This window comes from Glycine soja, chromosome 16 (genome assembly GCF_004193775.1).
Source record: "Glycine soja cultivar W05 chromosome 16, ASM419377v2, whole genome shotgun sequence".
In the NCBI taxonomy this organism is placed as follows: domain Eukaryota; kingdom Viridiplantae; phylum Streptophyta; class Magnoliopsida; order Fabales; family Fabaceae; genus Glycine; species Glycine soja.
Window position 1 is genome coordinate 5,709,964 of NC_041017.1, and position 63,017 is coordinate 5,772,980.

Sequence of the window (63,017 nt, forward strand, 5' to 3'; positions counted from 1 at the left end):
CATGTCGAGTAGCAATCCCCATGGCCATGTGAGAGAGAGAAAGAAATGGGGGAGGGAATCGTCGCAATGATGCTTCATGGAGATTTCTACAACTCTAATATGATAATTTCCTTGTTTTCTACTAGCCTTCACTTGCTTCTATGATTTGGTGGAAATCGATGACAAGCTTCAAAAAAGAGATAATGGCCAAGGAGACGCAATTGCGAACAACAAGTTATGAACTTGAGTGTGTATGATGGTATTGAAGAGAAACAACATTATCATTGTTTTGTCAAAGCTCTGTTTCAATTTGGGCACGTTAAATAGTCTAGTACCCCTTTGTATGTTCGTCCTAAAATCGTGTCTCTTTAATAGGTTGGTTGCATAATAAATAAACAAACTTGTTGAAACCCATAATAGAAAAAAATGGCTCTCTAGTGTCAATCTTTGCAAAACATGGCATACCCCTTATTTCTTCATTGTGTGTATATTACAAAATGAATATTTGTGTGAATAGATTGTGTTATTAAAGTTTTCACATGGGTGTTCAACTATCTTTTTTTTATCGTGACCATTACAACAATGAGGTTCATTTGTATTTATGCGGAAAACCATTTTGTGTATGGGTAAGTTATTTGTGTGAGGTATATTTATGCAAAACAACCATTATGTGTATGTGTAAGTTATCTGTGTGAGGGACAACCATTCTTCTAGGAATGAACTCAATATAAGTAAGCAAGTAAGGAGTTTTTCTTATGTTTCATCTGGGTTTTGAATATGTAAAGTGCATAATTAATTTCTGCTTAGATGCTTCAATGCTAGAAAGTATAGTGTTGGCTTGTTTGACTCTTATTATTGCTAGATGGGTACATCTTCCACTAGTTTTATTTTAATGAAATCTTTTATTGGTTGATAAAAAAAACAAAAAAAAAGGAGTCAATGTAAAATGTAAGATGAGTGGTTTGTTGTCCTAATCCTTCTTTAGTCCTTATTATCCAACATGAGAACTAGCATATAAAGTGTTAGTGTAAAAGAAAAAAATCACAAGAAAGAGGGTTGGATTATGATTTTAGAAATTTTCCTAAACCTTTTTGAAAATTGAAGCTGTCGACCGATATAGTTTTGAAAGTAGATAACCTAATTTTTGCAAAGAGGTACGGTTAGACGATATCAACAAATTTTGTAAAAACACCTTTTCAAAACAAAATCAAATTCAAATCCTTGGTCAACTAAATCAATAGATATAAAGATATAAGACACAAAGACTTTTGTATTGGTTTGTCTCTACCACTAAGACTATGTCTAGTTCTTGACAAAATATCAAGTTCCACTAACTTTTACCTAAGTTACAAGTATTGTTTATTGTCACTTCTGGCTTTTACAAACTAAGCTTATCCCTGAGATTAAATTACACCTAGTATTTTTTGTTCAACCAAGTCACTATTAGCTCTATACAAATTAGAAGATTTATTATTGTTGGTTTACTCACTAACTAGTTCTTAATGTCTCAAATGAAGCACTTAGTTTTTTCTATTAGGATATACAAAGTATTTTGAGATCTTTGCAACTTTTGAATTTACAAAATAAGAGCTTGAAGAACACGGAACACAAATTTGAATTCTTAGCATGTTGGTTCATAACTTGAACTCTTCAAAGCTTATCATATTTATAAGACATCTTCAATAAGTATTTGTTGTTTAGAAACAATTTTATTTTTTCATTGAAATCTTGCATCAAAATAAGTGTCTGTTAGGACATTTAATGTTTTCATTAAATGAATGTCCTCTCTTGAATTGGTGTTCTCTTGTGCTGAAATGATTATAATTGCACTAGAGTAATTCAAATTTATTACTCATAAATCATAATACATAAAGTCCAAGTTGATACATGTGTCAATCTTCTATTCAATGTCTTGGTTTCTTTTTATGAAAGAAATGTGTATTCTTATTCAACAAAATCAGAATTATTTGCATCATTCAAAATAAGAAAGGCCACCTAAGTGAGTAGGTCATCCAACCAATACTTTTCCCTAGTATCAAGAGCTAGCTTTGCAAGAGATTCAACAACTTTATTGCCTAGTCTTTTCACAAAAAGAATTTTGAAATTGACTACACCTCTGCTAACATATCTACAGTCCTCCAAGACATCATCAAAATAGGTTGGGTTAAGAGCTCTTTTACTTTTCCATGCCTGTGCTAGCTGAAGATAGTTTGTCTCCAAAATGAAATGAGAAAATCGCCTCTCCCTAGCAGTTTGAATAGTCCGTTTCGAGGCTAGAGCCTCTGCCATCTTAGGTGAGATCTTGTGAGGGAGGAAGTTGATAGCTAAGCCAAGGATGTAGCCATTTGAGTCTCTACGGATCATGCCCATACCAACACCAACATCTTTTCTAATGGCAACATCAAAATTTATTTTGACTATCTTCGCCTAAATTTGGCCTTGTTGAGCATGCTGGTGCTCCTCACTACATATAACCCATAGAGTTTGTCAAATGACTATAGAGATTAGGGTTTTCTTCCTCTCAAAGGTCCATAAGTTCTGCCTCCTCCATATGGACCACATAAGGCCAAAAATTTGTTTAAAAAGCCTATGTCCTTTTTCTCAAATTAGAATGATAACCATTGGTTGAAAAGGGTATGATGAGTGCCAAACCTCAAACTCAGTTGGCTAACAAACTAGATCTGTTGAGCTTTATTGCAATAAATCAAGTAGTGCTCTGTGAACGCACACATTGGATCAATGTTACCCATCTTCTTGTGGAGATTTTGCCTAACTGAGATGATGATTTTACAAATTCTCCAAACCAAGTTCCTACATTTAGGTGCTACATTTACTTTCCAAATGTCTTTCCTAAAATTACCTAATATTGCATTTGTTGTTGCTTCTGTTTCAGAGTTTTGTTCCACGACTAGGATGTTTTTGGCATCCGTCAGGGGGGAAATCTCCTAGATGAGTTGTTTCTTCTAGGATCTTTGGTCCATTGCTTATAAGATCATACACAGAGAGTTGCTCTTCAAACTCATTCATAAGAGATCCATACATTTGTCCATGCTATGACCTACAAGCCATCACTAACCATTTCAAAGCTACCTTTGTTCGCCATCTCCTTCACACAAAAGATATTAGCCCAGGTGTAGCTTGGAACATACCTTTTCTTCGCATTCAGAGCTTTTGAACCAGGGAAGTAACAACCTTTAAAAGCTGAGACATAAGAGTATGTGGTTGCAAGATCAACCGCCACCATTGCTTCCCTAGAAGATCCTTGTTGAAAGCTTGAACCATTCAAAAGCCCATCCCCCTCTTCCTTTGGGCTTAACTAGTTTATCTCATCTTATCTACTAGACCTTCTCGTCTTCTATGTTTCCCCTCCAAAAAAACATGGCATTCAATGCCTCAATTTGGTTGCAAACAAAGACTAGTAAATGGAAGCAACCCATAACATAGGATGAAATAGCCAACACTGCTTCCAATATAGTCTCTCTCCTAGCTTGAGTTAGGAACTTCTCCTTCAATCCCTTCACTTTCTTCCACACCCTGCCAATAACAAATTAAAAGACATGGGCTTTTGACCTCCATATGACAGTAAGGAGTTCAAATTTGTTGAGATTGACCTTCTACCCGAACATCTTCATATATACTTAGAATGATAGTTAGATGTGAGGCTTCTTCCAAGGTTACCCTAGAAAAGATGATGTTGTCATCTGCAAAAAAAAAAAAAAAAGGTTAAATCATAGGGGCTCGGGGAAAAATTTTAATACCACGAAAAAGATTATTTTCCACAACATCACTGATCATCTGAAAGAGTTTCAGGACAGAGTATGAAAAGGTAGGGACAAATATGGTTGTTTTCCTAAAAAAATCCCTTCACTTCTAACATCATTATATTAATAGTATATTATTATATTATACTAAAAGTCATACATATGGTTCTTTGTAAAAGAATAAAGGGTGATTCTTATTCTATCACCCTCCTTCTAAGCCCTCCACTTTGCCATATCACCCAAGTCAAATCAAACATACACGACTTCACTTTCCATTTTTTCCAATTTTCAATTTCAATTCTTGCCTCTACTTTTTCTTAGCGCTTTTACATTTTCCTCCTACTTTTCCTTGATATAACTTTCATTTGGCTTCTTTCCCCATTCTCATTTTTTCCTTTTTGTCATTTACATCTTCTCTTTTCAACAACACAGTAGACTCTGTTATGGGTAAGTTATGTTGTCCTCCTTTCCCATTTTCGTGTTCTCCTTTTCATATTATACATTTAAAGCATTTGCATGTTCTTTGTTTTAGTAACTGGAATCACCTTCTGTGGTATGTTTTCTCCGTTTGTCCATTTTTTTAACTCTTAGAAGCACATTGGTTTCATGCTATTTTCATATAAAGTTTGTAACTTTCCTTTCTTCGCTTTTGTCATTTTCATGTTTTGTTTTACTCGACTCACAACATTATTGTGTTGGTAAGTTTCATTTATTTTTCCTTTGGTATTTTCATGTTCTCCTATGCATATTATATTTTAAAAGGACTTTTATTTTTTTTTTGTTTCAAAACTTAGAAAGGTCAGGTGTAGGCAAGTTCTTTGCTTCCAAATTTTAATTGGTAAAATACAAAATCCATATGGTTAGTTATTCGTGTCTTATGCACTCTGAAGTTTGGTTTTGCATTCTCATTTATTTTGTTTGAGAGCTCAACAACATTCGGTGTAGGCAACTTCTTTGCTTTCCTAATTTGATTTGTTAAAATATGTGTTCTATCATGTTTGGTTGTTTATGTGTTTTGCAATATGAAGTTTGGTTTTAGATTCAACAATGCTTTATTTGATCAAATGTCATATTCGTGAGTTTTATGTTGTTATTTATGTTCAGCATGATATGTTTCTTTTACTATTTTTGGAGAAAGAAAAAGTAAGTATGACATGCTTGGAGATGGAACAGTGATTGATTTCATAAATAAATATTTGGTATTTTGTATGATTGCTAACTTTGTTACTATCATCAATGATGTCACATTTAAATTGTGTTTATTCTTTTAGTGTTGTTATCATCAAAGACTTCACACCGATTTCTAAGTGAAAATGATATTATAGGATTGTAAAGCAAAAATAAATATTTTTGATTCTTTGATATATAGTTGTGTTAAATATTTAAAAAAAAAAGAATTTTGTTGTCCATATTTATCGGACTAAAACATAAATGTTGCTTGTGATTAATACTTATAGTCTTTATCATAAAAAAATTAAAGTTAATTTAAATTATGATATTATTAATGAATAAACTTAAAACTATTATATGGTAAAAAAATATTTGATAAATAAATTTAAATATATTTTATTATATTAATATAAAAAATTATATTATTATATAAATATTAACGAGCAAATTTTTTATATAAAGTTATTAGACATTGAATCAAATATTATTTTGTCATAAATATACTAACTAATTAGATTTTAAAAAATAAAATATATTTATTAAATTAATTTTAGTATATTAGATATAGGCTCCTACAAGGCTAGTATTCAGTAACAAGTCGTAGCTTTTGTATCCCCTAATCTTAGCCACTCATTTTTTTTTCACCCAAGGTATCCGACGGTTCCCATGCTACTTACCCCGTAATCTCTGCTTTTTCTTCCCTCTTTGGATGTTAGCCACTCTTTTCTTTTTTCACCCTAGGTATGGATGTTGTCATTTTGCACTTAATTGCTCCTAGTATTTATAGGAATTTTCCTAAAATTAGAACACACAAATTGAAAAAATTAATAGACAGTAAGCATTTTCCTAACTTGAGTTTTTCAGATCATTAGATGCAATAATGAATAGGCTATTGCCCTTTTTTTAGTTAATTACTTTTACATGGTACATATTTTGGTACGTCCTATTGCTAGTTCTTTTTCTTCCCCCATTGTATTATTTTCATTTTTGCACTTTGTGATAAAAAAACTTTTTTTTATCAAATTAGACGAAAAAATAATTTCTATTTTCTCTACTATTTAGTATGACAATCAAGAATCAAATTATCACTATATTTTTTCTTTTTTCTACTTCTTCTTTCAAGTGCAGAAAAACCCTAAGGAGTTGCGGGGTTTTTTCTACCAATTGGGGTCCTCCCTTCACCACTCGCATGCGGATGGTTTACAAGATTCATAACTATTCTTCTTATTAGAGGACACTTACCTAATCAACATTTAAATTTGGTTCTACCTAAATTTTTTTGGTTTACTCCAACATTTCAAAAAAAATATCAACAACACATTTAGAGGACACTTACCTAGTCAATTATTTTTTCCTATGTTTTTTTAGCTTATTTTAATACTACTAACTAATTTTCTTATTTTTTTAATTAACAAACATAACAAAAAAATATCATCAGTACATAAATTTAACTACAAAATTACATACAAAGTAATTAAAAAATTGTACTCTATTCTTATCCAATTTTTTTTTATTTTTCTTTATCTGTATATTTTTTCTTTAAAAAATAAAAAACAAAATTATAAAATTTAATATAATAAAGAAATAATTTTAAAACCAATTAAAAAATTATATAATATAATATTTATATTTTATAATATTTTAAATTAAAAAAAAACAAAAAGAAGAGAGAAAGTGTGTTAAAAAAAAGCAGTTATTTTTATCTTAACATGGAAAGATATTTGAATGTAAAATGAATAAATAAAAATAAAGACCAAGAACGGTTACAATTATCGCCTTTATATGTTGGTATAGACTTATTAGATGCTGCATAAATTTTAGATTTCGATCAACAATGCATTTATAACAAAAAAACGGATATGTCATAAAGAAAGTGGCATACATAACCAAACTTCAAAGAAAAAATTGCCCTGCAGTTAGGTTTCACACATTTTAACTCTGCAGTCTCGATCAAACAACTGAAAACTTTTTTGAGAAGATCACAAAACAAAATGAATGGTTGAGATGCAAGTTCTCTTCTTTCTGTGACCGCACCAAAACGGTGTAAAAAACGTGTTGCTTTATGTGTTATAAATAAGACTCTGCAGAAGCAAGTTCTTACTTTGTGCTTGTTTGAGCGAAGAGAAACATTTGAACATGGCTGCCACATTCTTCTCTCACTTGTCGCTTCTTCAATCCAACAACAACCCTTCTCTCTCTCACACACCCTCTCGCTTCCCTCATTCTCTCACCAACCGTGTCAAACCCTCCCTCGGTAACTAGTACTTCTGCTTCTTCGTTATTATTCTCTTTTTGTTCAAAAGTTTAGTTTTTGATGCAAAATTTTGGATTTTGATGACAGGTGTGGTATCTGTGGCCAAAAGGGTAAGTGGAGTGGTGCCAAAGGCCAATTTGAATGCCTTGGAGGCCAATTCGGGTTTCCCCATTTCGGCTAAGAAGTCCAACAACAACCCCATTGTTGTTATTGACAACTATGACAGTTTCACCTATAATCTTTGCCAGGTTGGTTCTTTCACATGTAATAATTGTCTGTGATTCCATCTTGATGTTGATTGTGATGGTTTTGTTGTCTGTAACCTATGCAAGGTTCTTTTTTCTTTGTCGCTTATGTGTGTGGTTTGATGATCTGAGTGTGTGTGATTATTTGTGTGCTGAAAGGAGAGTCAAGGGATTTGGGGAATTGCAGAAGGCCTTAATCCGTGTATGTGTGTTTGTGCGTGCTGAAAATCCTGGATTTAAAAGGATTTGAGGATCCTAAATTCATTCCTCATCATTTGTGTGATTCATTCTTGATGTTGGTTTGTTCTGAAGATTGTTTCTGTTTTATTATTTTAATACTTGATGATTGTGTCATGTGCTTTACTCACTGTTTTAGTGTGAGGAAATTTAGGGTTTTTATTGTATTTTACTGCTACTTTTTTTTGTGTGTGTGTCTAGTTTGTGTGCTGAAAATCCAGGGAGTTAAGGAGTTTGAGGAATTGTAGAAGATCTAAATCCATTATTTATCATTTGTGTGATTTCTTCTCAATGTTGGTTTGTTATCAAGATTCTTGGTTGTGTATGTGTGTGTGTGTGTTCATTTCTGTGCTGAAAATCGTGGGAGTTGATGATTTTGAAGAATAGTAGAAAACCTAAATCCATTTGGTAAAAGTCTTGGGTGTCATTGTAAAATGATTCAAATTAGCTAAGCTTGTTGAGATTGAGGCAGTGATTCAAATTCTTGACATGATTTGGAAATATGCAGCAAGTGGAGTTTATGCTAATTTCAGGCACTTGTGTTTTCCATCTGAAAGTGTCACACTTTAAAGGAACCAAATTTATTGGCTGGCTGGTATGCGATAAGGTTTAGATGAGATGATTTTTTGCTTGAGTTTTGAACCTTTTGCAGTGAAGGGGAAGAGGCTAATGGCAAATTTAACACTGAATTTAATATGTCAAAAGAAATATTGTAGAGGGATTTCCATACCAAGTTTGCTTATTTCAGGAGATATGGAAATCTGGAAAATGAATAGAGTGTTAATAACAATAGCATTTCCTAAACTTATTTGCAAAAGAGTCTTAAATTCCCCTCTCCCTCTCCCCCCTTTTCTTCAATTTAACTGAACTTTTTTCAAATGAGATATGAGATCTTTGTATAGAACCTGCTGTTGTACATGTACGTCTGTTTGTTTTACAAAAGTGTTATTCTAACATTGTATCATTTACATTTGAAGTATATGGGGGAGTTAGGGTTTCACTTTGAGGTCTACCGCAATGATGAGTTGACAGTGGAGGAGTTAAGAAGGTAAAATTGTTTTTGCTGGTTATGTATGTATATTGTATAACAGGTTCTTGCTGATGAAGCAGTTTGTGGGATAATGCATGTTCTTTGAAGTTTCCTGATGTGCAGGGCTAACTATAATTATTTATTTTGTCTATTTTGCATAGGAAAAATCCCAGAGGAGTGCTGATATCACCTGGGCCAGGTAAGGCTTGGCTTCTTTAGAATTTTCATTTTTTATATAATTTTTGAATTAATAAAAACCTAATACTTGATCACTGTTTAGATAATAGATAAAGAAAAAGAAACAATAGAATAAACACAAGAATACTGATTTACATTTTTTTCATCCTTACAGGAGAACCTCAAGATTCAGGCATATCTTTGCAAACGGTTTTGGAACTTGGACCAACTGTGCCATTGTTTGGTGTGTGCATGGGTTTGCAATGCATTGGAGAGGCTTTTGGAGGTGAGTCTATTAGGTGCCTTGTAATCCCCTTAGCCACAAATCTATTAGCTGCGTAGAAATGAGTATGAAAATTTCTTGATATATTTGTATGTTGTTCATCATTAACTTGGCTTTTAATTTAAATGGCAATCATCCCCTGCATTCTGATCTTCACCATTTAGTCTCCCTCTCAACTTTCATTTCTTCCTTTTGGCTGGAACACTACAATAAGATCAAAACTTTCTAATGTTATCCTGTGCAGGGAAGATTGTTCGTTCTCCTCATGGTGTTATGCATGGAAAAAGCTCTATGGTTTACTATGATGAGAAAGGAGAAGATGGATTACTTGCTGGACTATCAAAGTAGGGTTTTGTTACTTTTATATGAAATCTGGGGCTTTATTCTCTGCTTCCAATTATTTTTAATCCGCTGTCTACAGTTTTACTATTGGTTATCAACAGCAGCAGTCTCGTTGCTTTCAAGTTCCAACTTTTTCTGAGCTCTGACATAGCATTTCTCCATTTAATTCATATCATTTTCAGTCCTTTCTTGGCTGGTAGATATCACAGCCTTGTAATTGAAAAAGAGAGCTTTCCTCATGATGAACTTGAGGCAACAGCATGGACAGAAGATGGTCTTATAATGGCTGCTCGTCATAAGAAATATAAGCATCTACAGGTAACATCTTAATCTTCCTTCAGAAGATTTTCTTATTCAGCATTGAAATCAATATTCTATCATGATTATTTTCCACTGTTTGTATCAATGTAAAAAATGATTGAGTGTTCTAATAATTCATAAAAGGGATATCCTGTTATGAAGAATAAATAAATTGGGATTATTGAACTTGATGATTAATTTATGGGACTGAAGTGTTCATATTGTATCTTAATTGGTATAAGTGTAACTGTTAATTCCTGGTCTTCATTTAGGAGAAGATAGATCCACAACTTAGTATTTTTCTAATTCAATCTGGAGAGGAATCTATAATCTTTCCAGAAATAAAGAAACTAGTGGAATCAGGTTTTACTCTTGAATCTTGATATGGAGTTTAGTTAACATCGTCCACAGGGGTACCTTAGTATTCCTTATGTTTGGCATATACTTAATTACTTTTTCCATGTTCAAGAAATGTCAGTTTTCTCTTGCAAATACAGAAAATTTAGAAAGGTGACTGCATAAGCCATGAATTGATGCACTCTCTCATGCCAAAACTTGCAGTATTTCTGTCAGCTAGCCTCAAATCACTTAATTCCTTCCCAGTATAACTTCTGTTTCAAGTCCTTAAATTTTCAGGACTAGAACATGTTGCATACAACATTTACTCCTCTCTGACAAGTAAAATCATCAACATAAATTCTCTATTGGCCATTGTAGAAAGTGTTTGATTCAGCTTATTATGGAAAATAATCACTTTCGAACCAGCCTCACGAGAGAGCTTAAAAATTCGATTGTTCCCCAACATTTAAAGCCAAAACAAACATGGCCTTAATTTCCTGTTTTGTCAAATAGCATGACACAGTAAATGTACTTTATTTTACCGTTAGTGATTTTTTTTTCCTGGATTGATGCAACCCTTATATCTTTCAGTTGTCTCCTATCCTTTTTAGTATTTATAGTTTTATAGGGAAAAATCTTAATATTTTATACTGTGTTTAAAAAGTAGGAAACTTAGCTACTTGTGAGGGTGGTTTACAATCAAATTTAAACCTTTTACCCCATATATTCCTATTTGCAGGGAAGGATTCTGTTGATTTGAAGTTCATGCCTTTATTATTATTATTATTATTATTAGGGGAAAAGGCACTTGGTGCCTAACCGCTTTTCCATATTTTTTTAAAATAAAAAGCAAGATAATAAAAGTTAGTGGCTGGTTTGTGAAGGTAATTATAGAGATAAAATAATAATAGATTCTTCTTATTATTATTATCATCATCTTTGAATTTGTACTTTGTCTCCCTCTCTTCCCATATAGAAATTTATTTATTTTTTTCACTATAGGGTGTTCAGTTTCATCCAGAGAGCATCATAACCCCAGAAGGCAAGACAATTGTCCGTAATTTTGTCAAGCTTATCGAGAAAAGGGAGGCTGGTGGCTCTTGAAACAATGTTTGATGTGTATAGTTAAAATTGTGGATTGACGCAGCATACTAGAAAATAAAGAAAAGGTATAATAGCACCTTTGTCAGCCACAATTTAGAATATCATAGAAAATCTTGGTAGGGAAGAACCTTTAGCCTGATAGATCTATTATTTGATTTCCCTAAGATATATAAAAGTTTGGTTTTAGTTTCTCCTTGGATTCCCTGTGTCTAGCTTCTCTTGTGTGGGAAATATTCAAGTACTTCTAGTAGTTTACAGAATTTTTGTAATGTAATTTTTTTAATACACTGCAAAAATTGGTTTCCCTAATATAAAAAAATATATTAGAGAAACTAGTTTTGTAATATATGAAAAATATAATACAGAAAATAATTCCTGTTATATTAATTTATACGTTACAAAAAATAGTTTTCATAATGTATTAGAACATAATTTCATTACAGAAATTAGTTTACGTAAAAGGATATTTTTATAAAAAAAAATACAAAAAATAGACAGAGTGCAGAAAGCAAAAAAAGACTATAATAGTATCTCCTAGTCATAGCCCATAAAGGCTGTCTTTTTTAGTAAAAACACTGGGCCTAATGGAAGCAGAATAAAACAAATATACTCAGCTATTCCTACGATTCAAATTTATACAAAAATGAGACTTACATCTAGGTTTTCATATAAACAACTGAAACCCTTTTCTAGTAGGATGACCTAGTGATCTAGTGAATTAGTTTTATGCAATTTTGTTTAAATACTTCGGTGAATGCAAATTTTATTTCATCGTGAAATGCAGCATTATGACATGAAGAATGGAAGAAAATTCTAATCGTTTAAAATTTTGCTCAAAAGTAAAATTTTAATCATTTATTAAAAATGTTTCTTTTACAGTTAACAAATTTTGAAATACCAATGCACAGACAAAAAATTAGACCAATCCTTGGGATGTCTGATGGTTTTTTTTTTTTTTTTTCAGCTTTTGCATTCTTGGAATCTATACTTTTGGAAGGTGTTTTTTAGGCTTTTGGGGGTTATTAAAGGGGTATACGAGATAGGATATAGCATGTACAGTACCTCACTGTACATCCTAATTGATTATTATTCTAAAATTGTTTTTTTCTTATCTTTATCAATTTAATTGTTTTTCATTAATGATTGAAGAAAAAAATAATTAATTAAAAATATATAGAAAAAATAATTAAGAAATCTAAAAATTAAAAAAATATTATAATTATAGAAGGAGGGAGTATAATTATACCTTATTTGCCTTAAAAAAAACTAGAGGCTCATGTTCTTTTATATACATTGTTTTGATTTTTACCCTTGGGAAGAGAAATCATATGGAAAAAGTGAAAGTGAGATAGTCAGTGCACGACACAAGCAGGTTGAGAGACAGTTTGCAGGAATAATTGTCAGTGTCATGTTTATTTGAAAGAAAAAATTTACATGATCACTTGCAGTCTACAAATTACTTCCAAAATAAACAATAGCCTTTTTAGTGATGACATGACCCTCAACATTAGGAGTCACCCATTTGTAGAAGTTGTTGAAAGAATTTGTCTTTTTTGTTGTTTTTTTTAAAGTGTCTCATGAAATGGTATCATTCGAAGGGACAGTACAGGGAGTTAAGGATAACTTGGCAATGAATAATAGAGAAGCCAAACTTGTGTTGAATACATCTCTTACCTTCATCAGTTCATCAAAAACCAAGCAATGCTCATTCACTAAAATATTAAAGTAACGACATTAATGCATTGTTATTTTTTTTTAACCTTTCCTTTCTTGCATAGTGCATCAAATTTATTGCTAGCTTAAACATCGGGGTTCTTGCTTTTAAAATATGTTGTTTCGTTCACGTGATTCACAATGCTTAAGCTAAAGATTAGAGTACCGCTATCAAGAGAAGTTCTACAGAAAAGTAATAAAAATAAATAACATGTCTTAGTTACAAGTTTATCTTTACATAAGCTATCAATGATTGTGTTGTAATGAACATTTCAGCTTAATCATTTCTCTTTCATCTTTCTCAGCAATTATGTCACTCAACAATTATAAACATCCTAATACTTCAAAAAACTTGGACTTATTTGTCTTAAGTCATCATATTTATAAATATGATAAAGTTCATTCATTTGGACTCCATTATATCTACCATCATCAGAGAATTCATTTGGACTCCATTATATCTGTCATCATCGGAGACTTCGCTGAATCATTCCAATTTATTGAGATATTATAGTAAAATCTGCCAGAAAAAAAAATGAAATGATAAATGGATGAAGATTATTAATATTATCAAGTCCAAAATGTCACAGCCTATGTGCCTTAGGACAATCAATCTCTCAATTTTAGTTTGGTCTCTCATCTAGAAAAACAACAATTTGTAGTGACAAAAATATCCTTAATAAATGGAGTACATTGACACTACATTAGTCATTTCAAAACTCAAAATAAATGGCTATTTGTTGTCATAATAAATAAATAAAAACATCAAAATGAACTTCTAATAAAAAATAGAGTGATACTGAGCCCAATGGATAGCCAATCTTCTTATGTGTACGAATAAAAAGTAAATAAAAATTGGCAAGTCTTAATCAAAATTCAAAATAATGTACAACAAGAGAGCAACTCACCTAATTTAAATCTTCCAAACATTCTTCCAAGCTATCATTTCATGAAAAAGATCTTGAAAAATCTTTTGTGCATTCTCAAGTCTTCCACCTTTGCATAATCTTTAATTTTCTTGAATAATGCAATTGCTTTTGAATAATGCAATTGTTTAATCAAAATAAGATTTCTACACAAAACATTTAATAAAGAATATTGATTGAGTGACTTTTAACATATATCTCTTATTAAAGAGATTCATAACCTTATTTATTATTCTTATGATATTATAACTAAACAATACCCATCCATTAAAAAATATCTAAGAATGATAAGTAATAACATTAGGTTTTTCAACTATTTCAGTCAACAAACCCACTTGTTATTCTAATGGATTAAGGAATTGTAAGTGATGATATGGAAAGAAATTTTCTTACCAACCATTTCAGAAACAAACATTATTTTTGCATAAGCTATCGATAATTGTGTTGTACATTATCACAACAGTTTTATCGAACAACCATGCAATTTTCACCATTAAGACAGAGACCTTTGTCACATAAAAAAGGCAAATTTCATATGACCCAGGTGGCAGGAACAGCTGACCAAGATCTTGAAAATACCAAGACCTGGTTCAACAATTCCAACAATCCCCTTAACATGCATGTGCTTGAAAAGGGTAATAGCATTAAGGTCACGCTTCATCTTCACACGGGACCCAAAAATCGTGTTAAATTCGAAGATGGGTGGGGCTGGACGCAAATGGAAAACACTGTGAATGAAAATGGAGATTGAGAATTAGAAACGAAGCAAGAAAAGGGAAAAAAAGTTTGGACAGAAACATGGTACCTTAAACGTGACACAAGCACTGACGTTGGTGCGACGAAGAGTGTTTTCCTCATCTTCTTGTGAATATGTTTGTGCGGCGCCTTAGGGTACTTTGGTTTGCTGGATGATTCACTCATCAGGTCATATATATAGGCCCAGACACAAAGTAGGGAATTTTTGTTTATTTCAATATTTTTTATCTTTCTGTTTTTCAAGTTCATGAATATTATTATTAATTTTATACTTTTAACTAATTAAAAATTATCTTAAAAAACAATTAGAAACTATCTTGAGCATAAAATTGAAAGATTTTATTCTGTACTTTGTATTGGCTAAATATTTTTATATAATTTTAATTTATAATAAATAAATAATTTTAGTATATAGATTAATTATTATAATTATAATAAATAATTTAAATTAACATATAAGGTTATTTTAATTATTAATAAATTTTTTAAAAAATTATTGAAATGAAATTTAAAGATAAATATAAAAAATTATATTGGAGATGGTAGATACTTAAAAAAATTAAATATAAAAAATAAAAATAAAGATAAAAAAAAGGTAGTTGTGAGGCGTGTTAAATGCATATCTAAAAAAGATATAATAAAAAATATTATAAATGTTAAGAAAATAAAGATAGTGACTATCATTGTCTAAGTCATGAATTTTAATTTTATAATTAATATTTAATTTTATTATTATACAATAAAATTTTACACAGATAAATATTATGTGACAATATTTTTTTAAAATTTAATAAAAACTAGTAAAAAAAATAGGCACTCTCTCAAAATATTATTATTTTTACCTATATACTCTTAATTATTCTCTTTCCAAATAATTGATCAATTTAATACCATGACTATTGGTCTTAAATCACGTGAATTAATTGAAAATCCTTATCATTAGAAATAAAAGGAGAATATAATAACTAATACACACTTCTGTGATAAGACATTTATGTTGTCTAAATAAAAAAGACTTAAATAACCTATAATTTCATCCTTATAAAATATAATTTTTTATTTTAATTCTTTAGAGATTTTTATTAATTTATCGCATCATCAAAAATTAAAAATAATTGAGAAATAATATAAGTAAATCCTATGAATTTTAAAATTATTTCTCACCTATATCTTTTGTAAAAAACAACTTTCAGTCATTTCCATCTTCACAAATTATTTTCTCACTCAGAACAAACACAACCTTAATTTGAGGAACAAATATGGGGGGTTTATTCAAAACTTTTTTTTCTTAATTAACGTTGGTGTGTCTCCAATCCAATGGGGGCGGTGTCAAAAATTTGCAACCTAAAATGTGAAAGTGTAGCGTTACTGTTAAGTTCTTTTCTTCCTACTTAGCGACCCTCCAATCGCGAATATTAAGAGAATCAAACTCGTTCTGTTTTGTTTTTCTTTATTTCTGAGAAAGAAAGAAAAGATGGGAATGACACCGAAAATAGCTCCTTCGATGCTCTCTTCCGACTTCGCCAATTTGGCTTCCGAGGCTCAGCGCATGCTCCACTTCGGCGCCGATTGGCTCCACATGGACATCATGGTCTTCTTCCTCTTCTTCTTCTATTGCATGCTTACAATTTTGTTCCTTTGTTAACCAAGTTTGAATGATTGTCTATGTGTTTGTTACTATTAATTAATTTCTCTCATTGAGCTTACTTTAATTTTTCAGCAACCATGGCTACTGATTTTTTTTTTTTATATTTTTATTTTTTCATTTTGGGTTCATTTGCAGGATGGGTAAGGAAGTCACTCACTCTCTTGCTTTGCTTATGCTATTGGCTTTGTCCTCACTCCTCATATTGCCATTACTTCCAAATTGAATGGGTTTTTAAGTTGCATTTCAGTTCATTCCCTTTTTGTTGTTTTGTCAAGTTAATGTTATCTGTGTGCAAGGATAATGGGTTCTAGTTCTTTTTGCTGATTACATTTCAAGTTTTGAATTTTAATGGTCTGTTAACAATTTGCGGCACATTCTTTTGTCGATTTGCTTCTATATTTGTAACAATGATTTTGAGTTAGTTGTAATTAGTTTGTTTGTTTATAGCTTTGGGTTAACATTGACTAGAATATTCTTTACTTTATTCAAAATAAGTATTCTCTAAATATTATTCAAATAAGACTCCTTAAGTAAGGTCTTGAGTTCATGTCTTGTGGTTGGGAAGAAATACCCCATTAAAGGTCTCCCTAATAGAGATTAGTCAAAGACAAAACTGGTGGGTACTTTGCACTTATAACATGGTAATGAAAGAAAAATGTTTTCTCTAACTTAATAGTCTTATTATAGCACTAGAGATAAGAATTGTTATTCAATGGTGAATGGTCTCATTGTATGTGTTGGGCTATAGTTATTCATGATTATTACTGAATACTTTTTAATCCAAGTAGACTGACCTATTAGTAGACAGAGAATCACAATCTTCTGTCATGTTCAATAATAACAATAACAGGATCAAAGCAACCTCATGTTCTCATTGTAGATTCTGCTACGGTATTCATTTCTAATCAGTGCGGCATTCTCTGTTATAAATTTCTCCAATATCAACTACCTGTATAGTCTTATACTTTTTGCTATTACTAGCATGACTGAGACCATGACTGAATTTTTCCTACCTTATCCTGTTATTTATAGTATTTTAATGCTTTAGCTAAATAAATAGTTTAATCTATGCTACATTCCTATGTTGCATTGTAACCCAGTAATTGTTTTTGGCCATCAGTCATATAAACATGTAGGCTTTAGCAGATGCTGAAACTCTTAGATCTCAAGATTATTTTCTGGCAACGGATTTCTGAATTGAATCATAATTTTCTACCTGTTTCCAGTTCTTTGTTTTTGAAACAAGTAAACTCTCTTGTACTGTATTGACATTAGGCAGAATGCCTTCATTATAAAAGTGTCACGGAATGGAACTGCAGTTTGAGCATTTAACTATACTCGTACTGAGTTGGATCTGGGATGATCATCTAATTGAAGGAAATTGAGACAAACTCTGGCAGAGCTTGGCAATATTTATCTTTCAAGCTTCTGCTTGCAAGGATATGAACTGTAAAGGTGCTCGTTCTATCCACAGCATTAATGATTGATTTCATAGTAATTGGTAGGGTATTTTGTTTGTCAACTTGACTTGGTCTTTCTATGGATGATTTTGAGTCACCTCATGCGTGCTTAATTTTGTTTATTATCGAATGTTACTATCTTTGAGTGCGTGTTTTGGGCCATTAAATTACTAGATCTGTTTCCTTTCCTTTCTCCCCTTTCCCTCTATTTCGTGCAGGCATTTTGTCCCCAATTTAACTATTGGCGCTCCAGTTATTGAAAGTTTGAGAAAGCACACAAAGTAACAACCTTCCTTGATCTAGATGATTTTATGCAGATTTCTTTTTTCCTATTTGCATAATATATGGTGCTTTTTAGTCATCAACCATTCACCCTTGCAGGGCATATTTGGATTGTCACCTTATGGTTACAAATCCTCTTGATTATGTTGAACCCTTGGCAAAAGCTGGTGCTTCTGGTTTTACATTTCACGTAGAGACATCAAAAGGTTGGTCCTTATACTTCCTTCTTTTGGTTTGTCTTCCTTATATGCCGTTTTCTTCTGCCTACCTTTATTCTACCTCCGATCCTTTCCTTTATATAAGAAACAAATCTTAGTATTAATTAAAAATATTCCCTCCGTTCCTATATATAAGACCCAGTTTTCTAATTCATCAAGATTAAAGAAAGTGGTTAATTTAGTTGATAGCAATAAATTTGTCTTAAATTTATAACCTTCTGAAAAACTATCATTGCCATTAATACTTCTCTCTCTTCTAATGGTTTGTCAATACATTCTCTTTCTTCTTTTAATGAGGAGTATTTCTAATATAAAAAATAGGTTTAATTGCAAATTTAGTCTCCCTAGCTCACGAATTTGGTCCCCTTGTAATTTAATTTACCAATTGAGCCCTCCATTTTTTTGCAGTCCTGTTATTTTAGTCCCCAATCCCGAAATTGGATATTGACCGTTAATTGCTTACATTGACTGTCACGTGTCGCGCTTTTATTGGATCTAAAAACCTTCTCCCTGTCATCACCCTAAAACCTTCTTCCGTAAAAGCAAATAACTTTTATCTTCGGATGGCAATGACGACGCACGATGATGTAAATTCCTGGGTATAAATCATCTCAGCTATGCAATGTCTATCATGGTTTGCAACAATTGCTAGAAACAGCACAATGTTCAGGATGCAAATACCACAAAATGTTGTCATTTGTTCTTTTCATTATTTATTATCCAATTTACTGCAGCTAAGGTCGTAAATTCCTGGGTTTAGCATGACATATATTACTCTCCTGTCTGTACAATTTTCACTTCTTAATGTTTTTTTTATGGGAGGATTTTTTTTACCAAATCAAGGGAAAAAGAAATAGATTTTAAGGGAGTAAATATTCCCCCATTTACATTTTAATTTTACTCTGTTAAAGATGTTTCCATAACTTTTTCACTACAAAATAAGACAATTGAGAATAAACGAGGAAGGTACCTCTGCCGAGGAAGAGTGAGAAGCTAAAGATCGAGCTTAAGTTCCTCTTTCTTGGTGCTGAGAAAATGAAGAACGTAAGGGGTGACTCGAATAACAACAACCCATGCCCCGAACATGGCCGCGTGAGATTTCAGCTGCTTCTGTGCTGCAGCTTTGTCTGGCTTGCGCATGAACATTCCTGGAAACGTGATGATGCCTTCTTCTCTGATCTTATTTCGCTTAAATCCTAACTCTCAATCTTCACTCTTCTCTTCAATTTAGGGTGATGACAGGGAGAAGGTTTTGAGATCCAATAAAAGCACGACACGTGGTGGTCAACATAAATAATTAACAGTCAATATCCAATTTCGGTGTTGGAGACTAAAATAACGGGATTGCAAAAAAATGGGACTCAATTGGTGAATTAAATTCCAGGGGGACCAAATTCATGAACTGAGATAAATAAGGGGACAAAATTTGCAATTAAGCCTAAAAAATAATTAATGCAAGGAACATTATAAATTGGGTCTTATAAAAAGGAACATGCACCATTTCAAACTTAGATCTTATAAATAGAAACAGAAGGAGTAACTAATTTAACCACTTTCCATGATCTTGATGATTTAGTCCTATGTTTCTTATATATAGGACCATAGGTAGTATAATATTTGTTTTATGCTTTCTTAAAAGTGGCTCTTGTGGATAGATAACTGGAAAGAACTTATCCAAAGAATCAAGTCACATGGCATGATTCCTGGTGTAGCATTAAAGCCTGGGACCCCCGTTGGAGAGGTTTATCCTCTGGTATGTATTTTCCCCCCTCTGGTTCTCATATGGTCATATATACCTGTATAGCTGGATGGATATTTTATCATCCTTTATTTTCCGTGAGTATTGTGCATAAACTTGAGAATAGATACAATATCTCTGACTGGAGGCTCCTAGTCTTGAGAGAGTGTTTCTTTTCACAGGTGGAAGCCGAAAATCCTGTGGAAATGGTTCTTGTGATGACTGTAGAACCTGGATTCGGAGGACAAAAATTTATGGCAGAGACGATGGATAAAGTATCATCACTCTTTCTTATGTTATGCTTAATGGTTGACAACACTCATCAATTATGAAAGTTGTATATATTTTTTCATTTTTTTTCCTCTTATTTTGAATTTTCAAACCAGGTACGTATACTTAGGAAGAAGTATCCATCACTTGACATAGAGGTATCTCAGCCTATTTATTTGTCTGTGACTTCTTGCCTGCTAAGTTAGATGCACATTTTCTTCATGGTTGTAGACACAGTAGATAATTGGGATTTTTTTCCTTGGTTGATTCTGAACTTGTTAAAGCTTTCAAATTTTACCCTTTTATGTTCTCGTCTCTTATTTAAGACAAAGAACAGTGGTCTTTTATTTATTTCCTGTTGCCTTAGCACTTTCAACTTCCTTTATATATAGGTTTCTCACCAAAACTTACCATTCAACAGTATATCTAAGTGCTAAATTATCGTATTCATGGAGATTGGAGATCATTAAGGTCTCATTTGGAAGAGCCTATTCATAGTTTATTTGGACTTACCTTATCACATAAACACTTATGTAAGTGTTTGGGAAAGCTAATAAAATTAACTTATGATATGTTCATAAGTTATTTTCAGCTTATTTCTATAACTTCAAAATAGCTTATGAAAACAACTAATAGCTTATGTAGAAACAGTTCAACATCATTTCCTCTTTGATTATAAATATAACTTGTACATAAGTGCTTATGTTTTGTTTGGATAAACTTCTCAATAAGCACTTGTAGGAGAAGAAAATAAAAAGATAATATGAATTATGCTTCTTCCATAAGTTAAAATCAGCTTATATACAAGTTAAAATCAGTGTTTTGGAGAAACTAAATGAGAGTTTCTATAAATTAACTTATACATAAGATAATTTTAACTCATGACAGAATTTTTTTTTCTTATTTTTCTTTTCTTTTATAGGTACTTATCAAGAAGTGTATCCAAATAGGTTCTTAATTAAACTGTTTAGCCAAACTGGCCCTAAATGCAACTGTTAGCATCCTCACGCACAATAGTAGTAATATTTTTTTTGCAACAATTGAAACGTGCTCAATTTCAATTGCAGGTTGATGGTGGTTTAGGGCCTTCAACCATAGACGTGGCCGCATCAGCAGGGGCAAATTGCATTGTTGCTGGAAGTTCTGTTTTTGGTGCACCTGAGCCAGCTCAAGTAATATCCTTACTGAGGAGTTCTGTTGAGAAAGCCCAGCAAACCTCGATACAGTAAAACAATGTCGTTTTAAGTTGCAGTATACTTCACAACTTTACATAAACAATATGCTTAATGTTAACATTTTCATAAGTTGAATAAAAGATCAAGTGACTTGATAATGTTTCTTAATATTTCGATATCAAGTATGCATTTCGTAAATATATAAAGGCACAAAAAGGGGATGACAGATGCTGCTGTTTGCTCAAGAACATGTCTAACTTCAAATTTTGAACCACTTAGTTTTTTTTACATTATGAGTAGAAAAGAGAGTGCCATGCATGGTTGTAGTAACTAAGCTCTTACTCTAGCTTGAAGGGTCTATTTGGATAAACTTTTCTGGAAATACTTCTAGGAGAAGAAAATAAGAAAAAAAAATTAAATAATCTTCTCCCCAAGCTAAAATTAGTTTATGTATAAGTTAAAATCCATCTTTCAGAGAATCTACTATGAGAAAGTTTCTACAAATTAATTTATGTATAAGTTAATTTTAGCTCATGGAGAAATTCATTTAATCTTTTCTTCTTATTTTTTTCTCTTAAAAGTCTTCTGGAGAAGTTTATCAGACAAACCCAAATTACTGGTAGACGGTAGTGTGAAATTAGTAATATAAAAATTAAATTCATAATAAGTATCTTGATATACACTTGTGACAATTCAATGTTTCCTATTCATTCAGAACAATAATTACCTAATCTATTTTCTTGATAGACACTTGTGACAATTCAATGTTTCCTATTCATTAAGAACAATAATTACCTAATCTATTTTCTTGATAGACACTTGACTGTAGTTCATATATTGGACTCATTGTGTGGGGGTTTAAAGTTCACTCTTACCTTGGCTACATACATTAATACAAGTGTAATTAACTAATTCTCCATGAAAGTACTTGTTCTTGTTTGGGATTGATGCACCAATTACACTTGTTTTTATCAACACATGCACTGTAGCATAAGTGCTTTTCTTGATTAAATGGATGTTGATCACAATCTTCAGTTCCCAATCTCCCCTCCTTCAATGTCTTTGAAATCTTGGATAAATGGAAGTTTAATTAAATCTACATTTGTTGACTTCTCTTATGGCACAATTTGTGCTAAATCATTCTCGTCAACTGAATTCATACATTTTAAGTTCTCCATTTTTATTAGTACCTTTTTTGTGACTGTCTTTATTCTCAACACAACAAATTAGAAGTGTCTTTAGGATTGGATTTGTCTCCTACTCCCAAAATCAGCATAAATTTATGTCTACCAAGAACAGTGGGCAGCATGTGTTCTCACGTGCATGTGCACGCTTTATTATGCCATTAATTTAGACCCCATACTTTGATCATATGGAAAAACATGCTTTTAAAAAGTTTGTTGTAGTCATTCTCTACGTCACGTGAGGGGAAAATAAGTAATATTCATCTTGGGGGTAATGCCACAGATATTGGTATGCGTGACCTATTTTCATGGCTTTTTTTTGTCTTCGCCTTTTTAGCCTTGGCAAACATCAAGCAAATTGGTATGGATGTAAAACCAAAACCTTACTGAAAACAAAATAGGGAAAATAGTCTTAATGATAACAAATTGAAATGTATCTCAACTTTCCAATTTAATTGAATGTTCTTTTGAGAAAAAAAACAGTTATCTTTAGCTTCTAATTCTGTTCCAGGACCTGATGTTCACGAAGGGAGTTTTGTTTTTCTCTTCCTTCTCACACCATATTCATGGATACTTTTTTATGATTTGTTTTTTGTACAATGCCTATTTTACTTCTGGACAAAATCATTATTTTTTAGAATAAAAAATTACAATAAAAAACTAATCCTTTTCTTTACTCAAATGCTACTATCAAACAAACAATTGATTAAACAGAAATGATTAATAGGTTAAAGTTAAGGTTAAATTATTTGAGTATTATTTAAATTTGATTTTTGACAAAAATAATTCTTAATCAAATTTTATTTATCTTCTTATTGAATTTCAGATTAATTAAATTCTTTTTTTTCCTAAAAAATCGAAAGATTAAAAAAAAATTGAAACTAACTAACCATCAAGGTAATAATGAAAAAACATCTTGTGCAAAAGGTTTATTTAGAGAGAGAGAGAGAGAGAACACCGAGGGTGGTACTAATGCTGTGAATAACACAATGAAAATTATGCTGTGTTGTCAAGTCTTGGGGCCAGGGTAAATGTATATGATGATAGCCACTAGGCAAAAAATGTTTAAAAGCTTGTTCCTGAGCTGCATAATCAAAAGCCACAAATTTTTCTTTCCGTTATTCTATAAGTTCTTGAAAAAGTGTGTAGGGGGAATACAAGGAAAAATATTTTAAGAATACCCGAGAATCCTAGTTTCTCTAATCTTGAACACCCCCACTACTTTTTGACTTCACTGAATCCAAGTTAGGCTAAAAGTTGGTACAAAAATAATGCATGGGTCAGAGAATCTGAGCCAAGCCATTCATCAGATTTTCGTTACGTTATGATAAAGTACCAATCACATCGAGTTTTCTGTTTCAGAATGCCCTCAAATGTATTGGTTCTGGACCAGATGCCAACCTCATCACCTCCTTAACCTATTCAACAACACAAATTTACATTATTTTTTGTCTCCGATTCCCAGAAGTAACGAGATATTTCAAAAGAAGAGATATGATAGATGTATCAAATGCTTGAATCAAACACAGCACGACAATATAAATCACAATAAAACATACCAAATACTGTATCATAGTATCTGTATTTATGTTGTATATGTATCGTTGCCAGTTTCCAAGATTCCATACTTGACAAGAATCACAACCAAGGAGTATATAAATCATACTTTTGAGAACCAACCATGTTAATTTTAAAATTATAGCTTTAAATCATTCAAGCCAATTCCAAGTATCAAAAGGAATAAAAAGTAAATAATGAGATTAGTCCTTAAATGGTGTAGCTTCGGTCATATTAGTGTGAAACCAATTCAGTTCAACTCTATCCTTGGAGTTCCTTCTTCGTTTGTGCATTGGAAAATGTGTTTTCAAAAACACACTTACTGTATGTTTGGTAAAGTGGACAAAAAGGAGATGAAACTTTTAAATCAAAATAAAAAGTAAAAAGCGTGAGTTTCACAAAATTTTATTGTTAATTGCACTCATTTTTCACTCTCTTTTGCATTCACCAAATGGAGCATTAGTCATTGAGTGATAGAAATGGTGTATATGACCAATGAAATACACATTTAAGTACTAGACATTAAGGTTAAAGATGTGTTTGGTTTAACATTAGGTTAAATAAAGATATGTTCCCATTCATGTTTTGAGAGAAGTAAAATTTCAGAATCTTTGATTCATTAAGAGCCTTTCATCGTTAACATTGAGGCAGAAATAATTTTATCAACAAATTAGGATCCTTACTTTTGTATTTATTTTGCTTTATCTGTTGTATTTACATTGTAACACGCACTATAATATTTTCAATTGCAAACCAAACATGCACCAAGCGTGTTTGTTTAGACGTTTGAATATCAATTCAACACATTCCTAGAAACCAAGAAGAGATTTGATGAACTTTTTACAAACACACCCTAGATGTATTGTCAGAGATAATGGGTGTAATTTTCATAATCCAAGAACTAATGAGTGATAGTATATATATATATATACTCGAGAAAGGAGAAAAATGGTTTCATAAGAAGGCACTTATTTTGATATTAACACACATAAAATGAAAAGGATGAGTTCATGAAGAAAGTATGCTTAATTAGTTATACTTATTGAGATAAGGTTTGTTGGATGCAATGTGGCTTGGCATGGACGGTGGGTAATCTTTTTTTTTCGAAGGTAGTAGTGGCAGTGGTCAACTTAGGATATAAATTATCCCTCGGACCTAACTATCCCTAGCCCTTCTTTCATGCCTTAACTTTACCATGCATTTTAGTTAATCTTCTTTTGTCTGCTCTTCATTTAGCCCATATACTTTCCACAACTTGCATCATTTCTATCCACACTGTTTCACAGATTATATTCTCCGTAATCTGTATACTCCCTTCTCATCTTTCATTCTTGGAAAGTCCAGCTATATATGTCTTTCCTTTTTATGTATAAAAAAGTTGCATGTACTTGGGAGACATAGTGCTCTCCATGTAAGCTTCTTTTGCATTGATGGGAGACCCTTTGTTGGTGACGTTTATGCCTTTGGCCGTTTTATTTTTATTCATAATCTTTTTGTGTTTTTTATTTGATATCCTCGTAATTAGAGTCTTAGGCTTCCCAGTAATTTCTCAATATATCCTCTCAAATTTCAATCTTTTTTATCAATCATGGGATTAATTCTAGATCAGGATTTAATTATATTTAAAGCTCATTATTCCTCCCTAAGAATATATTTTGTGAGGGTCCTTATAAAATACACTCTTAAAGAAAGACATGAACTTTAAGATTTTTGGTGTTAGGTTGGTATTTAAGGTGAAAAATAAAAATAAAAAAGTAAAAATTTCAAGATTTGGATTTTTAACTCCTTGATTGAAGTAATGAGACAACAATAAGGTATCTGTTTTTTATTTACCTTTCTAGTGGTAAGTGTTTAAGATCATGTTTAGATAATTTTATACCATAAACACTTCAAAGATAATATAATAAGAAGAAAAAATAAATTACTATATTACTTTTAATAATTTATTGTTAAAAAAAACTTTATCCTCTTGATCATCTCTTGTAGAAATTTGACTTTAGACCTTGTTATTGGATCCTTCAACTTATGAAATGATTCTAAGTCCTTATGTTCTTTTGGATAACCCTCTATCAACTTGAAAACATGACAAATGTCTTTTGGGGGTAGACTAGTTATTCTAAAGTTTGTTTTAAGTAACCTCCCACTATATTTCTTCTCATTTTACAAGGCTCCAAAGAATGTGATAAAAAAACCGATTAACCTGCAACGAAATTTCCTCTGGACAGGTGAAACACAACCAAAGAAAATCTCCTGGGTAGCCTGGGATCAAATCTGCAAGCCAAAGCATGAAGGTGGGTCGGGGGTGAAGTGTTTAGAGATGTTCAGCCTTAGTCTACTCTCGAAGTGGAGATGGAGGTTGCTGAATGATAAGTCTGCAATATGGTGTGGTTCGCTGAAATCCAAGTATGGACAATTTAATGATTTACCATATGAAAATCTACATTCTTCATCTTTGTCTTTATGGTGGCGTGATATCATGAATTTGGATGCTAAGATATCAATACAACAAGGGTGGTTTTATAATAATGTAAGGCTTAGAGTGGAGAATGTGGTGACAACTAGGTTTTGGACGCATAGATGGTTAGGGGAAAACACCATGAAGGATTTTTTCCCCCACTTGTTTTCCATCTCAAAGGATAAGGAGAGGTTGATTGCAGATATGAGGAGTTGGGAGGCTTGGCACTGGAGGTGGTCATGGCGATGGAGAAGGGCTTTGTTCGTGTGGAAGGAGGAGTTATTATCACACATGGAGGTGTTGGTGAAGGACTTTGTGACTAGAGAGAATATGGAAGATACTTGGGTCTGGTTAGATGATGTAGATACATTTCCAGTTGCATCAACATACAAAAAGCTGGAAATGATATATTATGGGGGTCCACAACAACAACAACAACAAGCATCTTGGTATAAGCTTTTTTGGTCCTATAAAATTCCTTCCAAAGTTTTGACTTTCTCATGGAGGCTTCTTCAACAAAGAATCTCAACACGGGATCAATTACAAAGAAGGGGTTTGAACATTAATATAGATAATTCTTGTGTCTTTTGCAATGAAGCTATGGAAGACTGTCATCATTTGTTTTCATCTTGCAGAGTCATGGATGACATTTAGCAAGAGGTGTATTGGTGGATGGGAGTTTCGGTGGAACCAATACAGTGGATTCTGCAACATTATGAATTTATAAGAACCTGCTGGAGTGGAAGGAAGGTGAAACCTGTTAAATCTATCTTATGGCATGCAACTTGGTGGTGTATATGGAATTCCAGAAATGCTAATATCTTCAGGAACTAGCTGGTGGAACCAATGGAGATTATATCACATATCAAGGTGATATCGTGACATTAGGTCTTGTATGGAATTGGAGTTAAACCTAGGATTTTCTTCTCTACATGGTGTAGTAATCCTAGGGTTAAGGTTTGTTTGATGGACTCACAAGTCTAATATTTGTGTGTGTGTGTGTGGGGGGGGGGGGGGGATCATGCACAGGGGTTTTGGTATCCCTACTTTTATGATTTGGATGAACATTTATGGTTCTATTAATATCAATAGATATATAATTTGTCTTCCAAAAAAAAACCCTACGACTACAATCAATCATAATTTATTAGAGTTTGATTTACATCTTATTACTTTTAATGCATTTTTTTTGCATGATATTAGATTTTATTTGATGGTCAATGATAAAAAAATATTGAAGATGATTTGATATTATTTTCCCACTTTTTTGGCAAGTTAACCTGCAATTTTATAATTTACTTTCATTTTTCTAATTTTTTGTTTCTTTTTAAAAAAGCTTATTTGAATTTATACGCAAACTAATTTTACTTTATGAAAAAAAGTTTATTGCATTTTTTATTATATTTTTCTATAAAAACTTATGGAGAAGTTTATCTAAACGGATGTAACATGTCAAATTTTTAGTCACTACTTTACACCACCTTATTTCCAGTTGTGTCTTGAAAGTGGAGGAAGTAGTTTTCTTCTTCTTCATGGAAGTAGCTTTTTCTTATTATCTAAAACTCGCCTTGTCCCATTGCAAATTTTGCAAACAAAACATAACACAATTCAAAAGACACCTATTGTCTAGTTATTTTACAAGTCCAAACGAGGCAAATATATAGGGTTGCCATAGAAAGTTAGATCGAAACCTTGTGCTTCATATCAAATAGCTTTTGAAACCATGGGGACCATTTCTTCCCGGAGTCCAACCCTAATCCCAACCAGAGGATTAATAAATATTAATTTGTGCAAATATACTTTTCAGAAGTCATGAACTTGGACAATTAAGTCTTTAATCCTATTCTCCCCCTAGGTTCTCAACCTTACCAACATTGTCGCACTTGGATTTGTTTAAAAGGCTATGCATTATTTTAAAGTTAATGATGGTCTGCATGGACTTAATACATAAATTAGTCAATCTGCTAGCTAATCTTTACCCTCTTTGTATGTAAGTACTCCTTCGTCTCCTATTATAATTATCTTTTAAGGTAATATATATTTCTTAAAAAATACTATTAATTACACAAATTACGATAATATAATGATTTTTTTAAATCGTTAATAGAAAAACTTAGAATGTAATTATCACACAAAACATCATAAGGTGGATTGATATTTGTCGATAATAAAAAAAGATAAGGTGAATTGAGTCATCTTAGTCCACCAATCTGCTAACTTGGTAATTTGGTGGGTCAAAGATAACTCAAGATAGGTTGACATGCTTCTTTTTTTAACTGCAGGAGGTTGACATGTTTAATTACATTTTCTTCTTGTTTTTAAAACTTAATTGTTACTTAAGATTTATTAGAGTTTTTTTAAGTGAATGCTAGCATGCTAATACATCAGGTATGAGCCATAGATCCCAACTAGATTGAGACTAAGACTATAACCAATCATAATTTATTAGAAATTGATTCACATTTTTATTGCTTTTAATGATTTTTTTTTTTTGCATGATATTAGATTGATTAGATGATCAATCATAAAAAAATATTGAAGATGATTTGATATTATTTTCATTTTTAATAAGAAAAAGAATTATATATTAACCATATAAAATTTTTTACATCATTCAATCACAACTCACAATGTATGATTAGATTATTAGATTATTGATTTTTATAGTAATTATTTTAAAAGTCATATCAATAATTATTTGTTATTGAAGGAGAATATAAAATTATTTTATATCATCATTACTTTTGACAAATTAAACTCTTCTTAATTTTTTTTCCCACTTTTTTGGCAAGTTTTTTTGCTGAGTTTCTTTTTTGGCAAGTTAACCTGCGATTTTATAATTTACTTTCATTTTTTTTTAGTTTTTGAGATGAGTTATATTTTTTTGTTGGTGTACAATGATTGTATTGTGGTTAGTATGACCTCATGTATCCTACTTAAACTTTACCAGTAGCTGAACCTATGAGTTATATTTTTCAACTTACTTTCTTTGACAGGTCAATCAATCTGTCCCACCCCACTTAATGCAAGTTGTTGAAAGCATGTTGAGGCAAGTTAGGCCATTTTAATTACCATCCCTTGGTGATTTCTCTGAAGTGACAAAAACAAACTGAAAAAAAACATTCAAAGTGACAAATAATGTGCAATGGAGAAATTTCATCTCCTGCATATATGCATGACATGTTAAAGAGAGACCCCAATTCCTCATCCTCACATGCACAAGTAGATGCAAATAAAGGCAGGTTTGAAGCCCTAGGAGCCTCTAAAAGCAGTCAGTTATAAGAGTGTTTGCTATAGTCACCTGAACAGCTGGAGGCAGCGCCAAAATATAGAAAAATAATAATAATAATAAACTTCGTGATTCCCAATACTCTATTCTGTTATCTTTTGTTTCAGTGATTAGTTATTATTATTTTGATTTAATTATTTTTATAATTTTTAAATTTATTCTTTTTAGTTTTTATAATTAATAAGTAAATTTAATAATCTTAAAGTTTATATTTTAATTTTCAAAAGATTTTCGCGTTAAAATTTTTTAACCAATAAAGTTTAAAAAAAATTTGAAAATTAAAATATAAACTTCAAAAATTAAAAATTTCACATATTAAACTTAGACTAAAAAAATCCATTTATTAATTATAAGAACTAAAATAAATAAATTTAAAAATTAAAAAAATTAAATAAATATTCATTCTCCAAGAGAGTTAGTATTAAAAAAATAAGAAAGGACCTTCTTCTTCTATTTTAATAGGCCATGTGCACAGTAGAAATGATCATTGCATTTCACATGAAGGCTTTGGTTTTTTTCCTTGGCTCTTTGTCCCCTCATTGGGCAAAGACGTGCTAAGTTATGAGACAACTTCACCTGATTCCTCTGGCAGTGGCAGCTACTACCATTGCATTGAAAATGTTTCACAGAACCAGTGTGAGACATTTGCACTCTTTTTCGCAAACTCTTACTACTCTCTCTCCAACCTCACCTTTTATTTGGGACTAAACAAGTTTGTGATTGCACAAGCAAATGGTTTCTCTGCAGACACTGAGTTCTTCTCCCAGGACCAGCCTCTTCTTATACCTATTCATTGCAAATGCATAGGTGGTGGCTTCTCTCAGGCTGAGTTAACCAAAACCACCATCAAAGGAGAGAGCTTCTATGGCATTGCTCAATCACTAGAGGGTTTGCCAACTTGCAAGGCTATTAGGGACAACAACCCTGGTGTGTCACCTTGGAATCTTGATGACAAAGTGAGATTAGTTGTTCCATTGAGATGTTCCTGTCCATTTTCATCTCAAGTTAGACCACAACCAAAGCTTCTTCTTTCTTATCCTGTAAGTGAAGGTCCTTTGGTTAAGCCCAAGGAACCCAATACTGGCTTTCAAACAACTAGCATCCCAGTGACAACAAGTCCACACAAGAAGTCACCAATGTGGAAGACTGAATTGTGCATTGGTCTAGCTGGTGTTGCACTTGGAGTCTGCATTGCTTTTGCTGCATTCTTTTTCTTCATCAGATTGAAGCACAAGAAGGAGGAAGAGAATTCATGCAAGGAAGGGGACTTGGAGCTGCAATATCTGAACCAAAGTGTGAGAACCACCTCAACTAGTGACAAGAAGATTTCATTTGAAGGGTCTCAGGATGCTCTTGATGTGAAAATTGTGGACACCGACGCCGCCACGCCGCGGAGGAAGTTGTTGCTGGATACATACACCATTGAGGATGTGAGAAAAGCAACTGAAGATTTCAGCTCAAGCAATCACATTGAAGGGTCAGTGTATCACGGTCGTCTGAATGGAAAGAACATGGCAATCAAAAGGACAAAGGCAGAAGTAGTAGTGTCAAAGATAGATCTTGGCCTTTTCCATGATGCAATTCACCACCACCCAAACATACTTAGGCTTCTTGGAACTAGCATGTTAGAGGGGGAGCAGCAAGAAGAGTCATTTTTGGTTTTTGAGTATGCCAAAAATGGTTCATTGAAAGATTGGCTCCATGGTGGACTAGCCATCAAGAACCAATTCATTGCTTCCTGCTACTGTTTCCTGACTTGGAGCCAAAGGCTCAGGATTTGCCTTGATGTGGCCAGTGCCTTGCAGTATATGCACCATGTTATGAATCCAAGTTATGTGCATAGAAATGTAAAGAGCCGGAACATCTTTTTGGATGAAGAATTTGGTGCCAAGATAAGGAATTTTGGTATGGCTGGTTGTGTTGAGAATGACACTGAGGACCCTCAATTCTATTCCACTAACCCTGCCTCTTGGAGTCTTGGTTATTTGGCACCTGAATATGTGCACCAAGGTGTAATTTCCCCAAGTGTTGATATCTTTGCTTATGGGGTGGTTTTGTTGGAAGTTTTGTCTGGTCAAACACCTATAAGCAGGCCTAATGAGAAGGGAGAAGGATGCATTTGGCTTACAGATAAAATCAGGTCCATTTTGGTGTCTGAAAATGTGAATGAACTAAGGGATTGGATAGACAATGCATTAGGGGAGAACTATTCATTTGATGCAGCTGTGACACTTGCCAACATTGCAAGAGCTTGTGTGGAGGAAGACTCTTCTTTGAGACCAAGTGCAAGGGAAATTGTTGAGAAGATATCAAGATTGGTGGAGGAATTACCACAAGGGGAACATGACGTGTTAATGTGTGAAAGCTCTAGCAAACCTCTGGTCATGGCAGTGGGAAACAATCTTGAATAATCCACCTATCCTAGTTTTTGGCCATCATACTACATCCTTGTTGATTTCAGTGCCTAGAGGCAATTCCTACCTAAAAACTTCTATTGCTCTTGGCTCTTGGCTCTTGCCATGTACTTGGTCCTTTTTTTTTATGTATCTAATTACCATAACAAATCAGAATAAGATAGAAAACTGTGTTCTTTTTCTCTCCCAGGAGATAAAAAGAGATACTATGTAACAAAATTATTTAGTCAGAGAAGTATCTTTTATTTTCCTCTATCTCAATGTTGATATATGCTCCATCAAAGACACAGCTAGTTTAACTGATTCAACCAAAGATTAGCAATTGTAGATCGAGAAAGATGAGAAAACCTGATTAATATGTAAATTATACTGACATTTTTGTCATTATTCAGGATCTTGGCATAACTCTGGAGGCATAATTTACTTGACCATGGGGACCAAATCTACTTATGAACATAGCTGCTATTGATATCATGTATCTACTTATGTAGTAATTAAATTAATCAAGTTGAAGTGGTCGTATATGATTGGAATTTGGAACACGCAATGCTGGCCAAAAGCCTGATGACCCTCTAGTAACTAATCTGTCAGACCTTTCTATATATGGAAAAGTTATAGCATGAATGCTATAGAATCACACTCCAGCAATGCCAATTTCATTATGCCTTGCCCATCATGAATGAAAAGAAAATCTAAACTCATCAAGAGTAATACTGGGTTTGGTAGAGAGGGATAAAGAAGAATGAAAGTGTGAGGAATAAAAAAAGAATAAAAAGGAATGAAAAAAGTTGAAAAAAAGTGGAAAGTAGGATTGTTTGATTGAAATAAAAGAGTGTAACCATGAAAGATTTGAATTAAAGTGATTAGGTAAGTAAAAAAAAAATTAATGATTAACCAAATTTTCATTTTATCTCAACACAAAAAAAAAAATGTTTCGGTGACTGTTTGATACAAAAGTATTGTTTTTTACTAATTAAAGACATATATAATCCATTAAGTAAACGGCATAATCAATTATATACCTTAAGCAAAGGGCATCAAAGAGCAATTTCCAAACAAAGTGAAGGCATAATAAATTATAGAGCATAATTGATTATGGCACAAATTTGCAACTCGATTTCATTCTTCAGTGGCCATATAAACGAGGGGGTGATGGTTAATTTGGGCAACCCATGATAAGAGGTATCAAACTTACTTTTTATTGTTTTTTCATACTCTTTCACCTCTTTTTTGGGATGAAAGTGGGGTGACTCAAATTCGTGTGAGGCTCCATAATTTTTTAAAACTTCCAACTTTGTGTTTCACCTCTAACAAACACCTTTCTCTTTCATCTTTCAACTATTTTTATTACATACTTCTTTCACCCTCTTTCATTCATCAAAACCATACACGACATAAAACTAATAACCTCAAAAATCCCAAAGCCTTCAAATGGATCACATTCTTCCTCAATAATCTACATTTTTATTAGGGGACAACAGTTACATACATCATGCATAGCACTAAATAATTTCAATTTCAAACATGTTACTTTTCATTTATACTTTTAAATTTCACTTGAATTTAATAATATCCGTATAATAAATAAGAGATCTTCTCATTTTTAAAGAGCCGGAGAAATTACACTTTAATGTTTGGAATAGATACACTCTTTTACTTAATAGAGTTGTCATTATATTTTATACATGATCATTTTCTTTTCTTAACGAAAATTTAGGTTAATTGAATCTCGAGACTCACCGTAATAAAACATGTCTTAAGACTCATTAAACGCTCATAAAAATATTTATTTATCAATAAAATTTTAAGATCCTGACATCGATAGCAAAATTTGAACTTATATTCTTGTGAGATATGAATATAATCTTACCAATTAGATCAATCTTTATTGGTTACATGAATGTCATGTTTGTTACCATGATTATACAAACTTATATATTTATTTTGTTAGAAAAACTTATACTGATGTTAACGACTAATTCTTAAATATAATATTTTGAGATATAATAAACTTAATTGAGGATGTGTTTAATTTATCTCATTTTAAAAATAACAGTTTATTGTTAGTAGTATTTTTATTTTAAGAAACAAATTTATTTGTTTCTTAAAAAATATTTATTTATAAATTTAAACAAACTCGCACATTATTTTTCCTTACATAAAATTATAAGTCATTCCATTAATTCCTTTTGAGTAAAGTGCAGTAGCATAGGAAGATCGCATGCTGTGACTAATGCCTAGGCAAGCAGCATGCATGATTCGATAACCATGCCAGCAAGAAAATGGGTATGAGAATTATCTCTTCAATTCAAAATTTAAATTTATTTCTCCCACTCTTTTCATTTTATTTCCTCTTAAACAACAAGAGCTAAAAAGTTAATTAATAAATAAATAATCAATCACTAGTAAAATTAAAGAACAGGGGAAATTAACAAATCAATACACACATTATTACAACATCATGACCTTAAATTCATCGAAAGTGAGCACCCCATCTCCATCAAGATCAAATCTAGCAATCATAACTTTACACTCATCTAAGCTTCTAGATTCACCTAACCTACTAAGCATCCTCTTAAGACTCCTGGGTGTGATGCAACCACTCCCATCCATCTCATACCTCTTAAAAGCCTCCTTCAAGTCATCCTCTTTCTCTTCCTCTTTCCCTTCCTCCAAAAACCTCACAAAATCTTCAAACCCCACCAGTCCATCGCCGTCCCTGTCGAGCAATGTCACTGCCACCTCCGCGTCCTTCTCTGACAACTCCCCGCCAATGGCCTCCACGCATTGCCGGAGCTCTGACGGCGATATCTTGCTGTCTCCATTCTCATCAAATTGGTTGAACACACGTTTATACTGGCTTAGCTTGTCCATAATATATAACCTTACAATGCAATTTTATAACCAAACTTTATAAAACATATAGACATAAATATGTGTATAATAATATGTAACCCTAGTAATCAAATAAATATACGTTTAATTTACACTTGAAATTATTATGATACGCATTCCAATGCAATCCAACGAATAAAAACAAAAATAAAAGTTCTGATACTTTTATAAAAGTACTTTTGTCTCAAAAAAGATTTTTCACCTGATTTCTAATCATGCACTTGGATGTCATAAGAAGAAAAGAAGGAGCATGCATGCATCAAAGAAATTAAATCAAGGGTGCTTGAAAAAGGAAGATGAAATGGGAGAAGGTATATATATTTGATAGTGGTCAATGCCGCGTGGCGTGAGTTGACCAAGTAATATATAACTTGTACGACCAAGTGAGAACAATAGAAGATTCTGGTCATTTACGAAATACTAATGAATATGTTTGTTTTGCTTCTTCTTCTTTTCCATTTGCGTGGGACATGAGGAGCCGCCTAAGACTCTTAATACCACACAACATGCATAAGAAACCCAAAAGTCTATTTATTAGGGAAAGTTGATAACCCACTTTAGAGGAAGTTTCTATGGAAAATAAGTTATGTCCTCCTGCCTATTCTCCTAAGTACGATTCATGAAAGATCCAAAAAGTCCTCTTTCACTAAGGATTCAGAGACACAGTTTTACTTTTCACATATTATAAACACTATGATAAATATTTCTCTTTCAAACGTGATTTATTCTATACTTAAGAATCAATAAAAATTCAATATTAGGCATTTGATTAATGACACAGGCCACCACAAAAACGTGAACAGCTTTTAACAAAAAAATTAAATCTTAATTCGTCGTGTTACAAGAAATTAAGGCCTTCGTCAACGTTGAAAGCGCATGTTTGTGGGGGCGAGGAAAATATTTATATTTTTGGTTTTATTGACTGTCATAGTTAGGTTTATTAATTTACATTATTAATCATCCTTAGTGCTATTTTGACGAGAGAAGAAGAAACGGGGAAAAAAGTAGAACGAAAATAAATAGTTGTATATTTCATATTGGCTTGAGGTCCAATTACTCTCACTTTTCTTTCTTCTTTCCAATTACCCCACTTTAGTGGAACTTTCTAGAAGTTAAAAAATTAAAAAAATTAAAAAATTAAAATCATAATTTTTTAAAAAATAAATGATCAAATATCTCAATTAAAAAATAAAAACACTAAAATTACATATTTAAAAAGAATAGAGGACAAGAATTAAACTTTAGCCTATTTATTCACCGAAGACTTTGTTGCTCCAGTGCGTATGCGTGACGTAAAAAAAGCTTGCATTTAAGTTCATTAAATTTAATAGCTATATATATATATTTATTTAATAAATATAATAATTAATCCTACATAAAATATCAATTTATTTATATAAACATATAAATACTAATATTAATTAAACACTAACTTAACACTAGTTTTTAATTCTATTTTACTTATATACATAAATGTTATATTATTCTAAATTTGATTACTTTAAAAATATTTTTATATTAAAATAATAATTAAAATATATATTTTAAAATATGTGATTAAATTAATTTATCGTAGTTCATGAAATTTTATTTACCATAATATTTAAGCATATAAATTAAGAGATATATTTATATATATTTACTATTAATACATATGAATATATAAACAATATGTATACTTGTTTCTTAGCAACTGCTTTAAAATTCATGTTATTATGAACTAGTATTTTTTTTAAAACATTATATACATACATACATATATATATATATATATATATATATATATATATATATATATATATATATATATATAAAAGATGTAATATATTTGTATTTGTTTGTTAAAGAAAGAATAACAATGCAATAATATAAGGATAATTTAAAACTTAATTATGTTTTTAATTCTTAATAAATATTTAATTTTGTATTTATTTTTTAATAAATTTTTGTTTTACATTGAGTCTATAATAAAATAATAATTTTATTTTTTATTTTTGATATTTTATTTTAGTCTCTAATAAATTTAATGAATTTTGTTTTTGTTCTTTTATAAATTATCAAATTCTGTTTTAGTGTCAACTTATGTGACATGTCTTTTTTAACATATACGTGAGCAATCATTTGATTGTTTTTTCATGAATAAAAAGTGTTACAATGGAAAGACATCTAATATCATCAAATATGTGACTAATGAGATGTTAGGGTTGTCGACAAAGGTTCCGCTAAAAAAAATGATTGTCAATAAAGATCTATTCGAAAATTTTTATACAAGTCAAAATTACAAGTAAATTTATCTCATTGTAGCTATTTAACAAACTCTTGAATGATATGGGATTTTCCTAAAAAGGGATAGTCCTTGAATTAAAAAAAAAATATCATCTAAGTAAGATTTTACTGGCATTAAGGAGAATTAAACCCACATTTAGGACAGATATGATAATTAAATCTAGATCATTAATTACATTTACGCAAAATATGAGAATTAATTTTAAATTTTTAATCAGTCGTAAAAACTTATATTGGTAAAAAGTAGTTAAAGTTGAACCAAACCTTTAATAAAATATGATAGTAGGAGAGTTTTTTTATTGCTTATGAGAAGGATCTTATTTAGATAATTTCTCTTCAAAATTAATAAAATCTAACTCAGTTGATTGAGTATGAGTTATTATAAATAATTTGATACATGTCTTTTCTTTAATTCCTATGAAAAAAAAAAATTCCTCATCAAATCCCACCACAACTTAAATGGTTTTTTTTTCTTTTCATTTTCACTCATTTTCCGGTTTGAGCACCTCACCGTTTCGATCTCCATTAAATGATTATCATATACTTTAGTTAATTTTAAATTATGTTTATTTATTGTAAAGTATTAATTTTTTAAAATTACTTATTTCACAAAATTAAAAATAATTGATTCAAAAAATAAAATTAAAAATAATTATTATTTTTATTTTTTATTACATGAAATAAAATAACATTACTGAATTGAGTAAATAATATAGTTAAATAAAATTTAATATTTTAAAAGATTTATATTTTTATTCCTTAATTTATTTTATATTTCATATTTTTTTTCTTAAAATTGAAACTTGTAGTTAAGCTTTTGATTTCTTAATTACACCTATATATTTTAATTATTATTAAGTTATTTTGAATATCTATTAAAACTATTGGATTTTGTTTAAGTAAATTTTTAATCTTCTAAAATATTATTGAAAAATAACAGAAATTTTAATAAAAAAAATTCTTGGAATTGTTTTTGTTAATTGATACTACACTTGAATTTATTTGATTGATAATATATATAATAAAAAATTAAATAATATTTAATGTTAATTTTTAAATTAAATTTTTTTAATAATGTGATATTTTTTAAATAAAAAATGTATATGTTAAACTTTTGTTATCATTAAAATAACTTTGTGTTGACTAAAATAATTTTAAATAATAATTTTTTATGAATATATTTTTTTATTGAGTGGTAGCATTTGTTATAAAAGATTTAAAAATCACCAAACAACTATTAATTTGAAAGGAGCTTTAAAACAAAAAAATGCAAAATTATCAAATAATTTATACTTTTCTAAAAACCCTTAATCCAGGCTTTAACTTATAATAAATTATGTTGTAAAAAAACTTTAAAATAACTTATTATAGCTACTATAATGTTTTGTATTTCAGATATTAAATTAGGTGACAAAATGAGATTTTTTTACGCAACTGTACCTTTAAACATTTTTATCTACCAAATTATTCCTTCCCTAAAATTATATACGTAACGTAAGTATCCCCCAATCCTGTAGCAAATGTGAATTCGGGAATGGAGACCTGAATTCACACACCTAATTTTTAAAACTATTTTTGCACCTTCATTGAGAATTTGGTGCTCCCAAAACGTAGAGAGAATATTTGTATTCCCAAAACTGAATTCTAAATTATTATTATTTTGCTTTTTATTTTTTTAGTAATTATTTTCCTTTTAACTTTTTTTAAAATCACAAAGAGAATAAAAATAATTAGTAATACATTTATATACTATATTTAAAAATTATAATTAATTATTATAATTGTCAAATATGAACATATAATATATCTAAATAGTAAGAATAGTTATTGGTAATTACTTGTAATAAATTATGTCCATTCATTGTTTTTGGACTTTTTATGCGTTTTTAATTCCTAAATATTATACACTCGACTTCATCAATTTAAAAATTATATAGGAATGAAATATTATTTGACCCTTTTTTACATACTTGAGTCACATAAATGTTCGTCCGTGATTGATTTAATTTTTCCCTTTCCTTGGTCATGTGTTTTTTTTTGTCATGATTTACATGTGTTTCTAAAGACCTAAATAACTCAACTACATTCATAGATAGTTGGGTGTTGCATGTTTGGGGCACCCAACATTTATGCTGAGGCATCTAACAACTTTCAAAAATACCAAAAATACTCTTATGGTATTTTTGGTTATAAATAGCAGCGGCCTTTTTGCATTTCTACAGCGCCATTTTCTTCCACAGATTTCCCATAACTTAGTTTACGTTGCTTCTGTTAAGGGCGGTTTGGAAGTGTATTTGTTCTCTGGTGGTGTACGTGCATTTGTGAGGAGTATACGGTGAGTTTTGATCGATTTTTCGTCAAAAGAGGTAAGCCAAAAAATGATATGTGCATACGGATTATCAACCCGTATGACCATACGGATTGCCAATCCATATGTGCATACGGATTTATCTATTTTTTATTTTATTTATTAAATTATAATTGCTAATTTATATTGATTTTGTGTTATTTTTTTATAAAAATTGTTAATTTAATTATTATTATGTTTGTTTATTTGTTTTGTATTAGTTTTAGTAATTATAGAAAATTTGATTTGGTAATATTAATTTTTATAGTGATATTAATTTTTTTGGTGATAGTTATTTTTATAGTCATATTAATAAAAGAAATTTTTATGTCAATGATGATGTATTTACATGTATTAGATTTATATGGCATTTTAATGAAAATGTACAGTAAAATAATTTTGTTTGTAAATAGCTATATTTGTGTCAATTGAATTGAATTTGTTAATGTTTTATTAAGATGGATGAAGAGCAGTGGATGTATGATAGTATGATGTCTGGAGAAATTGATATGAATGTTGAAAATGAGGAAGATGTTGACGTCAAAGTAGAACATGTTGATTGCTCTTATGCATTTAATACTTCTCAGGTATTTGTGTAATTTGTTGTTGGTGGTGGTACAATAATTATATTACATCATGTTTACTGATGACAGACCTTATTTGAATTGTGTTATAGTTGTTTGCTAGTCGTGATGAAGTTTTAGAATGGGCTTGATCGTATAACCCTCTCCGGTCGGTGAATGAATGTTAAGGGGCCCCATCTGAAATGACTGAAAAATAATGAGATGACCTCAAATTCTCTAGATAAACGGTGGTCACCATACAAAATCCAGCACACCGCGTCAGGGGTTAGTCTATCCAGACACCTCCAATACGTGAAAACAGGCAATGCCTTGCCAAACGTTCATCGACATGCACGCGGTCTCCTCTCATCGTAATCCTCGGTAGGAACAACGAAACCAATGGACGGAAAATGCTCGTAGATCCAACACTAAATATATTTTACATACATATTTGTTAAAAACACACTTCAATGAATAAACTTCAATGAAATAACTTTTCGTGACATCTTAACTAACCTAACCTGTAACAGAGTAATATATCCTGCAAGCTACCTCACCGTACTCTTAGACGCGTCATTTAAATTATCATCCATGTGTACAAGTGCAGCAGCGCCCCAAGCATAACCCCCACTCTGTGTCACGTCACACAATGCATCCAAGAATACCATGTGCACGTGTGTGGTACTCTTCTTAGCAAAGAGTGTGCATCCAAGAAGATGCAACAAATACGCTCGCGCTGCTACAATCAAGTCACATGCCTCAATCTTCAGCTCATAGAGGTCGCGCAGCCATGATAGTCACACATAAGACCCATGGCACTGAATCGTCTTAGCTCTCACCTCTGCAGCGCTAACCTCCAGTAATTCCGCCAACATATCGACAGTGTCGTCGACATGAAGTAGTTCAAAGCTATAGAACGCCCCTACAACAGGCAGATGTAGCAACGACGCGACATCGTCCAAGGTGATGGTCACCTCTCTGACGGGCAAATGGAAATTGCTAGTTTCCTTATGTCAGCATTCCACAAAAGCAGACGTTAGTCCTCGATCGCCCGTATCTAAGGAATAGGCGATCAAAGGACTTAGTCCACTCGCCACCACAAGGCCTTCAATCTCTAGAGCAGGCCTCCTGAACTTAGTCATCTTCATTTCTTTGTTAAAAAATTTTAACTACTAAACTAAGTTCTTTATGTTTTTTTACAAATTACATACCTCTTCATTCCAGACTCTAAAAGCAATGTGATTTTCAAAATCTCTGAGAACTGATGTATCATGGGATTCGCCTGGAAAACCTTCAACATCAGTAAGGTTCTTCTGCAGGTGCTTCTGGCTGCTCCTCCTCCGCAGTCGTAGGAAAGTCCTCCACTACACATTGTTGTTGTCGCTGCCTACGGACTGATGCAGTAGGCCTCCGCCGCTAGGGGGCATCATTGTCACTCGCGTCTCTCCTCCCCAAGACTTTTCCTATTGCTCGGCCTAAAGTCTGACCAAGACCTCTAATTCTAACCATTATCTGCATCATTTTTTAATAACTAATATTGTAACATATCATATGTTTAATTTTCTTATGATTGCCTTTAATTTTTTTTCAATCATTCTCTAAAAATAACAATTTCAATTTTTTTTAAAAAAAATATGTTCTCAATCTTTATTTTGACTAACTAACATTTTTAATTATTGTTTTCAAACATTCTCTAAAAATAACTGATAATTTCTAAATTTTAAAAAATACGTACTCAATTTTTATTTTGCCTAACTAACATTTATAAATATTTTTATTTTTTGTTTTCAATCCTTCTCTAAAAATAACTAACAATATCTAAATTTTTAAAAAAATACGTATTCAACTTTTTTTTTACTAACTAACATTTTAAAATATTTTTATTTCTTTACCAATCATTCACTAAAATAAACTAACAATATCTAAATTTTTTAAAAATAGGTTTTCAATCTTTATTTTCACTGACTAACATTTTTAAATATTATAATTATTCTCTAAAATAACTACCAATTTTACAATTTTTATAAATATGCTTTCAAATTTTTATTTCACGAACAATTTTTAAATAATTAAAATTGTCTTTTAAATAATATTTGAACTATGACTTCAATACTATCATATTTATAATTTAATATCTAATCTAAAATCAAATCGTAATGGTAACAAACATTTTTTTCCATACATAAAACCATAACTTCCTAATATCTAATCTAATGTTACTTATAACTAACATATTATTTTTGGTTGTCACTCATTTTCTTAAACTAACATCTTTTAAAATTAAAGTTTTCGTTTCATAAATAATAACAAATTTATATTTTCTAATCTAATTTTTGTTTTTCAAATCTAATGTTTTTCTTTTCTAATCTAATCTAATGTTACTAATAAGTAACATAAATATTCCATACATAAAAACAATAAATAAATAAATCATACAAAATTTCAATAATAAACAAATAAATCATACAAAAAATCAATAATAAAAAAATAAATCATACATAAAATCAACAATAAACAAATAAATCACAAACTAATAAAACAAATACTAAACAATTTATAAAAAAAATTCAGATATCAATTTTTTCAATTAAATTTAATTACTACTGTTTTTTAAAAAAACATAACATACGAATTGCCAATTCGTGTGGGTCATATGGATTGACAATCTGTATGAGCCATTTTCACAGAGAACAACGACAACCAGAAGAACGAAAAACGCAATGAAGAAGAACAAAAATGCAATCACGAACAACAACAAGCAGCAACAACATACATTTTCAAAAGCCATCATTCAAACAACAACACATCAAATTAAAAAACTCAACAAATGACTTACCTCGAAGGAGAACCCGCGTACAAGATGAAGAAGAGAAACCCACGAACAAGAAGATGAAGCACCCACGAACAACAAGATGAAGCACCAAGTAGAAGAAGCAGAACCACACCGGACGAAGACAACACCAACTTCACCGAAGCACAAACACGGAAACTCCAATGGAGCAGCAACAACAACGAATAGTAGCGGGTGAAGGGTCAAAGAGAAAGACGAAGCTCAACGGGAGAAAGAAGAAGATGAACGAGAGGAAGAAAAAGCTTGAACGGTTGCGGGAGAAAGTTGAACGGTTGCATTGTGGGAATAATGACTCGTACGGACGAGTCACTATTTGGCTTTAAATCAAAGGGTGAAGGGCATTTTAGCCCTTTCACCCCGGTTGTTGGGTGCCCCAGCAAAAATGCAGGGTCCCCCAAGCAACACCCTAGATAATTCCACATTTCATTTGTGTTAATTCCTCCTGATTTGGTCTGGTTCATAAGTGTCTTCTAATCCGGTCATCCCATATGGCATTGGACTATATGGACATGGGGAGGGAATTGCTATTTTCTCGTATCACTTTTTGAAAATGGGATGGGATGAAAAGACATCCATGTCCCTCTCTAATTTCCCCCCACTTCCCATGCTTTTGGTTGCAAAATAATCATGATTCCATTCTTGGGGACTACTTCTTGAAAGTGAAGGTGTTGCCTGTCAAAGCATGTATTTGAAATTGAGTTTTCGGCCCGGTCTTTAATTTTGAATTAAGGACATTTTGTGGGAAAAAAATTAAAAGGGAGGTACATTAACAAAATAGGGAGGCTTGTATATTAATTGCCTATCTATTTTATTTCATTTCAAGCGGTGAGATTTCACAATTCACTTGAAGATTGAGGATTTTAGGAATTAAAATATAGTTTTCACCAACTTTTATCAGGTTCATTTGTGTGAATAGGATGGGTGATGGGTGTTCACATGGATGTTAATGAACACATGACCCATCCTATGGCACGGAGCTGGTGGTGTCTATGGCACCGAGTTCGTGGTGGTTCTCTGTGCTGCCAGCCGGTTCAACAAACCCCTCTCCCTTTACGATATTGTCGACACCCCCTACTATCGCCAATGTGAGCCACTTCAAAACCAGATTTGAGGCACACCCGACCCACTCTCTAACCCCTTTTACGGTTTCTGTGTTTTTCTGAGGTACCCTTTCGAAGGGTTTGTGTAAAGTTGCAACCTTTGTGTTACCCCTTTTTTGGGACGGTGGAGGAAGAAGGATGGTGTGGCGGCGGTTGGAGATTATTGGTGGCCGGAGAGAATAAGGCCGTCGGAAATAAATTTTAGTTTCCATGATTTTTTCTAGTTTTTTATTTCCACGAGTCCAAAGGCTACAAGTTTTTTCCATCATAGTCAAACATACACAACACACCAATCAATTCTGAAACAATTGTAACACGAACTTTTCCCCTGATGCTACTCACTAATCTTAGTACCTTGTTTTCTTTCTACAACATTCGAAGTCTTGGAGTGTACAATTCCCAGACATGTGTGTCTAACTTAACCGTTTGTGACAACATCACAAGGGAAATAGACTACGGGTTCAGAATCAAGACATGCAAGGTGGAAAGGGATCAGTTTCAAGCCTGAGATTCAAGAACATCCAAATGGAGAACGTTGGAAACTACATCATAATAGACCAATACTACTGTTTGTCAAATGAAAGGAGGAAAAAATAAGAAATATTGCCGCCGGAACCGGGAATGGCTTACGGCGGTGAAGCATGGTGGTTTGCGGCAGAGAGAAGAATGAAGAAAAGAAAATAAAAAAAATCTTATTATTCAGTGGTTTATGTCCAGCCTACACCCAAATTATCTGCGCCCTTCACTTAAATGTTAGTAAATCTTAACGGTAGAGGTTAGTACGCACGCTGCAACCCTTTTAAAACATCTTATTCGCACGGTGCGTACCTTGTAAGGGGTTTCGCAGGCTAGCTGGAGTCGTGAATTGGATCCTACCATTTCTAGTTTTCTACTTTCCATTATTCTTGGGATTTTATTTCTGAATCTAATTTGTAATTTCGTTTTATATTGGTCACGTTTTTTAAATTTTGAGATTGTTTTTTTGTCATTAATATTATGTTTTCTCAATCTGAATTTGCTTATTTTGGGTGACACTTGTGGAGTGTCTTATATGCGCATGGTTGCGCCTTTGTTTTTTTTGTTCAAAAAAACAAAATGATACCCTTAAAACAACAGCTTAACCCAGCATCTCATAATTAATAATGATTGACACAAGTAAGACTAGTCTGTGATTGAATTTTAATTGGTAATAATTTTAAAATAAATCGTGTTAAATTAAAAATATTCAATTTGTATATGTTCATCCTCTAAGCAAAGATTAGTCTTTCTAATGAAATCATAAAAAAACAACGATTCCCGTCCCATGAACCCTGTTTTGGAATTAATTTTCATATTATTTATTCACCATGGAATTTGTTAGTTGTGCTTTTGCCTTTTGTTGGTTCTGAAGGCCACCAGGATGCTTCGTAATTTGGCCTTTGTCTATCTTTCCGAAGAATTTAAATTTAGAAAAAGAAACAAAGGGTTACTGGAAAAGTCGTACGCTACTTGGCGGGCTGACAGCGACTTGGCTCAAGCATTTCGTTTCCTAAATTCCTAATGGCCATCCACGTGTCCAATTCAGAAGCCATCAGCTTCACATGTATCTTTCTTCTCTCAACAATAACCCAGCCGGCGGAGGGGCTCAAATTCTAGGATCTAGCATGATTTCGTTTAGTTTAGTATTGAATTATTCAATAATTTATGGAGATTTTAGAGATTCATAATATATACTAGTACTAATTTTTTTTAAAATAATTTAGATAAATATTTTTATAACATTTCTGTATCCATAATATATTCTATTTTAAAATATATTATAAAATAATTTTTATATTAATATATATATATATATATATAATTTAATTATATCATAAACTAAATTAGTTTCAATGTTATTACCATTATAAAAACAAATTTTTGAATAAAAAAACAACGAATTTAGTATGAATTGAAATAGTTTATTTCATCTTCTTTTAAAAATTTAAAAACTATTCTTTATCTTAAACCAAACCTAAAACATAATTAGGTTATTTATAAAGAAATAACTATTTATTTTTTATTAAAAAATCTTTAGGAGCTCATAAAATTAGATAATTGTTTTTTAAAACCAAACTAATCCCTACTCTTTATTTGAAACAACAAAAAGACTAAAATAATAATAGAGGAAATGAAGAATATACCTGTTTGATCATATTGTAATTAGGGATGGAGAAGCGGGCCGGCTCGTCCCGCGTAAGGTCTATCCGCATAAGTTAGCATTGGCAACAAACTGGGTCAGTCAGCCTCCCGTTCTTACACGGGCCTAATAAATTGGTTCACCCTCGCCTTGCAAATCCCACGAGTCAAACATGCATAATTTTAAAAAATTACAATTTCAACAAAAATACAACACAATCAAATTAAGTTCAACACAAATGAAAATAAAATCTCAACAATTAGTCAGTTACATCAATAAAATAAATAATGTCTTAACAAAAAAAAAATCCAAACAATAAATCTAAAATATGAAACTTAAACATCTCCAACAATAAATATTTTTTTAATTGAATGGAAGTAAATGTTGTATCGCATATACTGCATGTATGAATGAGTCTTGAAGTTACCCTTGTATTGCAATTAATGTTTGCTACAAAATATTGTTGATACATGTCTTATAGTACAGGTCCTTAAGTAATGTTTGAATTATTCTTCAATTAAAACCGAAGTAGTACTTAGTAATTTGTGTAATAAAAAAAATATTAAAAGATTACATATTTTCAAGATAAAACTTTATTAGTTATAATTTAAAAAAAACAACAGAGATAGTACCTAAAAGTTATTTTAATAAAAAAAATTCATCTAAGTTTTTATCTTATTTAATATACACAGTAATGTTTGACACTTTCAGTTTTCAACTAAAAATGTATATTTGGGCTTAATAAGCGAGCTTATAGACCAACCCGCGGACCAAACCCACACAGCCCGCGGGTTAAGCGAGACGGGCCCAAAATACTATATAACCATAAATTATTTAAAAAATTGATCTATTGTCCACGCAGACTGCGAGCCCCACGAGCCGCCAGTCCATGGACCCAAGCTCGCTTATCCACCCCTTGTAATTCGATCTGGGTGTGGATGCCAGTCCCATCCAATAATCTTTAAAGTATTTTGCACACTATAATGTTGATATGAGAGTAATCATCTACTATCGAGTCATACACTTAATTGGTTTCAAGCCCTAAATATCGAAGAGAGAAGAATGGTCATATTGTAATAAAAGATCGTCATCTTGACATAGGATGACATGTTAAACAAATCATTTAATACATGTTCCTAATTTTATTTTATTTTTAAGTTTTAATTAGATCTCTACATGACTGAAGTTAGTAAAGCTATTACAACTTATAAATATGTTTTAGGTTTAATTATTTATTTAATTTTAAACTTATCTTTTTTAGTTCTTATAATTAATAAGTAGATTTTTTAGTCTTGAAATTTAGTAAATTTTTTAATCATTTGAATTGATATTTTAATTCTCAAAAAATTTATATTGTTAAATATTTTTTTTAACTCCATTAGTTAAAAAATTTTAATAATAGAGGAATTAAAATATCAACTTCAAAGACTAATAAATACACTTATTAACTATAAGAATTAAAAAAGATAAATTTAAAAATTATATAAATTAAATGGATAATTAAACTTATGGTTTGTTTTAACCGCTTTAGCCGACATAAAATAATTCTGGTTAACACGGATCCATTCAAACTCAAATTAAAGCCGTTGCCACGGTGCCATTTATTCCTTTTTACTATTCATTGCTAAAAAAATACTCCAATAGTCCAATGACGTTAAAGGGATCACAGTGCTCTCGCACACACCGGATCCCACCCCTCCCGCGTAGTAGTATATTTCCAATCACTACTAGTGGCAAATCGCTCTCGTTCCCGCCACGCGCCCGCGAGTGGCACTTCCGTAATTACACACCACAAGCAGTGCCATTTATCTAATAACCCCAAATAGCAAAATCCCCTTAAAACCTCAGGCTTCTCTCTTTCTCTCTCGCGCAGCCATTCCCATTTTCACTCTCCCAAAACCCCAACACAAAAAGCGCCACCGCCGCCATGGCCTCGATCGCACGACTGAGGTCCGCAGTTCCGCCGCTGAAGGCCTTCCTCCGCCCTGAGCGCGGGTTCGGATCGGCGGCCGCGGTCCAGTGCCACTACTACGACGACGACGACGACGACGTGGAAGAGGAGTGCGCGCCACGTGGCATGCTGGACGCGCAGGGTTGCACGCCCGAGCGCGGAGTGCAGTGGGTGATGATAGGAGAGCCCGGCGCCAAGAGGCACCTCTTCGCTCAGAGACTCTCGAAGCTTCTAGAAGTTCCTCACATTTCCATGGCCACGCTCCTCAGCCAGGACCTCAACCCTCGCTCCTCCCTCTACCAGCAGGTAAATTAATCAATTCTTCGATCTCTAGGGTTTCTAATTGACTTTCATTTCTTCGTACTCTTTCCGAGGAAAGATGAGGAAGGTAAGAGAGAAAATTTTGAAATTTAAATATAACCAAATAGAAGAAAAAATTGAACTTTTACGTTTAAAAATCAATTTTTCTCTTTTCTTTTCCCTCTTTTCGTTCTCTTTTATTAAACAAAAGAAAGTACATCATTACTCATCTCTTTTTCCTAAATTTTTCCTCTGCTGTAAGTCCAAAAATACCATTAGGGTAATGGGAAGCAAAATTATTTTCTTAACTAATATTAGTGTTACACGGGGTTCTTCCAATGCAGATAGCACATTCCTTGGATCATGGAAAACTTGTCCCTGAGGATATTATTTTTGGGCTACTATCGAAGAGATTGGAGGATGGATACTCGAGAGGCGAAACTGGGTTCATTCTTGATGGATTCCCTCGAACAAGGATTCAAGCTGTAAGTTGTTTCATTTCATCTTTCAAAATCATGACTCGAACTGCTCATAATTTTTTCAATTTTATTCACTCAAAAAATGTCGTGATGTTTCTCAGGAGATTCTTGACCACATTGCTCATGTTGATCTGGTGGTGAATTTCAAATGTTCAGAAGAGGAGTTAATGAAAAAGAATCTAGGAACTCGAAAATTTAATGCTTACCAAGAATATATTCTTATGACTAGCTCCAGGTCAACAAAACAATTGCAGGATGATCATGACCAAAGTCATGCAGAGGAGGTGACTATATATTCTCTCTCTCTCTTTCTTATTTCCATTTTAGCATGTGTTTGGTTTAGTTAAAAAAAGATTATTTTGCTGGAAAAAAAAATGTGCTTAGAGTATGCTGGTTTGAGATAAACTTTATTCGCCTTTGTTTGTTTCTAGAGTGTAGTAGTCACTCTGTGCCTTATTATGTGTACTAATTTTTTGAGGGGGTATCTGTCTCTTGTAGTGCAAGCTGTTGGAAGATTACTACAGGAAGCAGAAGAAGCTTCTTAACTTTGAAGTAGCAGGTGGGCATGGAGAAACCTGGAAGGGACTTCTGGCAGCACTACATCTTCAGCATATTAATGCTCTTAGTTCTTCACAGAAGTTAACTGCGTGAAGAAGGGCCACAACTGCGTGAAGGGTTTATCTTCAATGGCATCAATCCATTGTCGGCATTCTAGTATATGTGAATATGAGAGCTACAATTTCGTAGAAATTGTGTCGGTGTCTAAATCGTTGATTGTTTTGCAAAATTTTGAGAATGCTAGTTTGTTCTGTAGTACAACCGTCCAAGTATGAATGAATCAATACGTATTGTATGGTCCTAAATCCCTATAGGTATTGTCTTTTTTTGTTCAATGGCCCCAATATAGTCTCTTTTCTAGTTAGTTTTTCCTGGTCTCAGAATCATGTTATAGGAACCATGTGATGTTGTAAAAGATTAAAAAGTTACCAAAAATTTTCTGCCAGGTTTCTGTGGCTATCTTAAATATCATATATTATTTCTTTTGGTGAAGCCGTGCCATATTTGACTACAGCCAAAAGGCCAAATTTGTTTGCATATCTTCATCTCAATTCTCACGTGCTATTAAATATTGTAATCTTCAAATCTTTCCCTTTCTTTTAGATGCGAGTTGTACTTGAATTTCTTTGGGTTTTCAAACTCGAGATTCAACCCAAGCAAAATCAGCATCTGAAAACCAATCACGTAAATAAGCAACTCATATTAATCTCACATGACCTTATTGTACGATACACGCAATGACTCGTACATCATTATTTATATGCATGCCATTTGCACCATCTCGTTTTTCAATACTTTTTGTTCTGTTAAACCTAGAGTATATATATCTTTCTTTTTACATTGACACCCAAGAATGCTACAGGAAAAGGGTGAGATCTAATTTGTGCAAGGTCATTCACTGTTCATCCAAACATCCCTGAGGAGTTCATATCTGATGGCAGATTCATCGCGACTGTCTTTCCCCTTCCGGTTGGAGTTTGTTGATGCTGATGAGGATGAGCCAATATTCAATATGGAAGATAATGGATAGTTTAGTTCATCGAGCTCATCATCACTGGTGTATGACTTCCTAACAACAGAAGATTTGCTTCTTCTTAGCTGAGATTCACTTCCAAACTCCCCAGTAATGTTTGTAATGGTAGCTGCTGGTGGAGGGGAATATGCAGTGGGAGCTGCATTGCAGGGGAAGTTGCTGATAGACTCATTTTCATCCTCAAGATCATCCTGCGTCAAATTAAACACAAATCAATTAATCATAGAGCATTGTACATCAAATAATCATAGAACATTGTACATCAAATAAACATAGAACATTGTACATCAAATAAACAACTATAGTCTATACATATGATGAGATGAGTCATGTCAATTTCATTTACCCATTGTTTTCGTTAGGCATGTATGAAGTATCAAACTAGAAATCCTACAAATAAATAATGAGAACAGAAGGACAATTAGATGCGCATCTGTTTATCTAACCTGTGAGTCCAGAGCTTCAAAAACATCAGTGGGAATTGGATCAGGGCAAAACTCATCCGGGACAAAATTGTCTAGAATCTTCTTGATTAGCGATGCACTAAACATTGGACACACCTTCACAAACAAGGATGAAAGAATGAATAAGGAGAAGAAATGCATGGCAAGTTAATTCTATGATGAAAAACACAAGTTCATTGGCTAACCTCTTTCCTGATGGATGCATTTAAGAGCATATCCTTAGGAAGCATCAGGAGGTCGCTTAAAGCATTAAGAAGATGGAAGGACTTGAAGGTATTTTGACTTTCATCATTGCTATCAAGGTCATTATCATCTATATCCTCAAGTGGGTCGTCATCATCCATACCAAATAGACCAGTCAGCCATCTAGACCAGTTACCAATCTGAGAAATCCAGAACACAGATAAAAACAACTTATCAGTTATGTCCAACTTATCTCCATGGACATCATATAGAAGATATGAAATCAAATCATCCTCTAATTTTTCATTATATTAGTGGCGAACTCCAGGCCAAAAACTCATAATCCTGGCTTATCTTTTAAAGGTACATTCTAGACAAACGGATATTAGCAGAAATAAAAGGAGTAAATTGAATCTATAATTGTAAGTTGGAATTGCATTCACGAGTAAATTGAACCTATACCAGTAGGTTGGAATTACACTCATGAGTAGACAGCCAGATATTATAGTTCACATAAAAAACTATAGATCATAGAAATTACCGCAGTTTTTAGCTGTGCACCAGCCCCAAAGCTTGATTGACCAGGTGGAATGGGGAGAACCTTGGGATCACTAATGGGATCAGATACAGGATCAGTAGGAATATCATCATCAGATTCCCGAAGAATGGCATTGAACATAGCAACATCTAATCTAGCCACACACTGCTCCATTATCTATAATAGTAAAAGTCAAATGCAGTCTGATGTCAATTTCATCACCTAATCGGACAAAATGTATATCATATTGATTAATATATTCAAAGACATCAGTTTGTTGAGGAAGTTTATGGTTTCCCATCCCAGAGGGGACAGGGATTGCAAATTTTTGGCTTCAGCTGAAGCAATTTGCAGAAATCATACTTTTCTCGCCCTATTCCTCCTATGAGGATTCAGTAGGAGCACTAAGCTCCAGTGAAAAATACATACACTCCTTATTGTTCTTTGTTTAGACAATCATCCATTTCAAAGCTCTTCGGCTACCCATTCTAAATAAACCTACAGATAAATGACAATTGAAAAGGGACAATACAAAAAGGTACTACAATGAAAAGCTTGAGTGCTTTCTAGCCTAAAAAAATAGAAGGAAAGGATGAAGGAACTGGATAGACCAACCAATTTAGGTAGCACAGACAAACAGCCACACTCGTGCCCTCCAGCTCGGATAGGGCAAAGCCTTTCACAGGCTTCTCTAAAAGCATTCTTCCAAATATCTAGTGATAAATTTCCCCACTCTTGATCGCATGAACTAGACATATTTGTATAGTTTTTTGCTGAATCCTTATGAGTGATCTTTGCATCAGCAAGCTGCATATGTGGAGTCAAAGACTGCATATAGAGAAAGAATGATCCATGTTAGATACCAATGGAATTATTTGATATTAATAATAAATGAGCTTGTATGGGAACTTTAGGATTGTTGAAAGGGAATATGGGATGAAAGTGTTACCTGCCACCAAATAGATTCCACAATGCGAGAGAAGATCCAAGCTTCAACCTTTTCCAATGCTGATGTGAACACATTTGGGTCATCCCAGTTACCTATACCTCCATATTCAAAAGCTGTATTTTCAGTTTTTCTATGAGAGAACCCCCTCCATAGTAATGGTTGTGTTACCTTGTCATTCCCTTCTCCATTCCTCCTACTTGTACTAGATCCAGAAGGATTAGATGGTGTCATGCCTTTGGTAGTTTTGCTTATAATTGTTCTCAGCACAATAGAATTAGACAACCAAAATGTTAACCTGAATCCAAATCCAAGAAGAGGTTAATCACCCTGGCAATTAGCACAGTTTATGATGAAACTGTAACTTCCAATTTACCCAGTAATAACCAGCAACCTCTAATATCTAATCTGATCTGTTCGGCTGAGAGTTTCATGCAGGATATCCACCTTATCTGCCATGTAATCTTGTATTATCTTTTTATTTTTTTGCATCGACTAGAATTAGTTTGTTCCATTTGAAACAGATCAGTGTATGTGTAAAGTTTTCCTCATGCCAAACAAGCTTATTGTTTTCTGAGTTAATTAATTAAATACATTTTTTTATTAGAAATTAATCCCAAACTTCTCATGATGCAGCAACTTGTGTTTAAAATATTATGTTGACTAGTAATAGAAAAATGGATACATATACTTGGAATAAAATGAAGTAACCATTGTACCCAAAAAAAAGGCAGTAACCAATATAACTCAAGCTTACCTTGGGACATCATTTCCACATGCCTTTGCAACAAGGGCTAATCCTGAAACAGCACTTTTAGCTGCCCCAGCCCTTCTTGCTTGAAGATTTTCTTTACAAGCATGAAGGTACAGCCTCGAAAGGCGTCGAGCTGGGGCATGAACCTTACTCGTGGAGCTTCCATGCTCAGCAACTACTGAATATAAAGCAGCCTCAATACCAGCAGCTTCTCTTAACTCTCCTTCAAGCATCTTTATCTTGTTTTCCAAGTGCTCAATCTTGCGATCTAAAATGGCATTTCTGGCTTCCCTTGGATAAACCTTGGCATCTTTTCTGTCACTGCTTCTAATGTTCCCTCCATTATTTTGGGTATCTCCATTAACACCATTTTCCTTTACCTCAGCGAGATGATTGTTACCAAGTGACCCAATAGACCTAACTGAGTCGGCTGATGATCTTACAGACCTCACATGCTTTAATCTTTCATTTTTCAGAACATTGCCTTTCATACCATTATCTAACCCACCTAAAGAATATGAATTGCTACTCAAATTAACTTGATCTTTCACACCTTGTGCCACCGATTCATCTTCTACATGATATTGCTTATCAGAATGAAACATTTCACTTAAGTTGTCTTTGGTTCCCAAACCAAAGCTTGGATTCTTGTCCACGAGGTAATTACTGTCTAGAGATGTAGTGTTGCTAGAATAGATGTCAAAATCACTTTCGTCATTGTTTATTTGAACACCTGTACTCATATTTCTACCATTGGAAACTTTTTCACAACCCTCCTGATCCAAATTTTCATCATCACTGCTTATGGACCTGCTCTTAGAATTTTCCTCCAAGATTGGGGACGAAGAATCAGCATTCAAAGAAGCAGCCTGCTTTGGGGTTGTTGCTGATCTATGATTTGGAGTACTTGTAATAGAGGTATGACCATTTACTGGACTCCCAATTTTGGAGGACACATAGGATGAACTCCTCTCCAGTCTCTCATATGCATCTTGTTCCATCTCATTCAACTTCTCAACTCTTGTCTCTGAGGCCAAGGGATGCTCATGCTCCTTGTCATTCCTACCACTGTTTTGAGCTGGTCCATTTGGTGCATTCTGCAATTCAGTAGCAATTAATACATGGCTTCATGAGAATTTTCTTATATACTATTATATTTAGATACACCCACCAAGCAAAAAGCAAGCATAATCATGCCCCTTACAGAAAAGAAAAATAGCAATTACTAAATGGCTTGACAAGAATTTTCTTATTGTACTATCATATTTAGATGTACCGAGCAAGCATTACCATGCCCCTTATAGCAAATAGAAATGTGTAAGGAAACATGTAATTAGATATGGATAGGAAACAGGGATTTTATTGGAATCACACTAGAGATCCCCTTACTTCCATAGTACGTACCGACCAACTATGGAAGAAGATGCTCAGTAAAATGAAATGATAAACAGAAAAATAGTAAAGACTGAACATGCACCACTGCCCCAGGGGCTGCAACCTCCCTACCACCTAAATCACTCAATTCATGCCCCCAACAGTTTCCTTCCTGTTCATTTAACCAACTCACTCATAATACACTCCCTTATCTTCTTTCTATTTGCACAATCTGTTATAACAAATGAAAAATAATCCCTATTCTTGCTCATCCCTTTTCCCACGCTTTTTTTCCTTGCTCTTGAGCTTTCTTCCTATCCTATACTTGGGTACTTGGGAAAAATAATCCTATTCAAGCATTTGATGGCAAGTTCTAAAACCCTGCTCAACAAGTGCAAACCATCTAAACATTGTGATGACTGCATATTCTCCTATTTCAAAAAGTATATCCATGGAATAAGGCTAGAGGACAATACAAATTGTTACAGACACTAACATGGTTAGAGCAAAAGAAATGTATATTGCTATAAATAAGAGAATGGAATGTAGGTGAATACCTCTTCATGTTCGGGGGGCATACACGCGCTAGACTCAGAGGAAGTAGTGACTGCGGCCGCAGATGAATGAGATGAAACATCATCATCAGTAGATGAGGCAATCTCAGCTTCCTCAGCATACTCTCCATTCATCAATTCTGATATAGATTCACTGCCATTATTTCCCTTTGTCACCTCCTTTGACAAGCTGTCCTTCAAGGAGGACTTAGGGCAGCTCTTTTCAACAGGCTCAATTTGAATGAACAAAAGTGGCTGATCTGTGTTTCTGTAGTTCCTCTGGCAGTTCAATGGCGTACGAATGCTCAAGGTCTCTCTAAGCACGCCACAATCTGCCAAGTCTATGATGGCAGTCCCCAGTAACTGCCCTTTAGTGGTCTTATCTCTTCGAGTTTCATGCAAGTGAAACTCCAAGCAATTCTTCTGGAACACAGCAGCAGTACTATTTCGAATAGACATATCCCTTGACAGAGTTACAGGAAGCCTAAACGACTCGTTAAACTCGAGTTTTCCCTCACCGGCAGCAGAATTAGGACCAAGCGAAGGTGAAACTACACCGGTAGACCCCGAAGAGCGTTCACCATTCTCCCATTGTATCAACACAGAACGAAGTGATCTGAGAGACTGTGATGGGGGCCAAGGCTTAATCTCCTGAATGTGAATGAGGTACTCCATATGGATAGCACCACCACTTCTCCTGTTCTTTCCTTTCATGGCTGCTGCGGCGAAGATAAGGTCCTTTCAAGACAAAACTCCTTACTTAAATGCAATTGAATATGTAGTTGAACAATCACAAGCCCTCTGAAGTGCAACAAACTGCAATAAATCAGATTGAGATTTGCAATTTACCAACAATCCAAGTCAGCTAGCAATGAGTGGTATTTGAACTAACTAATTATTAAGTATAGTTGACTCAATAAGGGGAAAGAAAACAAAAAGGGGAAGTTGGGGAAACAGAAAAAAGAGTAAAACTTTGCCAGTGAAGCAGCCAACCCAAGATTTGGTGGTGGTTTATCTAGAACAAACTTCCAACACTGAGGACACAATGTAAGGACAAGACCGTTAAACTATTTAAGACACTAAAATTTATCTTCACTTAAAGAAAGTTTGGTGCAGATAAATTGAGACCAACCATGACACCAAACAAAAAATACAAAAAAAAATACAAAAAAGAAGAAAAAAAACAACAAAACATTGGACACAAACAGAAAGACTCAGATCAAGCAAGTGAAGGAGAAACCCCAGTAATAAAGTTCAGAACTTGAAGGCAAATCCAAGCAGAAAAATGATAATGCAGAACATGGTGTCAAGTTAAATACAGAAGCAAAAGTGATGACAAGTTTGAAGTGGAGAGAATGCTTGAAATGTAAGAAGAGTGAGTACCGGGAAAAGCAGTGGCAGGTAAAATCAGAAAGATGCAACAGCTAACTCGAACTGCAAGAGGGTCACCACCAGCATATCTATGGAGGAGTCTTGCAAGTGAATGAAGATGGAGAAAATGGTGAATGAATGTCTTAAAAAGATAGTTAAAAGAATTTATTATTTATTATTACCAGAAGAAGAACATTACTAGATGAAGTATGAACAGAAAAAGCGCAGAATATTCACAATAAATAAAGTTATTTTAGTATTACTTTACTATTTTTTTAAAAATTCAACCATTAAAATTTCGACTAAAAAAATTCAACCGTTCATTTGGTTAAAAAAAAACTCAGCTAAAATAAACAGTGTCTTTTTTCCCCTTCTAAATAAAAGTATAAATTTTTTAATTCATTCAAATTAATTTTTAAATTTTTTATTACTTTTATTATAATATATTTTCGTTTTAATTTGAAGTTAAACTAGTAATGGTAAACAAATGGATAAATTTAATTTTTATTTTTATTTTTATTAGAAAAATACAATTACTACAAATTTTGCGTTTTCACTTTTGATTTGAATTAGTTATTATTTATTTATAATGAATAAAAATATGTAGTATAATCAAAGTTTAAAAATTAATTGAAATAAAATAAAAATATAGTACTTTGTTTAGTAGAACAAAATTTACGATCTTTATATGCATTTTCTTTTTTATTTGATTTAATACTTTGTGCGGTTCTTGTTATGCGTGTACCTTTCTGGGTATTGGGAATATGAAAATGCAGAACCATAGTATCTTAGTGATAAAAGGAAAAGTGGCAAATTTTGTACCAATAAAATGATATTATGATTTTGGGAAAAGCTAGTATTTTAGTATTAAACTATCTACTATCTAATATTCTAATTCACTGCTTATCAATTTTATTTGTGAGAATTGATACTCGAAAAAAAAGTGGGTGTACGGAGTTACCCCTTATCGTTGGACAAGAATAATTCATGTTAAGCAGAAACGACGTCGTTTAGTGCAAGCCATCAAAAATAAATAAATCATGATGCTCGGTGACTGAATTATGATGGGATGCCTGGGCTGAAAATGTAGACCTCATTAAATTTTTAAAATAATAAAAACAAAGCTATATTTGGAAGTGAAAAAAGTTTCCTCACGCGCATTAAAGGAGCGCGTGCCTCTAATATATTCTAAGCACTTTCTAAAAATAACACTTTTAACTTTTTTTAGGGTTAAATACATTTTTTTACTTGTAATTTAGTATTTTTTTTTATTTTGATTCTTTTATTTTTTTTTCTTTTAATTCATGTAAAAGTGTTTTTTTCTTCTAAAGCATTTTAAATAATGTTTTAAATAATAATAAAATATTTTAAACAGTAAAAAAATATTATTTAAAATACTTTAAGAACAAAAAATAAAATATACATTTTGTAAGAACTAAACTGAAAAAAATTATAAGGATAAAAATAAAAAAACACTAAATTATATGAAAAAAAAGATATTGAAACTTTTTTATATTCAAAAGTTTAGATAAATTAAATATTGGAGACTCACCAATATTAGAACTCATGATAAGTTTGAAGGTTTAATGAATATTTATAGAGATATTTACAAATTATTTACACATTAATAAAATTTTCATATCAAAAATAAAAATTAAACTCTTATCCTTATAAAATATGAATTTGTTTTTTATTAACTAAATTAACTTTTGTTGGTTAATACCTTTACAGTTTATAGTCCATGTTTTATTATAAATTCTATATTATGTTAAATAATTTAAAATTAATTTTAATCAATCTTAAAACAATAGACCATGAAATTATAAAAAAAAATAATTATTATAATTCTCTATTAATAAAATAAATAAATTTTTTTAATTTAAAAAAATTAAACGAGTAATTAAATACTTTAAAAAGTTAAAAATTGTTACTAAAAATGGCACAAGGCGCGTGAACACGTGCAACGCTAACTCAACGTGCCATGCATCGTTTTCAAGCTGGGCTGGCTATGCTAAGTGCCCACCGACACATATAGTTGCCAACAATAATGTTAATATGTTTTCACAATAAAAAAATAAAATAAAATATGTTAAAAGACTAGCTAGTAGCAGCTTGCATATTTTATTATATATAGTCCCAAGTAAATAACTACATTGATGATGTGGTGGTACCCATGACACCTTTTGAGACCTTCACCACAGCTAGGGTTGAATTCTTCCTACCATGGCTTGTAATCCCAACATTTTTTCAACATTAATATGGAAATATGTTTTCTCTAATAATAATAAGAAGTTAATTTTATAAAATTCTTATATTTCTATAAAAATTAACGTTTTTATCAAAATTAAGTTTACAAATATGACTTCATGGAATTCAAATCATGCTACGTTGATGATAACTATATGTGCTTTTCTTATCAATGTAAGTTGATTTAGTTTTTGTCCTCTAGAAATTGTTTAGTGAGTTTTAATTTTCATATTTTTTTTAAAATAACTCTTACTTTTAATTACTAATAATGTAGCATGTATCTAATCATATAACACCACATATCACCTCAAGATGTATGTTAAAGAAATACTAAATAGTAACATAATTTTTTTAAAAAAAAAAATTACGAAGACCAAAAATCGTAACAATTTTTTTGGATGAAAAAGATAAATTTATCATAACTATTAGATTAAAAACATATTTTAAGTTGTGATCATAAAAATTTGAGTTCAAAATTAAGTGCTTAAATTTTATGTAAAGAGAAAATATGTACTGTTAAATAAGGTGAATAATTTGTTTTCTTGAACAATAATAATTTTTTAAGACTTAAATATGTGAATGCTTCTTCATTTTTACTTTTTGATATTTAAAAATTTCTATTTTTTATCCCTACTGTTAGAATTACGGGTGATGTAGCTATTAAATTTTTAGAAATTTGATTGTGCTAGTTTTAAAACTGTTAGTATCGATTTTAAATTTTAAATTATAATTTACGACGGTTAAAAACCTTCATAAACAATTAAAGGAGGAAAAAAGAAATATGAAGTCAAATCTTGGAGAGAGAGATCTGAAAGAAAAACCGCTGCGCACCATTCCCGCCACCCTCCTTCGACATTGCGCACCGCCTCCACCGCCAAATTTGATCCCACGTGACCCTTCTGCCTCCGAACACTTGCACCATTGCACGCCGCTACACCTAACCCTGATGTCGCCATGCTGCTTGCACCACCTCATTCAGGTTCTTTCTCTTTTTCGTCTATCTCCCTATGTTTCTATGTTCTTCTTTTTTGTTTTGATTATGCATTGTGTTGATGTTGTTCTAGAGTTTTGATTCTGTGTTCATATGATCTTCTTGGTTTTATGTTTGATTTGAATTGATATGGCACCATGAAGGAGAAAACGAAATGGGTGTCAAAAATTCTAATTTTAATTTCAAAGCAAATACTAACGGTTCTAAAACCATCACAACTCATTTTTAAAACGCTAACAAGTCATGTCAATAGAGAAATCTTAACGGCAAGCATAAAAAATAAAACTTTTTAAATATCATGGAGCCAAAACGAAGAATTTTTTTTTTATCAAAAATTTAAAAAACAAAATTTGAATATATGTCACAGAGCACTAACATATTTAAGTTTTTTTAATTGGCTCATAGATGAATAGGTTAGGTTTCACATATTAACTTCTTTTATTTATGAGTAAATTACATTTTTTTTCTTATGATTTTATAATTTCTCAACTTGCCTCCTAAACTTTCTTTTGTCATTAAATTATTTTAAATTTTAGGGTAAAATAATTTTTTTTAATTAGAATACAATGACAATCATATGATCATCTGTCATATATTTGAATTTTTTTAAAATTTTGATAATAATTATTTTAAAATTTACATATGGAATAATTTTTAATTAGTTAATCAATTAACAATATTTCACCAAAAAAATAGTTAACAGTATAAAAATATTTATTGTAATAGTGTATTAAAATTAAATTAAAAAATATTACAATTATAGTTAAAATTAAGATGGTGGGCTTAAAACCATAAATGAATTAAGTAAATTCAATCTAATTTTTCATTTTTCATTTTAATCTAAACTTCAGTTAAGTTTCATTTTTCTTTTTCTAGGGAATAAGACATATCGTGTAATTTTTCTTAATAAACAAGAGAATTAGGAGCCAAACAAGGAGTGGAGGACATAGAATTAGAAATTTAGAACTTGGAAATATTTTTAGTGGGCTATTGTAATTGTATGTATCTCAATGAATGTTATTTTAACTCTTGCGACGCATCTTCACCTTGATGGGCTCCATCCAGACATTCAATTCACCTAATTTTCTTACTATAAAAAAGGAAAAAAGAAACATTTTGGTACGTGGACGCGTCTTTGAACTTTTAATTACAACTACAATATGTAGTGTTCATTTTACACATTATTATAAAATGTAAAATGAATCAATAAAGATTGGTCCCCTTACTAAGAAATTGATTCATATTTTTGTTATTAACGCCAGGAATATTTTTGATAGATAATTTGTAAGTATTTCGATAAATATTTAATAAGCTTTAAGATTTGTCTAGATTATGGTGAGTCTTCATGATCTAATTTATTTAAATTTTTTCTTATAAAAATAATAAAAAATAAATAATCATGTTTATAATTATAACATTTAGAGGTATAGTTTTAATATCTAAATGCTTAATAAGCTTTAAAACTTGTCTTGATCATGATGAATCATGGCTTAATTCATCTAAATTTTTTCTTATAAAAATAATAACATAAAATGAATAGTCGTGTTTTGTAACATTTAGAGGTATTGTTTTAATATCTAAATAAATATGTTTAAAATTTTATTGGAATTTATTATTTAAAAATGAGACTTCCAAAAATATTATTGGAATTTTATGTGTTTTAAATTATGATATTGATATTTTTCATGATATTAAGAGGAAAATTTATAATTTATTTTTACTCTAACGCTTGTTGATGTACAGTCTCATTTATTAAAAAAAATATCATGATTGTTACTCTAAATAAACATGATATTTTTCAAAAGAAATTAAAGTTTAATCTAAAAGTAACCTCTAACGCTCTCAAGTTTTCAACCTGTCTTTTCAACCTGTCTCAACCTTCAAGTCACATCTTCAAGAAAAGCAACTTTAATAAGTCACATGGTTTTTAGGTTAAGTTTGTTGATTCATTAAAAAAAATTCACTAGGACTGTTGAAGTTAGAAATTAGAGTGAATTAGTTTCCAAGCAACTTTAATAAACCCATGGTTTTTAGGTTAAGTTTGTTGATTCATAAACAAAAAATTCACTAGGACTGTTGAAGCAAGAAATTAGAGAATTAGTTTCCAAGCAACTTTAATAAATCACATGGTTTTTAGGTTAAGTTTGTTGATTCATTAACAAAAAATTCACTAGGACTGTTGAAGCTAGAAATTAGAGAATTAGTTTCCAAGCTAATGAGTGTGCACACCAAGTGAAGCTCGAATGACTAAAGTTTAAAACTATATCAGTTCTTCACCAATCACCACCAAACACTCAACACTCCTCGGCCTACAAGTTTTGGTATAACTTCCATAGTATAATAGCACAAGGGCCTATGCAAGGTGCAGTTAGCTGCTTCACAATTATAGCATGCACACAGGAATAAAACTTTATACAGAGTTTTAGATATTATTTGTACTGTTCTCTAATCAATATTAAAATTTTACTTCGATAATGTATATAATCTTTTGATGTATCAAAAGAATCTATATAATTTTTTTTAATGTAATTGGTATTTCAGATATTTTTTTATTATGTCATAGAATACATGTCTCAATCTATTAAATTAAAGGCTAATTTTGTTATTAATGCATGATTATTATTAGTTTAAGAAAATTTTATATACAAAAAAATCAAACAGATATTCTCTCATTAGATAGATGGTTTCTCCACATGTAAATGTAGTAGAACCTTACACAATTGTATCAATCCCATAAATTTATATTTTGCAAATTAATAAAATAAAAT

At 31.9% G+C, this 63,017-nt stretch overlaps 5 protein-coding genes, 1 long non-coding RNA gene and 1 pseudogene across 7 annotated transcripts; 4 read left to right on the forward strand and 3 right to left on the reverse strand.

Annotated features, from left to right (window-relative positions):
- The first annotated feature begins 6,866 nt into the window (after window positions 1-6,866).
- Window positions 6,867-11,420, forward strand: LOC114388954 (anthranilate synthase beta subunit 2, chloroplastic-like). Its single transcript, XM_028349509.1, has 8 exons — window positions 6,867-7,164; window positions 7,252-7,412; window positions 8,624-8,694; window positions 8,838-8,875; window positions 9,029-9,139; window positions 9,381-9,480; window positions 9,661-9,796; window positions 11,120-11,420. The coding sequence occupies exons 1-8, from the start codon at window positions 7,047-7,049 to the stop codon at window positions 11,219-11,221; spliced, it is 837 nt and encodes a 278-aa protein (XP_028205310.1). The 5' UTR covers window positions 6,867-7,046; the 3' UTR covers window positions 11,222-11,420.
- A 1,685-nt stretch (window positions 11,421-13,105) lies between these two features.
- LOC114389027 lies at window positions 13,106-14,370 on the reverse strand. The gene is made up of 2 exons (XR_003661687.1): window positions 13,843-14,370; window positions 13,106-13,454 (listed from the first exon to the last, which is right to left on the reverse strand). It is a non-coding gene; the product is annotated as an uncharacterized LOC114389027 (long non-coding RNA).
- Window positions 14,371-15,930: 1,560 nt separating this feature from the next.
- On the forward strand, window positions 15,931-21,577 carry LOC114391240 (ribulose-phosphate 3-epimerase, cytoplasmic isoform-like). The gene is made up of 8 exons (XM_028352294.1): window positions 15,931-16,207; window positions 16,400-16,404; window positions 17,943-18,005; window positions 18,106-18,212; window positions 19,880-19,977; window positions 20,145-20,237; window positions 20,349-20,390; window positions 21,300-21,577. Exons 1-8 carry the CDS (start codon window positions 16,091-16,093, stop codon window positions 21,459-21,461), a joined length of 687 nt encoding a protein of 228 aa, XP_028208095.1. The 5' UTR covers window positions 15,931-16,090; the 3' UTR covers window positions 21,462-21,577.
- Window positions 21,578-30,357: 8,780 nt separating this feature from the next.
- On the forward strand, window positions 30,358-32,529 carry LOC114391104 (annotated as a pseudogene).
- Window positions 32,530-34,675: 2,146 nt separating this feature from the next.
- On the reverse strand, window positions 34,676-35,504 carry LOC114390322 (putative calcium-binding protein CML23). The gene is made up of 2 exons (XM_028351023.1): window positions 35,404-35,504; window positions 34,676-35,190 (listed from the first exon to the last, which is right to left on the reverse strand). The coding sequence occupies exon 2, from the start codon at window positions 35,178-35,180 to the stop codon at window positions 34,758-34,760; it is 423 nt and encodes a 140-aa protein (XP_028206824.1). The 5' UTR covers window positions 35,181-35,190; window positions 35,404-35,504; the 3' UTR covers window positions 34,676-34,757.
- A 12,843-nt stretch (window positions 35,505-48,347) lies between these two features.
- LOC114391007 (probable adenylate kinase 7, mitochondrial) lies at window positions 48,348-50,286 on the forward strand. The gene is made up of 4 exons (XM_028351993.1): window positions 48,348-48,763; window positions 49,102-49,242; window positions 49,338-49,520; window positions 49,735-50,286. The coding sequence occupies exons 1-4, from the start codon at window positions 48,434-48,436 to the stop codon at window positions 49,885-49,887; spliced, it is 807 nt and encodes a 268-aa protein (XP_028207794.1). The 5' UTR covers window positions 48,348-48,433; the 3' UTR covers window positions 49,888-50,286.
- Window positions 50,287-50,464: 178 nt separating this feature from the next.
- Window positions 50,465-57,162, reverse strand: LOC114391006. 2 transcript variants are annotated; one of them, XM_028351992.1, is made up of 9 exons: window positions 57,024-57,162; window positions 55,644-56,441; window positions 53,716-54,809; window positions 52,962-53,256; window positions 52,628-52,840; window positions 52,016-52,189; window positions 51,477-51,674; window positions 51,274-51,387; window positions 50,465-51,018 (listed from the first exon to the last, which is right to left on the reverse strand). In XM_028351992.1, the coding sequence occupies exons 2-9, from the start codon at window positions 56,352-56,354 to the stop codon at window positions 50,686-50,688; spliced, it is 3,132 nt and encodes a 1,043-aa protein (XP_028207793.1). In that variant the 5' UTR covers window positions 56,355-56,441; window positions 57,024-57,162; the 3' UTR covers window positions 50,465-50,685. The 2 variants fall into 2 exon arrangements, with proteins under 2 accessions (XP_028207793.1, XP_028207792.1); XM_028351991.1 differs by having other exon boundaries at window positions 55,644-56,456.
- Between the last annotated feature and the right edge of the window lie 5,855 nt (window positions 57,163-63,017).

What these genes read in the sequence shown, in the direction of transcription:
- LOC114388954 (XM_028349509.1), top strand. Translation starts at nt 7,047, where the DNA reads ATGGCTGCCACATTCTTCTCTCACTTGTCGCTTCTTCAATCCAACAAC. An exon ending in ACAGTGGAGGAGTTAAGAAG is followed by an intron (nt 8,695 to 8,837) that starts GTAAAATTGTTT and finishes TATTTTGCATAG; the next exon opens with GAAAAATCCCAGAGGAGTGC. An exon ending in GCTGATATCACCTGGGCCAG is followed by an intron (nt 8,876 to 9,028) that starts GTAAGGCTTGGC and finishes TCATCCTTACAG; the next exon opens with GAGAACCTCAAGATTCAGGC.
- LOC114391240 (XM_028352294.1), top strand. Translation starts at nt 16,091, where the DNA reads ATGGGAATGACACCGAAAATAGCTCCTTCGATGCTCTCTTCCGACTTC. An exon ending in TTGGAGAGGTTTATCCTCTG is followed by an intron (nt 19,978 to 20,144) that starts GTATGTATTTTC and finishes TTCTTTTCACAG; the next exon opens with GTGGAAGCCGAAAATCCTGT. An exon ending in TGGCAGAGACGATGGATAAA is followed by an intron (nt 20,238 to 20,348) that starts GTATCATCACTC and finishes TTTTCAAACCAG; the next exon opens with GTACGTATACTTAGGAAGAA.
- LOC114390322 (XM_028351023.1), bottom strand. Translation starts at nt 35,180, where the DNA reads ATGGACAAGCTAAGCCAGTATAAACGTGTGTTCAACCAATTTGATGAG.
- LOC114391007 (XM_028351993.1), top strand. Translation starts at nt 48,434, where the DNA reads ATGGCCTCGATCGCACGACTGAGGTCCGCAGTTCCGCCGCTGAAGGCC. An exon ending in GCTCCTCCCTCTACCAGCAG is followed by an intron (nt 48,764 to 49,101) that starts GTAAATTAATCA and finishes CTTCCAATGCAG; the next exon opens with ATAGCACATTCCTTGGATCA. An exon ending in CTCGAACAAGGATTCAAGCT is followed by an intron (nt 49,243 to 49,337) that starts GTAAGTTGTTTC and finishes GATGTTTCTCAG; the next exon opens with GAGATTCTTGACCACATTGC.
- LOC114391006 (XM_028351992.1), bottom strand. Translation starts at nt 56,354, where the DNA reads ATGAAAGGAAAGAACAGGAGAAGTGGTGGTGCTATCCATATGGAGTAC. An exon ending in TGTGGAAATGATGTCCCAAG is followed by an intron (nt 53,257 to 53,715) that starts GTAAGCTTGAGT and finishes ATTTGGATTCAG; the next exon opens with GTTAACATTTTGGTTGTCTA. An exon ending in GTGCACAGCTAAAAACTGCG is followed by an intron (nt 51,675 to 52,015) that starts GTAATTTCTATG and finishes TGGATTTCTCAG; the next exon opens with ATTGGTAACTGGTCTAGATG.